Below are 60948 nucleotides of genomic sequence, written 5' to 3' on the forward strand. Positions count from 1 at the left end.
TATGGCTGAAAAGATGGTTTAGTGGTTAAGGCATTTGCCTGTGAAGCCTAAGGACAAAGGTTCCATTCTCCAGGTTCCACATAAACCAGATGAACATGGTGGCACATGCATCTGGAGTTCATTTGCAGTGGCTAGAGGCCCTGGTGTACCCATTACCACCCTCTCTCTCCCCTTCCCTCTCATTCTTTCTCTCTAATAAAGTAATAAAATAAATATTTAAAAATAAAAGAATTGCTAAGGCTAGAAGTAAGCAACACACCTATAGATAGCATCTTTTTAAAAAAGAAATGCTGGAGCTGGAAAGATGGCTTAGCAATTAAGGTGCTTGCTGTGACGCCTAAGGACCCAGGTTCAACTCCCCAGTACATACATAAGGCTGATGCACAGGTGGCATATTAATCTGGAGTTTGTATGCAGTGGCTAGAGGCCCTGGGGTGCCCATTCTCTCTCTGTTTTCCCCAAAAACCTCACCAGAGGAGAATATGTGCCTCTGGTCTTATCTCTTCCTTTCTTTTATTTTTATTATTTATTTATTTTTTTTGTTTTTATCAAGGTAGAGTCTCAGGCTAGCTCAGGCTGACTTGGAAGTGACTATGTAGTCTCAGGATGGCCTTCAACTTACAGCGGTCCTCCTACCTCTGCCTCCTGAGTGCTAGGATTGAAGACATGTGCTACCACACCTGGCTATTTTATTTTATTTTTCATAGAGACAAGAGGAAGAAAGAGGCAAAGAGAGAGAATAGCTGCACCAGGGCCTTTCAGCCACTGTGAATGAACTGCAGACATATAAGCCCTCTTGTGCACATGTGCAACATTGCACACTTGTGTCTGGTTATATGTGGGACCTGGAGATTCGAACAGGCATTCTTAGGCTTTGAAGGCAATTGCCTTAACCATTAAGCCATCTCTCCAACTCCCCTATTTTTAATTCTTTATTACTTATTTGAGAGAATATGAGATAAAGGTAGAGAGAGAAAAAAAAAAAAAAGCGGGGGCTCACCAGGACCTCTAGCCACTACAAATGAACTCCGGATACACACACCATCTTGTGCATCTGGTTTTAGATTGGTACTGGGGAACCAAACCTGGGTGTTTAGGCTTTGCAGGCAAGCATCTTAGCCACTGAGAAATCTCTCCAGTCCTGTCTTCCTTTCTTAGGAGAAGAAGGAATATAATAGAGATGATTCCCTTTTCTGAGAACCTGGCAGCACCCAGACACTTGGAGTCAGCTGGTTGGTTCAGGGCTGTAAACTCCCTTAAAGACCCCAGTCTGGTTCTACAGGTAGGATTTCCCATTTCTGGAAACCCTGGCATTCCTATTCTTAAGTTCTGTAAGTTCTACCTCTATATGCAATATAATAAAATCTTTCTAAACTTTCTCCTATTGATCTGTGGGTTTCATGGAAATTCATACAAGAATCCAGAGGCCACTAATTCAGAGAAAGCTTTGTGTAACCATGAGTGTTGAGCACTCTAGGTCCTGCGTTACTGCACATCAGAGATGAGAAAGCTTCTACACTCTCAATTCCCATGTCAGTACTGATATAAGTTAAAAGATGAACTTATGGTATAAAGTTGAGCCAATATGTCAGGTATCATCGAAGTTCACCAATATAAACATTTCTTCCTTCCGATGTTCATAAGAAACTAATTCCTCAACCTCTTCCTTGGGCAGCCATGGCTGTGTGACCTATTTGGAAATCACCAAGCACTGAACTCACTTACACTGGGAAGCACATGTTGCCAAGCTCTTCTGTTCTGCAGTGTGCGTTTCTCTCCACAGTATGTGTGTCTATTCCTGCAGTGTGTGTTTCTTCTACTGCAATGAGAAAAGAAAAGCAGGTGGATGGTTAGATGCAGCATCTCTCTGAGGATCAGCTGCCCAGAAAACCCAACTGACTGGAGAAAAAAATAAATAAATCTCTATATATCTAAGACAATGAAAGTGAAGTAAAGTTGAAGTTTTCTTTACAAATATAATACAGAAGAATATATAATTGGAAAGTAAAGATCTGGAGTATGTATAATTGGAAAGCAAAAATATGGAGAAATAACATTTATAGTACTATTTTTCAAATGAAGATACAAGAAAGGAATGAATAGGATTTTGAATAAGTCAACATAAGTAAAATAAAACAATAAAAGCAAAATAATCATAATCCCAAAAATAGAGAGGCAGATAGGGAGAAATAGACAATGGGCACACCAAGACCTCTAGCCACTGCAAATGAACTCTAGATGCATAAGCTATCTTGTGCATCTGACATTATGTGGGTAATGAAAGAGTCAATGAAATCAAACCAATAAATGTACAATAAGGTAAAATCCAAAAATCAAAGGCTACAAAAATCAGAGTTTGGACTAAGTTTAAGATTAATTCTGGGCTGGAGAGATGCCGTAATGCTTAAGGTGCTTGCCCGTGAAGCAAAAGGACCCAGGTTCAATTCCCCTGTACCCATATATATCAGGTGCACAGGGTGGCACGTGTGACTGGAGTTCCTTTGCATTGAATAAAGGCCCTGACATGCCCATTCTCTCTCTCTCTCTCTTTCTCTCTCTCCCTTTGCCTCTCTCTCTTCCTCAAATAAATAAAAGTTGAAAAGAAATGAATATTAAAAAATAAAAGATTAATTCCACTTGTACCTGTTTATACTCTTCTTAGATTTTAAGCCAGGTGTGATGGCACACACCTTTCATCCTAGCACTTGGGAGGCAGAGGTAAGAGGATCACCAGAAGTCTGAGGCCATAGTGAATTCTAGGTTAGCCTGGGCTGCAGTGAGACCCTAACTCAAAAAAAAAAAAATCTCAGTTTAACCAACTTACAAAATATTACTGGCCATCATGTTACATATTGTTATGCTATAGTAAAAATCAAAATTTAATATGATTTCAGTAAAATAGATATTTGGCAGTAAACATTTCCTGGCTATATGCAAGAAAATTAAGGGAAATAACAAAATAACAACCAGATCTTAATTACATAGGCATTGGGGAATACCTTGTTAGTAACCCATGAACCTGAGGAAATCAACGCTGATATTAGGATACAGGTAAGAGGAGAAGAAGCCACTTAAGAAAGAGAAACCAAGAGGCTGGTAAGCATAAGGCAAGATGCTCCCTTGGTATTATTCAAAGAAGTGAAAAGTGAAGCACAGATACTTGTCACCCAGCACTACTTTCAGAATATGCAGGCCCAACAAGGTCAAGGCTGACAAGTGAAGGAGATGCAATGGCTTCCTTGCATCTCACTGGTGGGATTCCAAATTGTTACCCATGCTTGGAGAAGCATAATTCACCTTATGATTCAAACACAGAAACACTCAGGAGTATATGTTAAAAAGATACTTCTGGGAATTCATGCAATTGAAATATTCTAAAAGCTCCAACAGAATGAGAATAATTACATAAATTACATAAATTTTATTACATGCACTCTATGCACTGACATAAAATCCTAACAAGATAACTTTAGAAAAAGAGCTTTTCTCTTGATTTAGATAAATATTACTGATGAAGTATTAAGGAGAAACAATTCTATAAGTAATATTCCAGAATATTTATCTTCTTTATGTAAAAAGCAAACATCCTCCTATACTCACAAATAAATCCTCCATCTGAATATTTTATTATGACAATGGGAATATGGAAGAATACACAAAAGTTCATAGCAATAATTTTTCACAATATTAATAAAAATCATGAAAGATAAGATTTTTGTTTTTATTCTTTCTACTATACATTGTAATTAAAGTTCTTGCCAATGCAATCAAGGAAAACAAAGAAAAAGAAGTAGCTTATTTTGAAAAGTAAGTGATATTGTCTTTACTCTCACAGGACATGATCATCCTTGTTAAAAATTCTATATAATCTTAAAAATGTAAAAAGCACTACCTCTAAAAAATTAATATATAAATGTTGAATAATACAAATATAAAATGAATTTTATTCTTAATATATCTGAAATTGATTTTTTTTAATTATAGCATATGTTACAGAATTAAAATCATATAGACAGGGCATGGTGGTGCATGGCTTTAATCCCAGCACTCAGTAAGCCGAGGTAGAAGGATTGCTTTGAGGTCAAGGCCAGCCTGAGACTACATAGTGAATTCCAAGTCAGCCTGGCTTACAGTGTGAGCCTACCTTACAAAACCAACCAAACAATATACAACAATAGGATTATCACTTTTAGCCTGGAGAGATTGGCTCAGTGATTATGATGCTTATCTGCAAAGCCTAAGTACCGGAATTGAATTTCCCAGGGCCTACATAAAGTCAGATGCACAAGATGGCACATGCATCTAGAGTTGGACTGCAGTGGCTGGAGGTTCTGACGTGCCCCTTCCTTATTTGCCTTCCTCTCTCTATCTCTGCCTCTCATAAATAAATAAATTAATTAAATACTTCAAAAAATATAGAACACTTACTTATAATCCTAATAACTATGTAAAAACCTATATATTAAAAGCGGCCAGGTATGGTGACACACGCCTTTAATCCCAGCACTTTGGAGGCACAGGTAGGAGGACTGCCATGAGTTTGAGGCCACTCTGAGACTACATAGTGAATTACAGGTCAGCCTGGGCTAGAGGGAGACCCTGCCTCAAAAAAACAACAAAAAAGTTATAGTGGTGCCCTTGCTGCTGGTTTTGGGTGGCCTGGACCTTATGTGCATACTGTGGAAACAAACCTTTTTTTACTCTAGTTTCTGGAATGACCAGCCCCTAGATTCCCATAGAGTGTGTGTACAGAGTAAATAAGCTAGATCTCCCTGTGAGTTCCACACCTCGCAGTTCCCTGGACCCAGTACCCCTGCTACTGGCTTTAGGTAGCCTGGACCCTGCATGCACACCACACTAGCAGGCCTTTTGCTCTATTTTTGTGATTGACTGTTCCCTAGGTCCCCAACTTCCTGACCCCTCTGCAAGAGGGTGTGCACAGAGTGAATAGGTCACAGCTCTGGGTTTATTCCCCCTCTCCCAGTTCCCTGGCCCTGGTACTCCTACTGTAGGCTTGGGCAGCCAGGACCCTGGGTGAATGTTGCAGAAGCAGCCTTTTGTCCTGAATTCATGATTGACCAGCCCTTGGATGTCCACTGCCCTGTTCCTCTGAATCAGGGGGACACAGGCCACTGTGGATGTTGGCTTCTGGCTCCTGGCTCCCCAGCTTCTTGGATCCTGGTTCCCAAACCTCCAGTTCCCCTGTGCTCAAGAGTATGCACAAGTACAGTGAGTATGCCTGAGCTTGCTGTTCCCCAGATACCCTTGATACACTTGCAACCTCCACAAAAGGCACATCTGCAGTCAAAACGCCATCCTACTCCAATCTGGTTCATATTTAAAGAGGACTCACTGAAAATCCTACAAGGACAAATAACTGCTTCCTCCTTAATAAAATAAGAAAGACATTTACCCTGAGATGGGTAGACCACAATGTAAATTTAAAAATAAAAGAAATTCAGAAAACTAAGAGATATCCACCAAGAATGCTTAGTGCCACAATGGAAGCCACCAATGAAAACAGAGAAAATAGGAATTGAATCCAAAAATGAAAACCTAACAAACTATGTGACCCTGATAAAGTTAATTGCTAAACTGGAAGCAAATCATCAAAAAAAAAAAAAAAAAATCAACAATCCAGGCTGGAGAAATGACTGAACAGTTAAGTTGCTTGCCTGAGAATTCTAATATCTCATGCTCAAATCTACAGGTCATACATAAGCTAGATGCAAAGTGATGCAAGCCCACAATGTTTCACATGTGCACAAGGGGGAGCACACATCTGGAGTTTGTTTGCAGTAGCTGAAGGTACTGGTGTGCCCATTCACTCTCTCCCAAAAATAAAATTTTAAAAATCCAACAATTGCATAAATGAAATTGAGCAGAATTGTGCCTTAGAGCAAACAGCTTTGGTCACTAAGCTTAACTTAATTGAAGAAAACCAGAGAGGGCTCAAAACAGAAATAAATGAATTGAAGGTGAGTCAAAACAAAGAGGATCTCAATAACCAGACGATTAAACTTAATGAAAACATGATCACATGCAAGAATTAATTCCAGAAAACATCAAGAAAATCAGACTTCAACATGGAATCTTACCTCAAAAAAGATATGGACATGATGCAAAATAACACAACACAAAATAAAACTTAAAAGAGCTTTTTAAACCTCTCTAGATCCTGTCACTAACAAAGTTACTCGCATAGAGAACAGAACCTCTGAGCTGGGAGACATGACAGAGAAAAATGATCAGGAGCCCAAAAACTTTGCTAAGTTCAAAAACTCATGCAAACGGAACATGAGGGATTTGTGGGATACCCTAAAATGACCAAAAATCCAGACCATGAGTATGCCAGAAGGGGAAGAAATCCATGTCAGAGGCATAGAGAACATACTCAACAACATCTGAAGAAAAATTTCCCTGTCTTGCAAAACGGAAATCAATCTAGCTATAGCTCACAGAACACCACACACACAGGACCAAAGAAGAAAACCTCCAAGGCACATCATAGTTAAAACTCTTAACAATGAAAACAGAGGAAGAGTGCTAAAAGCAACAAGAGAGAAACAACATACTACATACAAAGGCAATCCAATCAGAATTATCTCAGATGTCTCAATGGAAACACTAAAAACGAGGAGGGCCTGGAATGAAATATTTCAAACTCTAAAAACTTGTGGCTTCCAATTCAAACTAGTATACTCAATGAAAGTATTCCCTATAATACATGGTAAAAGGAAAACTTTCCATGGAAATAGTCATATCTATGATTATATGAATATCAAGAGAATACTTCATGGAATATTCCACAGAAAATTCATTTGAAAGTAGTCTAAAAGATTTAACCTTCAACAGGAGTATAAAGGGAGGGCCTGAAAAGAAGGGCACTGGAGAAGGTGGGATGAAGTCTAACCTTAATAAATTTTGGCTCTGACTTGTAATTCTGATTTCCAGAAATAGGTGCTACCTACATTGAGCTATTGATTAGAGATACTTACAAGGTCCCCAAAACAAGACAGGCTTCTGTCAAAGCACTTGATTACATGCCTGAGGTAAAAAGAAAGACACTATTGCTTAAGACACCATATGCTGGTAACATGGAACATGGAGAGACCTAGGTGGAATCTGAAAGACAGACAGTCCCCAGACAGCTTGTCTAGTGTTGGAAAGAACTGCATGAGCCACTAAAGGAAAGTTGCCAACAAACAGTCTGAGAAACCAGGAGTCTAAACTACTCAGAAACAAACACCCTGACAAGATGTACATACAAGTGTAATACTGGCACACAGCCTTGGTGAGTAACCAATAACTTTCTGATTGGCTAAGAGATCTGCTCAGTGGAGAGGAATGCACATTTGGAAGTGGGAACTAGGCTAGAATCCTATGGAAATAAAGATTATAGTCTACAATGTCAAGCATACACAAGTCTTTGGCTAGAAGAGGAGCTACATCCATCAAAATCTCCCTGCATTAATAACATTTATCCAATTTAACCTATCCTTACTTCATTCTCTGTTAGAGAATGTGTTTTTCTTTATCAGAAGGCAGTGAGATCCAAGGAGATAAACCACTCCTCGTATGTCAGACAAGGCCTAGGTGACACCTCAGAGGAACTGCTGAGATCAACAAGAGTGCTGCTTCCATGGTGAACTGAACAATCAGTGTCAGGGTGAAGGTGACCGACCCTGAGGATACTCAACACATACCAAAGCAGAGATCCAGAGGCTCCTAAGATCTCATCTCTGAAGTAGAATTAAAACACACCCACCAAGGCTCAGGAAATTTTGCAGAAGAGGCAGTGGAAAGATTGTAAGAGCCAAAGGTTGAGACATCATGGCCAGCAGCATTGCCCCCTTCCCATAAGTGACTGCTGCTCCCACAACATATAACCCACAATCCCATGGGGAATACCAAAAATCCCAATGAGGAGGAGCCCTGTGGAATGGGGGCAGGGAGATGGAAAAAGATGGTAGCAATACATGATGTATCCATACTAAGTATGTTCTTAATAAAAAAAAGTTATAACCTAGCTACAGATGACTGGGCTTATGTGTGAGAATGAAAATACTTAGTAGCAGAAGCCAGTAAGTTAAAAAGGAGACATAAAGGGAAGGGAAAGGAAGGGAGGAGGGTACTTAATAGGTTGATATTGTATATATGTAAGTACAATGATTGTTATGGGGAGGTAATATGATGGAGAATGGAATTTCAAAGGAGAAAGTGGGGGGGAATTAACATGGGATTTTTTTTATAATCATGGAAAATGCTAATAAAAATTTAAAAAATAAATAAATAAAATAAATAAAAGTTAAGGAAAATAAAAGTTATAAAATGATATTGATAAAAAGACCTTCATAGCCGGGCGTGGTGGCGCATGCCTTTAATCCCAGCACTCGGGAGGCAGAGGTAGGAGGATCGCCGTGAGTTCAAGGCTACCCTGAGACTACAGAGTTAACTCCAGGTCAGCCTGGACCAGTGAGACCCTACCTCAAAAAACCAAAAAAAAAAAAAAAAAAAAAAGACCTTCATAAATGGATAGGTGTGATATTCCTAGTTCAGAACACTCAATGTTTTTAAGACAATTCTTCTACCGTTATTCTATAGACTCAATGCTACTACAGACCAAATTCCAGTGTAGTATTCTAGAAAATGACAAAATTATTTTAAAATTCAAATATAACCCTAGACATACTAAAATACCACAAAAAAAAAAAAAAACCTGAACAAGGGAAAACATGGAGGATAAAGACTACCTAAATGTAAAATTTATTTTAAAGTTATAATCAATTATTTTTGTCAGAAAATATGTTTGTATAACAGAGTATAGGAGCCAGAAATAAGTCACCATGATATAAGCAACTGTCTTCCCATATAAGTAAAAAGTCAGTGGTGAAATAGTAATCTTTTGATTAAGTGTTAGAACAATTTTAAATTTATATGTAAATAATGGACTTGAATCAGTATCTTTTAACATATAAAGTTTTCTTCCTGGAAGAAAAGCAATTACAAGTAAGAAAAACTAAAACATGACATTTTGGGGCTTTAGAGATAGCTTAGTGGTTAAGGCATTTGCCTGCAAAGGATCCTGGTTCAGTTCTCCAAGACCCATGTAAGCCAGATGCACAAGGAAGCACATGCATCTGGAGTTTGTTTGCAGTGGTTGGAGGCCCTGGCACTTCCATTCTCTCTCTCTCTCTCTACCCCTTTCTCTGTCAAATAAAGAAATAAATAAATAAAATATATTAAATATATTAAAATAAATATATTAATATATAATAAATATATTAAATATATTAAAATATATTTATATTTCGAGAAAATAGATGGCACTGGAAATTATTTTCATGAAATAAGTTTGACTCAGAGGCAAATACTGCATTTTTTTAATCATGTAGAGAACATTATGGGAAAGTGTTTGATGAACCTAGAATGGTAAATGAATGGAGACGAAGATACATCGAAGGAAAGGGAAGAGAGATTTGGGTAATTCATGTGGCATGGGGCATTACTTAAGGGGAAGAAGAGAGGAAATAATAGAGTAAGCCAAGCAGAGTGCGAAGGCACAGCACGGGTTGGGTGGAATGACATGTTCACGTGTTTTGAAAACTTGGTCCCCAGATGGTGATGATTTGTGAAAGCTGTGGAGCCTGTGAGACGTGGAGTCTTGCTGGAGTGGTGTGGCGTTGGGGGTGGATCTTGAGGTTTATTAGTCTGGCCCAGGGGGGTGTTCAGAGCTAGCTCACTTTGGCTACTCTTTGATGTGCTGCTGAGACAGGAAGTGTCACCGTGGCTGCCTGATCTACCATCCTTGTCTGTCATGATGAAGCTTACCCTTCAAATCATAAGCTGAAATAAACCTATTTCCTCTTGTAAGCTGCTTTTGGTGGGGTGTTTTGTCTCAGCCATAAGAAATTAACTGCAAGAGGAGGGCAGTGAGGGACAGAGGTGAGGTAGGACAGAATATAATGACACATATGTATAAAAATGTCATGATAAACCCATTATTTTTAAGCTTACTTAATTTTTAAACAATTTTTTGAAAAGAAAAGTTATGGCAAAACTTCTGATTTGATAAAAAAAAATTAAATACAACAAAAAAGTGACATCCTTTGGCTTTTACATTTTTTTATTGAGAACCTTAATATATGAGCATATTGCAGTTTGGTCTTATTTCCACCAGGTTATACTATTATGTCCTCTTTCTCCTGCCCCCCATTCCACTGAGGACCCTCCTCAGTGAGGTTATCAGTAATCACTGTGGGCATATCACAGTAGAAGGTGGACTAGTTGGGAAGAAGGAATTCAGTGGAGAGTGTAGGAGATATGGAAAAGGGAAGGTGGCAGTGAGGGAATATAACCATGGTATAATATCCCCATGCATAGAGGTAAATAAAATAAAAATGTGTCATCTATTTAAGAACAAATTGGGCTGGAGAGATGGCTCAGCAGTTAAGGCATTTGCCTGCAAAACCTAACAGCTGGAGTTTGATTTCCCAGTAAAGTCTCGTGTGCAAAGTGATACATATGGCACATGTTTGTTTGCAGTGGCTGGAGGCCCTGGTGTGCCCATACTCTCTCCCTCCCTCCCTCTCTCTCTCTCTCTCTCTCTCTCTGTCTCTCTCTCTCTCTCTCTCTCTCTCACTGTGTGTATGAGGGTCTGTATTTCTGTATCTACTTGCAAATAAATAAACAAATAACTTTAGTAAAGCATACTTGTCAAAATTTTAAGCTGGATATAGGAAAGATAGTAGTAGGAGTAAAAACTTAAACAAACAAACAAACAAACAAACAAACAAAAAACCCAGTATGAAGATCTCCATGAGTTCAAGGCCACCTTGTAACTACATAGTGAATTCCAGGTCAGCCTGGGTTAGTGTGAGACCCTGCCTCAAAAAAAAAAAAAAAAAAAAAAAAAAAACATTTAAAAAAATAAAAAGAAAAAAAAAAAAAAAATGCAAAATACATAAAATTTCTCAGATTTGATTTAAAAAATCTAGTTTTTAAAATGTACAAAAGTTTTGGGAAGGTGCTTTGCAAATAATTTCACAGAAATATGCTCAGCACCAGCACCACTAACCATTGTAGACATGCAAAAGCAATGCACAAAAAAATAACACATTCTTAAAAAAGTCAGTTAAACCAACTGTTGAGGATATGGGGCAATGCGATTTGACAAAGCTCTTAGGGATATAAAAGTTACACCCCTTGAACAATATGTCAGGCTATGTAAAACGTATACCCACCTTATCATTTCACTCCACATCTAGGTATGTAACCACATAAAACATTGTGCATGAATGTTCATTAGAACTTCTTTTAAAAAATATTTATTTATTTATTACTTATTTATTTGATAGAGAAAAAGGGAGAGAGGGAGAATGGGCACACAAGAGCCTCCAGCCACTGCAAACAAAATCCAGACCTGTGTGCCCTTTTGTGCATCTGACTAATGTGGGTCCTGGGGAATCAAACCTGGGTCCTTTTGTTCTGCAGATAAATGCCTTAACCACTAAGTCATCCCTCCAGCCCTAGAACTTTTTGTAATTTTTATTTTAATTAATATATAGTATTGATACTACAGTCACAACTTTTTGTCATTTCATGTTTGTTTGTATGATTGTTTTTGAATTAGCTTACAAATTAATAGGTTGTCATGTGAAATTTTCATATATATATATATATATATATATATCATTTTATTTGATTCCCCCATAAACATTTCTCTGCATTCCCCCCTCTCTCCATTGTATACTTTCACTCTAAGTACTTCCCCATTTCCTACCCCTTCTTTAGAATCTCTCTTTTGTTTTTAAATCACATGGGTCTCTTCCTAGTTTCCTGGCCTTTCCACACACATACTCCCACATGGCTATGCATATTTTACAGAGCTATCATCTGCATAGCAAAGAGATTAAGCCTAGTTTTTATCTCATGCAAAATACTGCTTCCAATTCTATCCATTTTCTTAAAAATTGCATTTTCCTTTACAGCTAAATTAAATTACATATACCATATTTTCACTATCCATTCATCTGCTGATGAACATTTAAATTGGTTCCATTACCTTACTCTATTGTTAATAACAATACTGAAAAAAGCCCAAACATCAATCAGCATTTTGATAAGCAAAGTATAACAAACCAATTATATTTTCAACATGCTTCTTGAAAATAAGAATGAAAGCACTATTTACATGTATTACAACATGGATAAGTATCAAAATACTTATTCTGAGTGGAAGAAGTCTGACAAAATATTACATTTCTTTCTAGAAAATGGAAAATAATGTTTAACAGTAAAGGGCAGATTAATGTTTGTCCAAATGCAAGTGTTGAAAAGAAGAGATGAGAAATTACCATGAAGTGGGATGGCCATTGGTGTGTTCATTATTTCCATCATTTATTGACTGGGCATATAAACAATGTCACAATATCACACTATACTTTAAATATGTGAAATGTATTATATATAAATTTTATAACCTAATGAAGATTTTTGTGTGTGCATATGTATATATGAATACTCAGCCACACCTCCACAGGTTCCAAGATGGAATAGTATACTCAGGAAAACATGAGGAATTACCATTGATGGGAAAAAACACACATTCTCTCTCTAATGATTTGTCTTTTTTTCCCTGCAGTTTATATATCCATAAAGTAGTATAAATCCGATTTCAAGCTATTGAAAGTTTATAACATTATATAACAGAAAATAAAGCATTCTCCCCTTTTCACAGGAACTGGATATATGTGTAATAAATATCACAATCACATCCAGTGCTTCTAATTATGTTGAACTTAAATTATTTTCATTAATTACAAATTATCAAACAAGGTATGAGTCTGACAATGGATTTTGAGCTAAAAATTCAACTTTAGCTTTTAATTATTGTAGAATATAAATGTATAATACCCATAGAATGACTCTCAAAGCAAATGGGAAATAATCCCTTATTGTGAATTTATAAGGAAATGTGTAAGAAAAAAACTGTAGTAAATTGGGAGTGGTAGAACATGCCTTTAATCCTAGTACTCAGGAGTCAGAGGTAGAAGGATTGTCATGAGTTCAAGGCCTGTCTGAGACTACATAGTGAATTCCAGGTCAGACTGGGCTAGAATAAGACCCTACCTCAAAAAAAAAAAAATCTGATTAGCATGACCTAGCATTTATAACTTATCAGTTTTATATATTTTATAAGTCAAAGTGCTTTTCAACATGAGAGAACTTTTAAAACATATTTTAGATGTTGCTCATAATTTTTATTACAAGCATATGCTTGTAATATACAGTAAAACTATAACATGATTCAAGACCACCATGTAGGTTTTATATCATTCACCTAGGCCATGTAGTGCTGGTGTCCTTGATCATAAATAAGATGAACGAATCAGGCTTGGGACAGGCAGACTACATAACCAAGGAACTACATAATTTGCTCATATGCCACTATGGAGATTTAGTCTCAGAAAGGGCAAAGACAATACTCATGTTCACTTAGCTAGGATTCAAATTTAGGCCCCTCCTATTGTCTCATGGGGTGGGACAGTTCTGGAGAAGTAGTTTTCCTGGGAAGTGGGAGAAGAAACCCCAGTGTTCAAGCCCCTAAACCTGCTAACATGATCACAAAGTCATTGGTGAAAGATAAATTAAGGAAAACGTCTTAAAACTGTATGGAGATGCAGATAACAACAGTATCACGATTCTCAAGAGTATAATTGCTGCTTCAATTATTGCTTAAGTTTCTTCTGTAACAAGTTCACTAGTTCCAGAACTTTATCTACTTTCTGAAAAGTATAATAGGTTGAAGACTCTGAATTCAGTTATGTTCTTAGTGTATTTACCTCAAACAAAAATTAAAATAGTGACATAAAATATCTATTTTATTATTATTAATTAAACATCTGTATTTATATCACAAGCCGCCCCAAAAAAAAATTTTTTTTTTTTGCTTCTTGGTTAAAGGTGAAATTTAGTACTGGCATGAATGACCAGACCATGGATATTTTAACTTATGCACTGGTGGTTTGGTTTTTAAGGTTTCAGGCTAAGAAACAGCTATTAGTCCTCCTTGTGGACAAAAATCCTATAAATCATTAGCTGGCGCATCCACAGAGTAATTGAACGTGTTCTTTCTCAAAGATAAAAGATGTGTTTTTCCAAGCATGGAAAAACATGTGCAGAGGAGATAGCCTCTGATACATGTTTATATGTAGTACAATTGCAGTGTGAAAAGGAGGTCATATATGTTATTAGAAATGTGTGTATATTCTGGGTAAGATGGTGGTGTTAAAACAACCTTGGTGAGGGGGGGATAAGCAGAAAAACAGCAAAATACACTCTTCTACTAAAAAGTGAAGGTACATAAGGAATTATCAACTTCAGCAGAGAAGCAGGAGAGAACCAGAGCTTCTAGCAAGCAGGCAACCAGCCAGAATCGGCTCTCACTGTAGCACCAGTGACACTGGTCTGCATATCCACCTGCCCCCACACAGAGCCACCAGGGCAGAAACCAGGTGAAAGGATTTTCTCTACTCACATCAGCCTCCTCATAAAGGCAAGGAAAGATAGCAGGAACCAACTGAGCAGCTGATGAAGGAGAGCATAAATGGGACCAACTGTGCAGCTCCAGTACAACCCCCGGCACCCTGCACAGCCTCCCTGCCCCCAACCATAAGTGCTGCGAACCACTGGACAGCCATCCCCCAGCCACACAGCATCCAGCACATCCATGAACAGTACCATATCCAATGACCCAAGCAGCCTAATCGAGTTCATAGTGCAGCAGAGTGGATTCAAGGTGAGCACTCAGCATAGGTGAGAGGGGAAGCTATCCCAAAAGATGTTAAGAGGGTCTACTTACACAAAACCAGGTACATAGGCCTGCACTGGAAGTGCTAATCTCACCTTCCATATCAGTGCAGGTTGTATGTTGTATTTTACTGATATATTCTTAGCCAGCCCTCAAATAGACTATATTTTGTTATTGACTATTGTTGCCTTTGACATTTCCTGATTTATAATGTCTTTGTCTTTTTCTTCTGTCATTATAGGGAGCATGGTCGCCCTCAGCCCCAGGATGACCTGGAACCCATTTCTGACCAGAAATCTCAACCTCCCTGTTAACAGGATTAAGGATGTAGGCAACACATACTTTCAGGGACTTTGGCTTTATTAGATTATGTTTTTGTTCTAGTCCCCACTCTTCCATAAATACTCTGTACTGGTTTGGATTTAATATGTATATTGCTCAGTTTAATTTTAGAATTTTCCAGTAAATTGCTCCATCCAGTCTACTAGAATGCTTGAATAGCAGGCAAACTCAACACCTTTTTGGAAATCAGAGTGAAGTTTCCTGAGGCAGCTAAAAAAAAAAAAAAATGGATGTGCCATATGATCCAGCTATACCACTCCTAGGCCTATATCCTAAGGACTCATCTCACTACCTTAGAGGTACTTGCACATCCATGTTTGTTGTTGCTCTATTCATAATATCTAGGAAATTACTGGGAGCTTGGGGTGCAACGGTAGCACATCTGACTCCATAATAATAGCTAGAAATTTGAACCAGCCTAGATGTCCCTCAACTGATGAATGGATGATAAAGATGGATAAAGATGTAGTACATTTATACAACGATTTTTTTTTTTTCTGAGTTAGGGTCTCACTCCAGCCTAGGCTGACCTGGAATTCATTATGCAGTCTCAAGGTGGCCTTCAACTCACTGTGATCCTCCTATCTCAGCCTCCTGAGTCTGGAGATTAAAGGCATTTATCACCATGCCCAGCTATACAATAGATTTCTATCCAGCAGTAAGGAAAAATGAAATTTTCAGGGAAATGGATAGACTTAAAATATTATACTAAGTGAGATAACTCAGGCCCAGAAAGCCAAACACCAAATATTCTCTGTCATATGTCGATCCTAACTACAAATGTTTAGGCCTGTGTGTGAGTTTGAGTAAAAATTAGAGGCCAGTAAGCTAGAAAGAAGCTATAAGGGAGGGAGGCACGTAAAGGAGTTAAGGGGATGTTGTTGTGTATATGTAAGTAAATGAACAGATTACTGGTGGTACAATGACCTAAGTAAGGTCAGGGGAAGAGACTGAGTAAAAGAAGGATTGTGGGATAGTTAATCAAAATTTAAGATGGTATCAATAAGCTTTATGGAAAGCTACTTTTCTAGAAAATGGCACACCAAGAATCCGTACATTAGAAAAATTTCAGTGCTAGGGATGGGATACCTTCTGGTGACTGGTTGGCCAGTGAGGTCCCTGATGACCCCAAATCATTAGAGAACATTGTCAAAGTTCTTGGTTTCCCATAAGGAACAGATGGTAAGATCCTCTTGCTTATGATTCCACATGCTTAGGATGCAAAGTTACTGAGAAATAAAGCTGGAGCTGAGCTAAAAACCTCCTGCCTGTAGACCAGTTGACAGAAAGCTGGAAAAAGCTATGCCGCATTAAGCCCTAGGGAGAGAGAAGTCATCATGAGAGAAAAACAACAGTGGACACTGCAAACCTGAAGTTTTGCCAGCCAAATGAGCCAACAGGTACAATAATGATATGTCTGTTATGGGGGAAATCAATCACTCTCTAATTGGACTGGAGGCCCACTCCACAGTAGGGAATACATGCCTGGTACTGAAGTTCTAGTCAAAAGCCCATGACAAGGGAGGTCATGAGCCCTAGGCAGGGGGGGAGTCAGTCAGGTGATCTTGGGTCTCAGGGGAATGGGCTTTGTGAAGGCTGATAAGGAGTTTCCTAGGCAACTGGCTAAAGGTTACAGGGCTGTGGGCAGAACCTAAATTCAGGTGTGCTGGGGTTGGAGAGGGAGTGGCCTCCTGTAGCCTGGGAGTCCTTAGTCGTGCCTAGCAGCTTAGGCCCCTCTCCTGAAGGATCTAACCTGTGCCTGGCAGTGCCCAACACACCCCTACACCTCAGGCCTACACCCAAGGATGCACCCTCAGTGACACCTCTTCCAGCCAGGCAGCTGGAAATCCAAGAATCTTTACTAAAACTGGATCTACTGGGAGACATCCATTCAAACTACTACAAATGGCAACTCCTAACACTCTTAATAATAACTTTGTAATATCACATGGTACTTTTGAAAAGAAATGAAATATGATGAACATAAAATAAGACATAACAAATAATTTCTGTGAGCATAATAAACAAGAGAGAAGCCAGTCTAAGAAAGGTACACAGACCATTTCCTTTCAGTATGTAAATTATGGGCACACCATGGATATCTCTCAATACCTAAATCAAAGCAATCTCATTGGAAGGTTTCTTTAAAATATCATTAAGATCTTGAAGGAGCCATAAAGCTCAGTGTTGGCTTGTGCATTTAATGGTACCTTCCATTTGTACTTCTCTTTCTATTTTGCAGAATAGCCTTAAAGCTTTTAGCTCTGAAAGAGAAATCAACTATAGCGTAGAAAGGTATAAAATGACCTTACAGTCTAGAAAAATAGCAACAGGTGGCGTATTTATTAATTACTCCTCTGTATTTCTTTCTTAGTTTCACAAGTCCTGAGATCTGTAGAATTCTTATTGCCCTTACTCAGAAAAGAAAAGAATAGCTTAGTTGCCCACAACTATAATTTTGTGGTTTGTTTTTTGTTGTTGTTGTTTTTTGTTTTTCAAGGCAGGAATTTCATTCTAGCTCAAGGTGACCTGGAATTCACTATGTACTCTCAGGGTGGCCTTGAACTCAAGGCCATCTTCCTACCTCTGCCTCCCGAGTACTGGGATTAAAGGCGTGCACCACCACACTCAGCTAAAATATTTTAATATATACTTACACAAAATTTTATCCTGAAAAGATTGGTTATTCCAGAAAATTTCCCAGCTAGTTACTAAAAAGAAAGTTATTCCTTAAAATCAATAATGAAACAGGTTTAAGACTGGTTCTGATTAATATGGCCACAAAAATAATCACTAGAATAATGGTTGATGGGAGAAGGGAGTGATGTTTATCAGAGCTGTAGCTACTGGCAAGTTGCCCAGTCCATGTAAATAACTCTCCACCTACAATCATGCCAGCAACCCTAATTTAACTCCATGTGTGAAAACATAAGTTATGTGGGAGAAAGATACACCACCACTGAAGATACTCAACAGTGGACACTGCAAGCCTTATAATTGGTCAGCCAGGCCAGATGAGCCAATGGGTGCAATAGTGGCACATCTGTCATGGTGAAAACCAACTGTCCTCCAATTGGACTAGAGGCCCACTCCACTGGGGGAATATATCCCTGATACTGAAAACTTGAGACAGGGGTAGTCATGAGCCCTAGGGGTGTAACATCTCCTGATGACTGGATAAGTGTATATACTATGCTTATCAAACTGCCTTGTAAGTACTTCTCTTAATATTCATACACTTATATTAATGCTACTCTCACTTTTGGTAGAGAATCTTCTCTTTTCAGATGGCAGTGACCTTGGGACAACTCAGAAGGTATCATGGTGCTGGAAAGAAGTAACTAGAGTACCGAGTAACATCTAGATCACACCTTCCAAGGCTCAGGGTCTAATGCAGAAGAGGTGGCGGAAAGAATGTAAGAGCCAAAGGAAGGAAGGGTTGGACTCCTTACAATGTGCTCCCTCCAGACAAAAAATTGGCCTCCGTATCCATGACCTCATAGTGCCTGACACTACCTACACAAGACCATCATAAGAGGAGGGAAGGATCATGGCATCTGAATAGAGGAGAGACTTATTGAGATGGGGAGTTGGATGTGATGAGAATGGAATTTCAAAGGTGAAATGGGGGGGAGGGATATTTTTTATAATCATGGAAAATGTTTAATAAAATTGAGAAAAAAAAGTTATGAATGTAAGATGCAAATTTATGGAGAAGAAAAAAAGGCATTAATAGGAAGAGAATAAGAAAAGGCAATTGGTGAAGAACAACCAAAATATATTAAATACATGTATGACTCTGTCAAAATGCAAAAAAAAAACTATAAAAAGGAGAAAAGGAATGTATTACTACTAATAATAATAATAATAAATAAAAACAATCAACTGATCACATCTTGGATCCCTTTGTTCCATTAGGAGCAGAAATATTGCGATACATCTGAATCTGAAAGCAGACAGCAAGCCTCATTCCTTTCTAAAGATGACATCATCCTTCTGGTCTCACCTTGAAAGTTTGACCATGCTACGGCAAGTAGCCACTTTGGAATCCTGTATGCTGAAAAGTTGCGTGCTGGGTTTGTGTCACTGTGTAGGATTATGACTCAAGCAACACTTAAGCAAGCAATAGGCACCTTTGTGCTTTGTTTGGGTGATGTGGTGGTCCCATCCCTCAGAAAAAAAAAAAAGCCTTTCACTTTAATATACCAGACAATAAAAATTGGCCAGTGTCCTCCACATACCCAGGAGTTACACACAATCTTTTTTTTGAGAGTGATAGAGAGAAAGAATGGGCACACCAAGGCTTCTAGCCACTGCAAACAAACTCCAGACGCGTGCACCCTCTGTGCGTCTGGCTACTGTGGGTCCTTGGGAATTGAGCCTCGAACCAGGGTCTTTAGGCCTCACAGGCAAGCGCTTAACTGCTAAGCCATCTCTCCAGCCCTACGCACAATCTTGATCTTTGCATCGTTATCATAATTTCTTTTACCTATATTTTTCATGCCTTTCTTTTCCAAAGCATTTGTAATAGCCATCTCATAATTAGGAAACTGGTAAAAATTCTTTAAATTTCAGGATTCATATCTCCATATAGACTAATCTTCCATTTCTGCATCTTCTTAGATAAACAAATTTGTATAAAAATGTCTAATTAATACTTCATGTTTGCATTTCCTTATTACTAGTTAGTCCAAATTTCATGTGCCCCTGCAAAATCATGATTGGTAGAATAATCACAACATGAAATGATATTTTTCACTAAAATTTTAATGTGGATACAGTAAGAGCTTAATAAAGCATAAATATTTTGTTAGGCAATATTTTCTAGAATTTTGCTTTGAAATAAGAAAGAAAATTAGATTTGATAATTCGCCAAATTCTGCTTAAACTTTGCATTTTTTAAATGACTTTCTTAACCATTTCTCTGAAAAATAGTTTTGGCAAATGTGATTATGAAAGAAATATACTGCAAGATGAAAGATCAATATATTCATCTGTATATTATAAGAATTAAATTAACATTTCCCCATCACTTTCTTTAACTTAAGCAAAAGATATTTTTGGCTAGTGCCCTAAATTTTAAAGAACCTCTGTAGCATACACCTCATTTGAAGTGCATATTTTGACTTTAAAAACTCAACAGTCAGTGCTAAGCAGAACATGTAACATCAGTGCTCATTCCTAGCGATTGTTCAGGCACCAGGAAAATGTTGTTAATTATCTCTTGCCCACATTTTTCCAAATAAAAGTTGATTCCATCCAAATGCCAAGACAGTCTGTGAATTGCGTGGCTGCCCTGTCAGACACAAACACTGCTTGATAAAGGAGATATGAGTAGCAGAAGTGCTTGAGAAGCAGAAAAGACGATATAATTAACTAATCAACTTTCTTCTGTCAGCACGGCTGCAATAAGTTCTCAAACAGCAAAGAATTTCCCATCGGTACATTAGAATTTGAACAGCTAGAGAAGGTGATCAGGATGAATTTTCACATAATACTTACTACTCTTATATCTATGCCCATGCAGGTCTATAGTCAATGTGATATTTTTTCTTTAGTTTGGTTTTCATTTCATATTTTATTTCAAGGAAGCTAATGCTTATGATTATAGACAAGTTTAATTGTTTGCATAAGGATTCAGAGCTCAATGCTACACTCTTCTGTCTTGAGCTCTGAGACAAAATTCAAACATTAGGTTCTTTATTTAACTTTTTAAGAAAGATTGTAAAATCAGGACAGACAAAAGTGAAGGCTAGGAGTATAGGGGAGTATAATAACAGGATATAGCCTCCCATAGTTAATTATAATAGCCAAAATTATCAACATTTTCAAAGAACTATGAGGATAGGAAACAGTGACCAAAATGGTTGAATATTTGATACCAATACTAATATTTTTTCAATACTGATTGATTATACTTTTTTTAAAGTGTCTTTTAATCAACATACAATGGTACAGATTTCTTTATGGTATGAACATACATAGTCAGTTTTGGTTGATTCTTATCCCTAATACAGTGTCCTCTTCTTGTCTCCTTGTCCCTCACCCTTGCTGGACCCTTCTGTCTCAGTGTTCCCCTTCCACCTTCATACCACACCTGCTACATTAACCTCTTCAACCCTTTCACTTATGCTCCTTTTCTCTATCTCATGGCCTCCTTTCTAGCTTCCTGGCCTCCACTCATACCCCCACATAAATGCACATACATAACAACTAAAAGCTAGGTTCCACATAAGAGAGAACATTGTATATTTGTCTGTCTGAGCCTGTTATGACTGATTTAATGAAAGATTTTCCAATTTCATTCATTTTCCGGCAAATTTTATAATTTTTCTTTATAGCTGAATAAAATTTCATTGTACATATATACCACATGGTCATTATCCATCTTCTTTTTACAGGTATCAATGCTGATTTCATTTCCTAACTATTGTGGATAAAACTGCAATAAATATGGATGTGCAAGTGTCTGTTGTAAAATATAGTCTTTTGAGTATATATACCCAAGAAGTAGCATACCTGGGTCTTTTGGTAGTTCTATTTTTTGATTACCCAACTCCAATAAAAAATGGCATGGTGTAAACATTCTCACTCCTAAAGAAAGGGAAGAGGGCATAGCAAAGAAATAAAGACCAATGCAGACCATCAACAAGCAGGGCAAACAGCAAATCCTGCAGCTCCTTATCCAGCGCCTAAGACATGTGATGAAATCACTGGGACTTCAAAAGACCTGTGTAGTTACACTCTTTCAGCTGTGCTACCTGCAGCCTTCTATCATACAGAATCCACCCCAATCCATAAGCTTTCCCTGGTGACCATCCCATGTCTTGGTATCTCCTCCTTCTTGACAAAGTCCATCTTTCCATCTGAAGCCTAAAAAGCTGAGGCTCTTCCATTGTCCACATTGCTCTCTTCATTCTGGTCCCCCAAACTCTCCCCACACTAACTTTTCAAGTTCAGCCTACAACATTGTTATGTTTCCTGTATTCTAAAGTTTCCAATTCTTCTATATCCCTCCCACAAACCAGTTTCACAAGACTAAGAACTACCTGGTTAGGTTGATCAAAACAATGAGCTCACTCTTGCTACCAATTTTCTGTAGCAGTTACTTTCTCATTGCTATAAATAAATACCAGACCAGGAGCAGCTTATAAAAGGAAAGAGTTTATTTCAGCTTAAAGTTTTCAGAAGTTTTTATTGAGGAGACAATCATGGCAGAGGCAGAATTCTTGACATTATATCTTCACAACAGCATAAAGTCAATAGCAAAACAAGCTTAGTATAACAAGCTGGGCTGAGATTTAACACTTCAAAGCCCACTCGCAGTGACACAATTCTTTTAACAAAGCTTCTCTTCCCAAAGGCTACACAATCTTCCCAAACAACATCACCAACTGGGAATTAAGTAGTTCAGCTCTATTAGTCAAAGTTCTCTATAGGAACAGAGCCCATAGATGAATTGGTATTAAAAAGGGAATTGAGACTTCCAGCCAAGATGGCAACTGCCTAACTGTGCTGCAAATACCGGGGAAAGAAAGGCAAGAAATCAAGGGTTATCAGGGTTATCTTGCCACTGGGAAGGCACAGAGTGGGGAAAAACAGGGAATCGCAGATGCCCTCTAGGGTGGGTGATCTACCCCCTCATACAGCCGCTGCACCCTGCGCCCAAGCGGCTGTGCTCTGATCATGCGCCTGCCAGCCCACTGCGCTGTGCTCCGTTTGCACACCCACCGGGACTGCCACCAATGTGCACCATTTGCACACTCGTGGGGACCTCCACACCCACGGGGACCACTGCCCTTGTGCTCTGATTGCTAGCACCGGCCCACCGCACTGTGCTTCGTTCGCACACCCACGGGTACCACCGCTGCTGTGATCAGGTGGCCGCCAGACCCACCACAGCTGTGCTCCTATCGCGCGCCCTGTGGCTAGCCTCTGCTGTGCCCAGATCCCATGCATGCAGCAGCTGCCTCTGCACTACAATTGCACGTACAGCAGGCTCAGTCCCACAGCAAGGGCCACACTGAGTCACTAGCACCAGCTCAGGTGCCATCCCCTACCTGTCCCTCGTTGCACATCCCCCACTCCCCTGTGGCAGGAGAGCACAGACTGTTTGCAGGTCCCAGGGTCCTCAGGCAGAGTTTGGGCAGCTTCAGGGTTTGCTACCTCAGTCCCATTCGAAGCTGGAAGGCACGCGGCTTTAGTGCATTGCTGGGTGAGAATTCAGGCAACTTTGGCAAGAAAGAGCAAAAACCTAGGTTGCTTGGCAACTGCCCCAGGCTGCCTTGGAGTCTCATTCAGCTAGAACCCAGGCTGGTCCACCCACCTACCTGCCCATACACTGTCATGGGTAGACCATAGCACAAAAGAAATAACATGAAAAATAAAATGCAAGAAAATCCAGATAGATCACCCAGTCCAACAAGGATTACATCTAACCAAAACATAGAAGAGTTTTTGAGATCAGAACATCAAGTGGAAGCTATGAGCAATGCAACCCTGACCAACCTACTGCTAGAACTGGCAGGAAAGCAACAAAGGACCAATAATCATGTGGATGCTGCTGTCACTAAGCTAGAGCAATATGATAAGACATTGGAAGGAATTCAAAAAAAGCTAAGAGAGTTGAGGGAGAGTGAAAAAAAAAAAAAAGAGGACCTTAAAAATCAGCTGGCCACACTAAATGAAAACATAAAGAAGTGAAAGGATGAATTCCAAGAATCATCAAGAAAATCAGAAAATGAGGTGAAAAGGGAGCTGGACAGAGCAATGGAAGTGATTCATAGGAAAGTAGTAGAAAATACAAACAATTGAACAAGTCCAAAACTCTCTAGAGGATCTCAAGAATGGAGTCAGCGAAGTGGAGGATAGAAACTCTGATCTGGAAGACAGGATGGAAGAAACAGTTCAAGAGCTCCAAAATTTCAGTAAGTTCAAAAGTTCCTGTGAACAGAACATGAGGGAATTGTGGCATACACTTAAATGTCCTAATATCAGAATCATTGGAATACCAGAAGGAGAAGAATTTCAGACCAAAGGCATGGAAAACTTATTTAACAAAATAATTGAAGAAAACTTCCCCAGTCTCTTAAAAGAAAGGCCCATCAAGATACAAGAAGTGAACAGAACTCCAAACAGACTGGACTAAAGGAGAAACTCCCCAAGACATATTATCATTAAGACTCTAAACATTGACACCAAAGAGAAAATCCTATAAGCAGCTAGGGAAAAACAGCACACTACTTTCAAAGGAAACCCCATCAGAATTACTTCAGAATTCTCAATGGAAACCCTGAAAGCTAGAAGGGCCTGGAATAAAACTCTCCAAACTCTAAGAAACTATGGCTTCCAACCCAAACTACTCTACCCGGCAAAAGTCTCCCTCATAATAGATGGTGAAAGAAAAACTTTCCATGACAAAACTCAGCTTTACAATTATATGAACACAAAACCAAACCTACAGAAAGTATTCCAGGAAATTCTCCACAGAGAGAAACAAATAACCAAACACAAATGCCTATAAGAAGCAGATCACAACAACCAAACCCAGAGTAGACACAATATTAATGGCCTTAATTCACCCATCAAGAGACACAAGCTAACAGGGTGGATCAAAAAATTAGACCCCTCAATCTTTTGCCTTCAAGAAACCCACCTTACCACTAAAGACAGAAACCTCCTTAGGATGAAGGGGTTCAAAACAATATTCCAAGCAAATGGGAATAAGAAACAAGCAGGCATAGCTATATTAATATCAGATAAAACAGACTTCAAACCAAAAATAATCAAAAAAAGACAAAGAAGGCTACTTCCTACTTATCAAGGTAGCAATCCATCAGGAGGATATTACAATCATAAATCTTAATGCACCAAACACAGGGGCATCACAGTTCATAAAACAAAACCTACTTGACAATAAAACAGAAATAACCACCAACACCATCATAGCTGGGGACTTCAACACACCATTATCAGTAATAGACAGATCATCCAAACATAAACTCAACAGGGAAGTAAGAGTGCTCAACAAACCCATAGAACACTTAGACCTAACGGACATCTACAGAACTTTCCATCCCAAATCCACAGACTACACATTCTTCTCAGCAGCCCATGGAACATTCTCTAAAATAGAACATATACTGGGTCACAAAGCCTACCTCCACATATTTAGGAAAATTAACATAATTCCCTGCATGATATCATACCACAATGCTATATTGCTAGAAGTCAACAACAAAAGACCCACCAAGAATCCCAATGGCACCTGGAAACTGAACAGCACACTCTTAAACAATAAGTGGATAGGAGATGAAATAAAAAATGAAATTGAAAAATTCCTGGAATTGAATGACAATGAGAACACATCATACCAAAACTTATGGGACACAATGAAGGCAGTCCTCAGGGGAAAATTTATAGCACTCAATGCCTTCATAAAAAAGACAGAAAGATCCCAAATCAATAGACTAACCATCCACCTAAAGGCACTGGAAAAACAAGAAAAATCCAACCCAAAGAGCTCCAGAAAGAAAGAAATATTTAAAATCAGAGCAGAAATTAATGAGTTGGAAACTAAGGAAACAATTAAGGCAATTGACAAAACAAAGAGCTGGTTCTTTGAAAAAATAAACAAGATTGACAATCCTCTGGCCAATTTGATCAAGCAAAAAAAGGAGAGACTCCAAATTAACAAAATTCAAAATGAAAAAGGAGATATCACAACAGACATAAGTGAAATTGGGAAAATCATCAGGACTTATTTCAAAAACCTCTACTCCACAAAACTGGAAAATGTGGAGGAGATGGATAAATTCCTGGATGCATATCATCTACCAAAGCTAAACTCAGAGCAGATTAATCACCTCAATGAACCCATCACACTCATGGAGATTGAAAAAGTATTTAAAAAAAAAAAAAAAAACCTCCCCAAAAAGAAGAGTCCAGGACCAGATGGATTCCCAGCCGAATTTTCTCAAACCTTCATGGAAGACCTCAAACCAATCTTCCTAAAACTGTGCCATACAATTGAAGAACAGGGAAAGCTACCCAACTCCTTCTATGAAGTTAGTATCACCCTAATCCCAAAACCAGGCAGAGATGCCACAAGAAAAGAAAACTACCAGCCTATTTCCCTAATGAACATAGATGCAAAGACCCTGAACAAAATACTCGCAAACCAAGTCCAACAACACATCAAAAGCATTATCCACCTTGACCAAGTGGGATTTATCCCAAGAACACAAGGGTGGTTCAACATACGAAAATCTGTCAATGTAATACACCACATAAACAAGCTTAAACATAAAAACCACATGATCATTTCGATAGATGCAGAAAAGGCCTTTGTCAAGATACAACATCACTTCATGATCAAAACATTGGAGAGAATTGGCATGGCCGATTCACATCTTAATATAATAAAGGCAATATACAAAGCTCCAAAGGCCCAAATAATACTTAATGGAGAGAGACTAGAGGAATTCCCATTAAGATCAGGAACAAGACGGGATGTCCTCTCTCACCTCTGCTTTTCAATACAGTTCTTGAAGTCCTAGCTGAAGCAATAAGACAGGAGAAGGAAATAAAAGGGATACAATTTGGAAAGGAAGACGTTAAGTTAGCTCTATTCACTGATGACATGATTGTATATGTAAGAGACCCAAGAGACTCCATCCCAAAACTCCTGAAGGTGATTAACTCCTATAGCAAAGTAGCAGGATACAAAATCAATGCACAAAAATCGGTAGCACTTCTGTATGCAAATGACAAAGATACAGAAAAAGAAATAAGGGACATAGTCCCATTTTCAACAGCAACAACAACAAAAAAAATACCTTGGAATAACATTAACCAAGGAAGTAAAAGATCTATACAACGAAAATATAAAAACTCTCAAAAAAGAAATTGAGGAGGACTGAGAAGATGGAAAGACCTCCCATGCTCCTGCATAGGCAGAATTAACATTGTGAAGATGACAATCCTACCAAAGGCAATATATAGATTTAACGCAATTCCAATTAAAATCCCTACAGTGGCGCCGGGCGTGGTGGCGCACGCCTTTAATCCCAGCACTTGGGAGGCAGAGGTAGGAGGATCGCTGTGAGTTTGAGGCCACCCTGAGACACCATAGTGAATTCCAGGTCAGCCTGGGCTAGAGTGAGACCCTACCTCAAAAAAAGCAAAATAAATAAATAAATAAATAATCCCTACAGTGTTCTTCACAGAGATAGATAAAATGATCTCAAATTTCATATGGAAAAACAGAAGGCCTCGCATATCCAAATATATCCTCAGCAAAAGAAATACCTCTGGTGGCATCACCATACCTGATCTAAAGCTATACTACAAAGCCATAGTAATAAAAACAGCATGGTACTGGCATAAAAACAGGAATATTGACCAATGGAATAGACTTGAGGACTCAGATTTGGGGTCAAGCAACTATAGCTACTTGATATTTGACAAAGGCCCAAACAATATAGGCTGGAAAAAAGATAGCATCTTCAACAAATGGTGCTGGACAAACTGGATAACCACATGCAGGAAACTAAAACTTGATCCACACATTTCACCATGCACTACACTCAAATCCAAATGGATCAAAGACCTCAACATAGGACCATAAACTCAAATACTACTGGAAGAAAATTTAGGAAGTACTTTCCATGATATAGGAATGGAAAAAGACTTCCTGAACAAAACCCCAGTGGCTCACATTCTTAAACAGTCACTCAACCAATGGGATCATATGAAGCTGAAGAGTTTCTTTACAGACAAGCATATAATAAGCAAAGCCAATAGAATACCCACAGAATGGGAGAAAATATTTGCAGGTTATACAACTGATAGAGGTCTAATCTCTAGAATCTACGAAGAACTCAAAAGTCTAAACAATAAGAAGACAAACACCCCACTCAAAAAATGGGGCACAGAGTTGAACAGGCAGTTCACAGAGAAAGATATACAAATGGCAAACACACACTTAAGAAAATGTTCATCATCCCTAATCAGCAGAGAAATGCAAATTAAAACAACTATGAGATTCCACCTTACCCCAATAAGGATAGCCAACATCAAAAAATCAAATGAAAACAAATGCTGGCGAGGATGTGGAGAAGCAGGAACACTCATTCACTGTTGGTAGGAATGTAGGATGGTATAACCACTTTGGAAAGCAATATGGAGACTCCTGAAAAAGCTGACTATAGAGATACTAACAGACCCAGTTATACCCTTACTGGGCATCTACCCTAAAACCTTCAAACCACAGGCCAGAGAGATTTGCTCAACCATGTTTGTAGTGGCTCAATTTGTAATAGCTAAAAGCTGGAATCATCCCAGATGTACATCACTAGAAGAATGGATAACTAAGATGTGGTATATCTACACAATGGAATTCTATACAGCAGTAAGAAAAAACGACACAAAGAAATTTGAGGAAAAATGGTTGAACCTGGAACAGATCATTCTCAGTGAACTTACTCAATCAAAGAAAAAAAATTGACACATAGTCTCACTCATCTACAACACCTAACCTGAATCTACCCAAGATACCTTACATACTCAGCAAGCACCTCATGGACTAGACACTAGAATGAATGGGGAGGGAGGGGAGGACTTCAAAGGGATGGGAAACACTAATCTGGACCCAAATGGCAATGGTACCATAAAATTCTACTTCCTAAAAGGCAGACCAAATGGCTGAACCTTCACTAGACCCTTATAGGAAACACCTGAACCACAAGACACTGGAGAGGGTAGGATCAAGACTAAACTAAATCATCTACATCTTCCCTCCTTCCCTATTCCCCCCCCCCACCTCTCTCTCCTCTCTAACTCTTGTATATTAATTATGTTTTTCCTCATTTTCTTAGTGGGCACTGACCTGTAACCCCTGCTACCAGCATGGGGTTATCATCCACAATGAGCTTTTGATCAGAGAAACCTACAAGGTTTCCTAAAACAATGACAGACTTCTGTCAAGAGTACTTGATGACCCACCAAAGGTCAGTGGTAAGACCCTATTGCTGAAGACTTCATACACAGCTGACACGTAAAATGGAACAGCATGGCTGGAGGCTAGGAGAGAGTCAGTCCCCAGACAGTCAGTGTGTCTAGTGGCAGAAGGTGCTACATGGGTGACTGGGGGAAATGACCCATATCTGTCCAAGCAACTCATGGTCTAACCTAATTAGCAACAAATAACCTGGTGTGATGCCCACACAAGTGCAATAGTGGCACACAGCCATGGTGGGGAACCAACTGGTCTTGATTTGGCTAACTGATCCCCTCAGAGGTACGAGACCCATAGCTGGAGATGGGAAACAAGTCAGAACCATTTCCAAACATAAGCCCACTCTCCAATATCAAGCTACCATCAATCATGGGGTACAAGAGGGCCTACACCTATTAAACTCTCTATCAAAAAAGTAAGTGTTATCTCAATTTTCTGGGTGCTAACTTACTCTCTGTTGGAGAATCTTCTTCTCTTTTTCAGATAGATGCAGATCCTAAGGAGAGAGCTGCCCCAACATACCTCAAAAGGGCCCCAGCTGAAACTAAGGAAAACTGGCGAAACAAGCAAGGGTGCTATTTTCCTGATGAACCGGATACCAGAACAAGGGGGAAGGAGACTAACACAGAGAAAATCAACTCCTACCAAATCAGAGAGCCAGAGCCTCAGAGGCCCCCAGCACCTCATCACGGAAGCAGACCAAAAATGAACCCAACATGGAGCAGGGAAATTTTGCAGAAGAGGGGGCGGAAAGATTGTCAGAGCACATGTTGGGTCATGATATGCAGAGACATTTATCATACCAATAACGGTGGACTAACTCCACAATGCACACACGACCCATCTACATCAACAAGGAGGGTCCATTGGGAAGGGGTAGATCATGGATGAGCCTAAACAATGGTACAGTACCAAACTGCCTGTATTTGCTAAAAAGAAAACTAATAAATTAAATTTAAAAAAAAATAAACAAAATTATTTTTAAAAAATTTTAAAAAAGGGGGAATTGATTGGATTAATTTATAGCAGCCCAACAATAGCTGTCTGCAGGCTTGAGAGTCAAGGAATCCAGCTGCTGCTCAGCCCACATGGTTGGAAGCCTCAGCAGTCCCAATCCAGCCCTGAACACCTGGGAGATTCCTGGAGAGCTGCTAGTCTTCAGTTAATAGTGAAAGGCTGAGAAAACTTGGTTGCAATACCAACAAAAGCAGCCAAACCAGCTAGATGGACATACAAGTGAAGGCAGTCACTAGTAATAGGACAGGCAGCCAGGTGAAAAGCAAGGACTCTTTCCCCTCTGAACTTACCACTTGCAGGACCTTCCACTCTGAAGGAAGGAGGGCTTTTTCTTTCAGTTAACCCTTCCTGGAAGCATCCTCAGAAGCCTGCCCAAGAGAAAGGTGTGTAGATTCCCAATCTGATCAAGTTGACAACGGAACATAACAAACACACCAACACATGAAGCTAATGAGGGAAATTTTACATTCAAACAACCATGGTTACAGTGTTTTTAAAAAACTAGAACTATTTATACTTACTGCTAATCATTTCAAAATATGGTATAAAATTGAATATATTTATAAAACAAATTGTGATGCTTAAGAGTGGAGATAATGTTAACTTATCATTAGAAAAAAAAAAAGAAAAAGAAATTCCAAATAAAGTAAAAATGATTAGGGTTGATCATATAGCTTAATTGATAAGAACACTTCCTATGCAATCCTGAGGCTTGAGCAACTGCTCAAGTTCAGTGCCCAAGTCCCACATAAACAGCCAGTCATGACTGTAACACCAGTCCCATAATAGCAAAGCAGAGAACCAAGAAGAGCCAGATCTCATGAAAAAACAGCAAGCTCTGGGATGAGTAAGAAACTCTCACTCACACAAGGACAGGCAGAAGAGCAATGAAGTGGAATTGCCTACCTTCTTCTCCAGCTACCACCAGTGAGCATACCCCACCACAGGCAAGCCCATAGGGCATGACATGGGTACATAAACATGAATACGCCAGGCATGTGCATGCACACACACACACACACCACATTACACACTCACACACAAGCAAAACAATAATAAAATTAAAAATAAAGTTGCTTGTTTTACCTGTACAGTATCAGGAGCAAGCTATGTGTAACTAATAGTTATTACCCATACATCTTGTACTACCAATAAAAGACAATAAGGAGATCAAAGTTAATGTTTGAAAGGTTCACTCTAATTATAAAACCTCAGGTTTCAATATTTTTCTTTTAATTTTATTTTTATTTTTTGAGAGTGGAGGAGAAAATTGGTATGTCAGGGCCTCCAGCCACCGCAATTGAACTCCAGACGCAGACACCAACTTGTGTGTATGTGCAAGCTTGTGTGCTTGTTACCTTGTGCGTCTGGCTTACTTGGAACTTGTCGAGTGGAAGATGGATCCTTAGGCTTTGCAGGCAAGTACCTTAACACTAAGCCATCTCTCCAGCCTACAACCACAGGTTTTTGAATTGAGTGAAAAAATATGAAACTAAATTCAATATTAGGTGCTAATTCTATAAAGGAGACTAAAATATAATCAACAAATATAAACTCGTATCTTTTCAAAGTGCTTTCTCATCTACAGTATCAGGGTCTATTAAAGGATACAAGTATGGATGAAGGGAAAGGTCAAGTTCACTAACTCTAGAAATATTACTAATTCACAACAAAGCAATGAAGGAAGAAACATGAAATATTTCTAGACTTAGCCTGTGAAACTATTTACTTTTGTTTCATTTCACAGTCATTTCTCAAAAGCTCCTAATGTCTTCTTTTCTTGACTCTGGGATATACGATGTTACTAGAAGTAGTTTGTTCAGGCCTATGATTTAAACAGTTAACTAATTTCATATTCATGACCTTAAACCCATCAAAGACCTAAGCTTGTAAAACCACCACTGGATCCAAGTCTAAGGGCACAAGCAAACATGTTCACGCATGTCTGTAGCGATGTGTATACATACACACAGGCAGGCAGGGAGAGACTCATGAGTATCCACCCGGGCCAAAGGGCTTAGTGCACTGAGGGCTGTTAGAAATAGCAGGTAAGGCCTAATAACATTCTGGATTTTGGAATTCTATTCTGCATTCATAACTATCCATTCAATAGTTAAGAAGCACTCTAATCACCATCAACAAAAAGAAAACCCAAAACCCTTGGACTCTGTCAACATTGAACACATTCAACACAACACTTGAGTCCTCAGTTTCTTGCATTGACAGATGGACTCAGCCTGCTTTGAGTCAGGCCAGATCAAATGGTTCTTTTGAAACTTCCCAGCACATTATACCATGCTTTCTACCTTTGTGTCTCACAATCCTTAAGACCCTTTTGAGTTATAAGTTATTTAAATCACAAGAGTTTTTACTGAAGTGAACAACATGATAAGTGCCTTCTGTATAAAATTCAACTTGGGATTTTAGAACCATTTTTTGGAACCACTTTGTATAAACATCTATAAGCTTAAGGTGTTTTTTTTTTTTTTTAATTATATGCCTTCCCCCACAGTGGTCTCATGAATGTCTGACATAGCATCTCTGTTTAGATAAAGATCAGTTCAGAATTTGTAATTAATCCACAAGGTAAAACCAACCAGCTTAACTTGACAAGGGGAAATGGCACATTCGACATGACCACATCGATTTTCAGCTTTCTATGAGAAAGTATAGCAATTGCACCTAAGAGGAAGATTTAATTCCCAACTATGTAAGCCAAACCTGCCTGCTCAATGAGTCTTCATGTTACTGAAATTTCTCAAAATACCTGAGCCTGAATTATGAACAGCCCTGCTAAATTGAAAACTGATATTTTGCACACAGCTACTGCAGATGCAAGAGCATCTGTGCTAAGTTAAAAAGAGCCATGTTTGGTTCCAGTCAGTAAGCAGATCTCAAACTGTTCTTATATCTCAGACAAATGCTCTCCTTGTGGAACCTCATCGTATATTCACTGACACTTAAACCGTCTCCACGGGTCCATAGAAATCTGTTCTGCTACTTAGAAATCTAAGGACTGTCATATTAAAGAAACCTATTTTAAAGGCCATTAAATATGACAAATTCAGGCTAAACATTGAACTACCTGGTTTAGTTATAGAGACAGTTACAATAAATGTTCAGTCTCTGATGAGACCAGTTGGAATCACACACTGATCAAGCTTGTACTGCCCAGATAGCCACAATCACTGCAGGAATGCATCAACCATCCACTACAGACAAGGCACAAAGGTGGTTTCAGTCACCTGGAATTCAAGTGAATGCTCATTTCCTTGCTCTCCTGCCCCATAGAACGATGATGATTCAATCTTTGTTCCTCTCCTGGAAATCATCTCTCCATCTTCATACAGCATCTGTCAGATCTTCCTTTTCCCCATCTTTGTACTGGACCTGAATGCTCTGATGCTCATTGGGCAGATGACTATTTCCAGGAAGGGAACTTCAAGAACCAGATTGCTCAGCCAAACAGCTTCATCACAGATGATCACAAAACAAGAATCAGGCTCAAGTATTTAGCATGAACATTGAGCTGTCCAGGACAGAATGGAGAACTAGGCAGCTACTGTCATCATGAAGTTAGACTGATGTAAGTCCCACACAAGGGATTCAGACCACTGAGAACACCTCCTTTTCAAGGACTGTGATTGCCGAGGGAATCATACTTCCTTTAACACCACTAGTAAGCTTATTCCTTCTGAAACTAGGATAATTTGCAATTTAGGGTTGGTAACAAGTGACCTACAGGTGTTTAAGGAAACTGAATCTGTAATCGACAACTGAATAGCTCTTCAAATGACCACTCTAGTTCCTTGGAGGAGTTTCCTGGAGAGATTAATGACTCAATATTCATGAGCACTGTGTGGGCAGTTTTATCTGCAATGTAGTCATTTAATTGGAAAAGGTGTTACAAATTTACAAAATTAAACCACCGTGGGTGGAATTGTTAACACCTCCTCATAACCAGTGAGCAGTGCTTGATACACGTCACCAGTTGATTTGTGTACTGTCATAAATGTCGGCTTGGCGATCACAATGAGTATCTGAAAAACACAGTTTCAAGTTCCAGACGTGCCTCTTCAGAATAGAATGGCCTTAAGAAAATCAGAGTCCTTCAGTGTTTTGGATTTTTTTTTTAATTTATGAAAATGTGAGTACCATTATTAAAATTGGCAAGTTCCATTAGTATGTCTTACAAAGATTCTGACATGTGATAGAGGCACAACAAAAAAGACCCTTTCTTTTCCTTATTTAGGATTTTTCATGATAAATTGCAACATTTTATCATAATTTTTTGATCACTTGTTATTTGAAATTTTAAGTTTCTGACTATCTTTAGGAGAGGGAAAAGGAGAATCTCTCTTGTACTATGTGATGTTCTGAAGAAAAGTTGGACTTTGGAATTTACAAACCTACAAAAAATTGAGGCTTCATCATTCTTTATCAGTAAACTTAATCATGTTGCTTTTCCTATATCTTAAAAAAATTAAGATCTTGAACTGAGTGATCATCTAGATGCTACAAGTGTCTAGGAAGATAAGTGCCCTTTTGAATATTCAGAACATTATATAAAACCACTAGAGTATCTTATTAAATATTATTTAATAATTTTTATTGTTTTTATTTTAGAGAGACAGACAGAGAATTGGTGTGCTGGGCCTCAGTCTCTGCAATTAAAAGCATTGAGATTATTATATTGTAAAGGATTTAGAAATGTCATCTTTTAGAGGTGTATTTTTTTATGTGCTTGCCTCTGTAAAACTGTATTCTGAATATTTAATTATTTATTGATAAATCAGAATTGGCATTATGGACATTGACTACCATAATGCACCACAACGTTGGTTTATGCATGTGATGGAGAATTTTATCACATTGATTAGATTAAGAACCACCTAAGGTATTAGTGAAAGACACATTTGTGTATGTGTGTGAAGACAATTCTAGAATGGATGATTAACTGAACCAGAAAGGACTGTCCTAAGTATAAATAGCATTATTTCATGGACTAGGGGCAATAAAATAAAATAGAGAGCCAGCCAGATGAATGCCACATTCATCTCTCTCTGCACTTTGATTGGCCCAGATGTGAGCAAGCAGTTTCGGGGCCCTGAGCTGTTCCTGCTACCATGACAGTCCTGCTATGAAAGATGGGATTCTTAAACCATGCTCTGGAACTAATCCTTCTTCTCTTAAATTGTTTCTTGTCAGGTGTTAGTCACATTAACAAGAAAAGTAATTAATAGAGAACTTATGATTTTTATTAATTTTTAATTAGTTATGTACACAGTGTGAATGCAATGGTACCATGTTGGTACCATCATTTACCTCCTCCCTGCCCTCCCCCATCTGTAGGGACCCTCTTTGTTGGGGAATGTGGGTCATACTTTGTGGGGTTATCCATCAGTTATGGGGAGGAGGCAATGTCTCTGTGCATAATGTTCCAACATGTGGCTCTAAAAACTAGAGCCTCCCCCTCTTCCATGAATTTCCCAGAACCATGTTGGGCTCATTTTAGGTCTACTTCAGTGATGAAATTTAAAGTTTCAGAAATGTGACAACAATGCTCTAAAATCCAAGAAATCAACACTATTTTTAAAAGCAAATTGTGTTGGGCATGGTGGCTCATGCTTTTAATCATTGCACTTGAGAGGCTGAAGTAAGAGAACCATCTTGAGTTTGAGTCCAGTTGGATCTACCCAGACAGTGTGAGGTCTGGTCATCCTGGGGTACAATGTGAGACCCTATTTCCAAAACTAAGCAAACAGAATACTTGAGAAAGAATAATCAGTAGAAATTTATTTTTTTCCAACTAAAAAATAAACAAGACAGAACATTTGTCTATGCGGAATGACTATCTCAAAGTATCTACAATTAGGTTTCTTTTATTACTACATTTAATGGTAGAAGCAAGGCACTTTCTCAAATACTATGGGACACTAGACTTTGTATTTCAAGGCCTTCATTGACAGCTATGAGGATATACACACCATCTAATCTGACAGTCTTCAGGCCCTTGTCAGTGAAGTGAACATACACAGTGAGGCTCACTGACAGCTTAGGCTTCCTGCACAGATTTGCACAAGATAATGCTCCCACACAGGTCTGGTATCAGCTTCTTCCAGATCAACAGCTGGGAGTAAAATTAATTTCTAGGGGCTGCATGGACACTTTTGAAGGAAAATACAAAGAAGGGGAAAAAAAGCAGATATTCCATGCCACTTCAGTCAGGACTATTACTCCATGGTTTACTTATTATTCAGAGTCATTAAGAGGGGGATAATCGCCTCTGCTAAAACAAAACCACTAATTACCATTGCTATGGCATTTGAGAGGTGGTGGCAAAACTTATTCCAGGTCACAGTAACCTAAATTCTCCCTTAGTTCCAACTTCAATGGCACATTGGTGGAATAGGCCTGGGGAATGTTAAGGGAACAGACTGCACAAAGCAGAGATCATTATTGGAATTGTCTGACCAGCACAAGAAAGACTATTTTCAGATAAAAAACATAAGTGTTGAAAGTGGTAAATGTTTTATTAACATTTTACTATTTTATTAAGCATTGAAGCTAGGCGGGCACTTGTTAATCTGTTTTTTGTTTTGTTTTGTTTTTTTTGTTTGTTTGTTTACAGTGTGCTTTTTATAGGATATAAAGCATTCTATTACACCTGTCTCCTTAGAGTTGGAGACCATCTACATCAGTAATTTTTGGGGGTCCTATTGATTGAAAATTATGGTGTACCTTCCCATCTACCTGTGTGAGTTTCAAATATTTTTCATGTAAGCCAACATGGTAAGATAATTGGCCCACTCTTAGTTATATCTTAAAAGAGAGAGCTGAAGTGATGGCTCAGCAGTTAAAGGCACTTGCTTACAAAGCCTGATAGCCTAGGTTTGATTCCCCAGTACTCACATAAAGCCAAATGCACTAAGTGGTGCATGCATGTGGAGTTTATGTTTGCAGTGGCAGGAGACACTTGTGTGTTTTCTCTCTCTATCTCTGTCTCTGTCTCTGTCTCTGTCTCTGTCTCTCTCCCTCCCCTCCTTGTTTGCAAATATATAAATAAACACTAAAAGAGAAACTAAAGTAATTCTATAGTTCTATATGCACTGGATATTTTCTTAATCATGCTGTTAAAAAATATTCACCTAATATATCAAAGCAGGCATGTCATCAAAAACATATGCAGAAGAACCAATCAAGTTTTCACTTTGTTTTGTAAATGTTATATTCATCTGAGAACATCTGTGGACTAACTATACCCCGGTTATATTGGTAGTTGATAGCTATCATATATTTGCATAGAAGCAAAGAAAACATCAATAAGAAATTGAAGGAAATGCCCTAGATATTCTCATATTTCCAATATTCTCAAATATCCAGAAAAGTGGTTTCAAGGCTTTCTCTAGAAAATAATATAAGTATTAACCTTTTAATGTGAATAGTGGGAGAGTTTCAATAAAAAGACAAAATTGGGGCTGGGAAAATGGTTTAGCAGTTAAGGCATTTGCCTGCGAAGTCTAAGGACCCTGGTTTGATTCCCCAGGACCCATGTAAGCCAGATGCACAAGGAGTGCATGCATCTGGAGTTCATTTGCAGTGGCTGGAGGCCCTGACATGCCCATTCTCTCTTTCTCTCTGCCTATTCTCTCTCTCTCTCTCAAATAAACAAAATGGTTTTTAAAAGACAAAATTATTGGTAAACCATTTATTACATCTCCTCCCTTTAAATTCTGCTATCCCAGTATCCTGGCAAGTTTCTCTATTTGTCAGTCTTAAGTCATTCCTATCAAACATGGTGCCACAGGCCTTTAATCCCAGCACTCAGAAGGCAGAGGTAGGAGGATCACCATGAGTTCGAGACTACCCTGAGACTACATAGTGAATTTCAGGTCAGCCTGGGCTAGAGTGAGAGCCTACCTCAAAAAATACAAAAGCAAAAACAAAAAGAGCTGTGCACGGTGGTTCACTCCTTTAATCCCAGCACTTGGGAGGCAGAGGTAGGAGTATTGCTGTGAGTTTGAGGCCATCCTGAGACTACATAGTGCATTCCAGGTCAGCCTGGGCTAGAGTGAGACCCTACCTCAAAAAACAAAAACAAAAACAAAACAAACAACAACAAAAAAATGGATGTTCTTGAGCTTTCTCCCATTTCATAATTTACATCCCTGCAGAAAAAAAAAAAAAAAAAACAACTTGGTACCTTAGGTACTCACTTATATAATTCTATTTGTCAAATACAACCACTGTAGATATTTCAGTGAAGAATCAATAGGCTCCAACGACTTAATTGATATCAGAGGGACAAGAGAAGGTGACATTTAGATAAGCAACTACAGTGTAAAGATGCTGGTTATCAGCAGGAACTGAGGTAGGGTTTTTATTGATTCTTGCATGTTCAAATCATCTGCTATAGTTTCTTTACCAACATGTTTATTGTCAGCTTGTATTCCAAGACATTTACTCAGGTTTCCCCTGCTTGCCACAAACATTGAGGAAATGGAAAGGGAAAAATCAGAGCTTTATGACTCAACCATTCATAATTTCCATTTTATTTTGGAGTGATTTTATTTTTTACTTTCTAGACCAAAATAGTTTAGATTTGCATTTCTGTGATGTCTTGTTCTAAAAAAGAGCTCTTTCTACCAGATCTTGGTCAGACACTTGAAGATAGAACTTCAAGATGTTTTACTAGAAAATATGCTCTCTTTTTGAAAGTACTTGGGCCTAAGGTGTTAGAAGAAATGGCATTTCCTCTCTGTGAATGCAACAAGTCCTAATCCTATACATGCCAAGCATTGTATTGAAATTTGGATATGATCCTGTGACGGCCATTGGTAAAGTGGCGGCAATATTGGAACCATTAGATGGCAGGACCTAGTGGGAGAAGTACTGGAAGTAAGCAAGTGGACTGTAAGTCTCTTTCTCCCTTCGCCTCACTCTTCTTTTTTCCCTCTCTCACAGTTGTTCCAATATGTACTGCTGCTGTCCTCAGTAGAGGGCAGAACCAAAGTTTCCACCCAATCTCACTCTTGAATCTCCAAAGTCATTAGCAAAAATGAACGTCCCTGTGCTTCTGAAGTAGTCCTTGTCTGACACATTGCTACAGTTAACACAAGTCCACTAATGCCCTTAGAATGCTAAAGCAACTGAGAAAAATTGTGCCCCAGAGACTTAAATTTTAAACATGCAAAATAGAAAGAAAGAAGGAAGAAAAAGAAGGAAAGAAGGACTCTTTTCCAAAATGGCAGCTATATGCCAAAATAAAGGGGGTAAGTCCCAATAAATTAACAGATCTGATCTACAGGGGGCAACACAAATGATATATTACTTCATGGTAGTGATGGTGTTACAAGCTTGTAAGCAAGAAATACATGTCTATAAGTGAATATATTACAAATGCAAATAGATGATTAATGTCCTTAGGAACAAGCAACACTGAATACAAATATGTTGCAAGTGACAAAAATGAGCAAAAAAGCTAAATGTGTAACCTCAGTGCTTGAGAAGGACAGGCAGGAGTATGAATAACATGAGTTCAAGGCCATTTTCAACTACACAGAAAGTTTGAGACGTTGTCTCCAAAAGAAAGAAAGAAAAGAGGGGGGATTAGCAAAAAATATTGACATTACAGGAAACCTATGACACCTCTCAGGGCATTGTGCATGTCTATTCTATGCCTGTCTACCCATTTCTATCAGATGTCACCCATGAAATCGAAGTGCCATTCACTTCAATAAAATTTCGGGGACAAGACATGACTGGCCTCAACCATGGATATATTCCCCGTGGCTTGTTAGTTCAGTGAGAGATGTTAGCTAAGGCCAATGAATTAGCATGTTGCAATTCCCTTTCCAAAGAGCTTTGCCACGAGAATTTCCAATCTATATGAAGCTACATGTCTTGTTAAAAATATTTTTTAAGCCGGGTGTGGTGGCATACGCCTTTAATCCCAGCACTCGGGAGGCAGAGGTAGAAGGATTGCCATGAGTTCAAGGCCATCCTGAGATGACAGAGTTAATCCCAGGTCAGCCTGGACCAGAGTGAGACCCTACCTTGAAAAACCAAATATATATATATATAATATTTTATTTATTTTTATAAGAGAAAAGAAACAAGAAAGAAAGGGAGAGAGAGGGAGTAAGAAGAAGGAAGGAAGGAAGGAAGGAAGGAAGGAAGGAAGGAAGGAAGGAAGGAAGGAAGGAAGGAAGGAAGGAAGGAAGGAAGGAAGGGAAGGGAAGGAAGGAAGGAAAAGAAAAGAAAGAAGCAGAAGGAGTGAGAGAGAATGGGCACATCATGTCCTCTAGCCACTGCAAATGAACTCAAGATGCATGCACTGCATTGTGCATCTGGCTTTATACTGGCGAATTTAACCTGGGTCCTTAAGCTTTTCAGGCTAGCACCTTAACCTCCTACCCCTAAATGTCTTTTATAATACTGTTATGGTTATTGACTGTGTATTCCTTAAAAAGTTCATTGTAGCTGAACAAAGTCAGCCTAAGGCAGTCAATAGATCAACAGAATTGGAAAGAAAAATGGGATAAAAGATAGTAGCCAGTTTAATGAAGTGATCTAGTCAATTTACCATTTAGATGCAATTTGTGTTAAATTTTCAGATGTAGTACCTGGCAGGAACTACTGAAATGCTTTCGCTAGAGATGTGACTTTACCAATTTTTTTTTTTTATTTGAGAGCGACAGACACAGAAAGAAAGACAGATAGAGGGAGAGAGAGAATGGACACGCCAGGGCCTCCAGCCTCTGTAAACGAACTCCAGACATGTGCGCCCCCCTGTGCATCTGGCTAATGTGGGACCTGGGGAACTGAGCCTAGAACCGGGGTCCTTAGGCTTCACAGGCAAGCGTTTAACCGCTAAGCCATCTCTCCAGCCCTGACTTACCAATTTTATGCTACACAAACCACAAGAAAGGAAAGAATTTCAAAATCACTAGGTTAATGTCTAGGAACTTTGTTACAAACCCACTTTGTGGACTGGAGATATGGGCTAGCCATTAAGGTGTTTGCATGTGAAGCCTAAGGACCCCAGTTTGATTCTCCAGTACCCATATACACCAGAAACACAAGGTGGCACATGCGTCTGGAGTTCAATTCCAGTGGCTAGAGGCTCTCTCTTCTCCCCCCTTTTCCTCTCCCCCTCTTCCTCTCTCTCTCTCAAATAAATAAACAAATAAAATAGTTTAAAAAATACCTACTCCAAAGGCTTGAGAGATAACTCATTCGATAAAGCACTCATGACTCAGGCTGGAGCACCTCAGTTTGACTCCCTAGACTCCAAATAAAAAGCTGGCAGCTGTGGAGAGGATCTGTGATCACAGCACACAGATGCTGGGGTGGAATGGGAGGCAAAGACAAGAGAATTTCCAGAAAGCTCAAGACAAGTCTAGCAAAGAACAGCAGAGCAAGAATCCAGAGAAAGAAGCTATGCCTCAAAAATGAGGTAGAGCCAGCGGTGGTGGTGCATGTCTTTAATCCCAGCACTAGGGAAACAGAGGTAAGGATAATCACTGTGAATCCGAGGCCAGCCTGAGACAGTGTAGGGAACTCCAGGTTAACCTGGACTAAAGTGAAACCCGACCTCGAAGAAACAAATTTTTAAAAAATGAGGAGTTAAAGTGAGGACCAACCCAAAAGTAGACCTCTGACTTCTACACATGCAACATGCATGTACACACAAACATATACATTCATACATGAACATGCATGCACACACACAAATAATAATTTTAAATGTAGCTACTTCATATTCCTACATTAAAGATGATGTGGCCCACAGACCTGTTGGTGGATTCAAGAGTCAGTGATTAGATTATTAGATGGAATAAGAAAAATAGATCTCACAAGATGGGGTGACTTCTGACGCAGAGAAGATGGTCAGGAAAGATAAGAATTATACAATTATTACTAGATTTTCATATCCAGATACACTCTTCTTCAAGTGAGAAGACTGTTGGAAATACAATATCTTTTCTAGAAGATTTAGCATGAAAAATATGAAGGCACTGTAAGAAATATAAACCATGATGTCAAGTTAGCACTGGATGTACCTAAAGTAACTTTTAAACAGTTATAAATTTGAGAACTATGAACACCTGAAAAGAAACATGGAATCTGAATTAAAAGTAATAAAGAATAAAATTCATGCATGTGACTAATGCATAATGCATAGTCCATTAAGAAAAATGAGGTAAGACCAAAGAAAGTACAAGCAGGGCCTGGAGAATGTTTCGCCAGAGACCAGGGAGGAAAAGGAAAAGCAAGAGAGAACGAGGGAGACAGAAGAACTAAGAGAGGGGAGATTGGACCAGTTCGTTTACTAAGGCATGTTAAGTAGTGCATTGTGTCAGCTGACATCCTAAAGGCTGAGGATGTAGGACAACAGGCAGGCAAAAGAGTTTTAACAGGACTTCCAGTGAAGTGGTTTCTCACATTTTGTAAAGTAGTTTCAGTGCAGTGCTCAGGGGAAAATCTAAATTACCTCTGTGGCAGAGGGAGTGGAATGAAAAAAAGTGAAGACTTCACTGAAATGTTGACAAGATGGCCCTAAAATAGAAGATAAGAAAAAGGAACCAAGACCAGGTGTGGTTGAACACGCCTACGATCCCAGCCTCGAGAGGCCAAGGCAGGAAGATAGTGCGCTTGAAGCCAGCCTGCTCTACCTACTGAGGTCGTGTGTTGGAAATAAAGAGTGTTAGCTCAGGAGTGATTTGTCCCAACCTACTTTTATTTTGGAGACAAAAATAAGTGTGGTTATGCTCTGACACAGAAGAACGCTAGACAAGGCTGAGGGGGTGGCTCAGTCAGTAAAGATCTTACCTTGCAAGCATTTGTACTTAAACTAGATCCCCAGAACCCATGGAAAGAAGGAAGAAAGAGAAAGAAAGAAAGAAAGAAAGAAAGAAAGAAAGGAGGGAGGGAGGGAGGGAGGGAGGGAGGGAGGGAGGGAGGGAGGGAGGGAGGGAGGGAAGAGAAAGAGAAGGAAGGGAGGAAGGAAAGAGAGAGAGAGAAAGAAAAGAGAAAGGAAAGGAAGGAGAGAGGGAAGCTAAATGTAGGATCACGTGTCTGCAATTTCCAGAACTGGAGGTACAGACAGTGGATTTCTTGGGCTTTCTGGCCAACCAGTCTAATATATTTGGCAAGCTCCACACGAGTGAGCGATACTGGATGAAAACAAGGTGGACGATGCCTGAGGAATGACAATTATAGTTGTCATCTGGCACACACACACACACACACATGTGTACATATACATGGGCTCATATACATACATACACGCATACATACAATACACATACACAAAGAACACTGGACAAAGACAATTTAATTTCAAATAAGAAAAGAAGCTAGGAGTGGTGGTACACGCCTTTATCCCAGCACTCTGGAGGCAGAGGTAGGAAGATTGTGTGAGTTTGAGGCCACTCTGAGACTACATAGCAAATTCCAGGACAGCTAGAATGAGACCCTACCTCAAAAAACTGAAAAAAAGAAAAAAAAATATATATATATATATATATGAACTCAGAGAGTCCTAGAAGAGGTGGATGGGTTTGAACCAAGAGTACAATGGGAGAAGTGAACATTAAGGAGGAAAAAATGAAAGCCAGATCACTGATTGTCTGTGACTGTTCTGGGATAGAAGGGACTTACTCTGGGCTCATGCAGAGAGAGCCAAGCACATATCTTTGTTGAATTGCTGTGGTTTTTGAATGAGCTTTTCTCCCCACCAACCCACAACCACCCCCACCACCAAAAAAAAAAAAAAAAAATCTATGAGCTCTGAACAACTGGCAACTGTGTACATCATCTGTGTTTCTCTAGTCCTAAGAGTAATGCACATGACAGGCTTAACAAAATGATCCCAGCAAAGAACCAAAAGTGTCCCTGTCTCCAAGGACCTGATTCTAAAGGTAAAGGAGCCACCAACCACTTTACTTAGTTCTCAGTTTGTTTCCATGAGGTATCAATTGTCTGTACCATAAATAGAATAGAGCATTTAGAACAACAGACAGGTTTGTTGTTATTTTCAGCTCTTTTAGAATTTTCTAGCCCCAGTTGCTGCAAATAACATGCACGGCCTCTCTATCATCTTCACTTTTCACACAAAACTGCTCTCATTGAAAAGAAGGCCCTCAAAATAGAGACTTATTGACACTTAAATTTTTTTAGAATATGAAAAATTCTCAAGTGACAAGATCTTAGACTTAACACTGCTAGAGCCAGTACAACCATATTGTCTCCAAAACATAAAGATCTATGGCAATCCATAGACTCCTTTGTATTGAAAAAGTCAGAACTTTTTCTGTTTTTTTTGTTTTGTTTTGTTTTGTTTGTTGTTGTTGTTGTTTTGTTATTGGTCAGGTAGGGTCTCATTCTAGCCCAGGCTGACATGGAATTCAATATGTAGTCTCAAGGTGGCTTCACACTCATTGGGATCCTCCTCCCTCTGCCTCCAGAGTGCTGGGATTAAAAGCATGTGCCACCATGCCGCCAGCTCAGAACTTTTTTTTGATCAACCAGAAGCTTCCAAATGCTGAACTCGGCTTACGGTTAAGATGGTGGCATAGGTACCATGCCAAAGCAGACTAGGGGGTAAAAAGACTGAAAAAACTCAACAAAATACACACTTTTACTAAAAAGTGAGGTGTATAGGAAATTGAAACAGCAGTGGAGAAGTAGAAGAGATCCAGAGCCCTCACAGGCCGGCAAAAGTGGCCCCAGCAAGTCCACTGACTGCAGCTGCGGCAGCGCAACAGAAAACTGCCAGGCTCAGCTTGGGCCACAGGAAAAGCCAGGTGAGGGGAGCTTCCACTCACACTGAAGCTCTCCACAACTCAAGAAACGTGAAGGGAGAGTGGCAATGAACAACGGAGGAGCAGATCAGAAGGTAGAAGAACATGTGGAGCAGTGAGAGAACTAGAGCAGCTGTGGCTCCCTCCCCTACCCCACCACCTGTGCCCAGCTCCAGTGAACAGAGCAGTGGGCCTGGGACCCGGCCACATCAACTTGAGCTGACAGCAGGACCCAAGCAGGAGCAGAGTACAGCAACAACATCAGCAGCTCCGGCACCAGCAGCAGCAGCCCCAGCAGTGACAAATCCAGCAGCAGCAGCTTCACAGGCAGCAGTAACAGATCCAGCAGCAGCAGTGGAGGATCCAGCAGTGGCCGCTAAAGCAGCAGCAGCAGCAGCGGCAGCAGCAGCGGTGGACCCAGCAGAGGTGACAGACCCAGCAGCAGCAACTTTAGCAGCGGTGCCGACAGATCCAGCAGCGGCAGCTTCAGGAGCAGCAGTGGCAGTGCCAGCAGTGGGGGTGCCAATCTGCAGGGCCACAGTTGCCAGGCTCGGTATGCACCACAGGAAAAGCCAGTGCCCAGCTCCAGAAATCAGAACAGCAAGCAGCCCAACGACCCAGCCAGCAACTTGACTGAGACCAAAATTATCCAAAAAGGTAACTGGGATTGCACCAGAGAAGGTTCTTACTTGGTCACAAGCTGACTTGGATCCCTCAACAGACCAGAAATCTTAACCTCTTTGTTGATAGAGGATCTGGTTGTTATAATAACTACTTTTGCATAAATACTTGGTGCTGTTTTTGATTGAGTGTTTAGTTAAATTTTAGAATCTACCTGTATTTTATTCCACTCAGCCCACTTGAATACTCCCATAGCAGGGAAACTCAACCCCTAGGAACACCTCTGTAGATACTCTGAGAGTCTTAAGAGCCACACCTAACATCTTAAGCTCCTACCCTGAAGATACATAACATCAAATCAATTGATACAGCTAAGAATACCCAGCTAGCTAGAAAATCCAAGCATTAACTTAATCCAAGATACAAAAATATATTCATTATAACACAAGAAACACTAAAAAGCAAGACAATATAAATCCACCTAAAAATATTAATGCATCAGAAATGACCTCCACTGAGAATGGGTTAGAGCAAATGCCTGAGAAAGATTTCAAAAGAATGATTGTAAACATGTTCAAAGAAGTCAAAGAACTAATCAAAGGAATCAAAGAAATCAAAGAGGAAATCAAAGAAGATGCAGGACACCAATTTCATGAAATAAAGAAGGCAATACAAGACATAAATAAGGAAATAGAAATAATAAAGAAAAACCAGTCAGAATTACTAGCAATGAAGAACATAGTTAATGAAATAAAAAAACTCTGTAGAAAATCTCACCAGTAGAATGGTGAAGGAGAGGACAGAATATCTAAGCTAGAAGACCAGGTGGCAGATCTAATACAGTCCAACAAAGAGAAAGACAAACTTATAGAAAAGTATGAGTGGGAATTTCAAGATATTTGGGACACTATGAAAAGATCAAATATAAGAATTCAGGGCATAGTAGAAGGAGAAGAATTCCACTCCAAAGGCATAGTAGGCATCTTCAACAAAATCATAGAAGAAAACTTCCCCCAAATTGGGAAAGAGGTGCCAATGCAGATACAGGAAGCCTTTAGAACCCCAGACAGACAAAACCTCCCGGAAAGAACCTCTCCTTGTCATATTATAATCAAACTACCAAACACACAAACCAAGGGAAAAAATATTGAAAACAGTTAGAGAGAAAAATCAAGTTACCTACAAAGGCAAGCCCATCAGGATTGCAGTAGATTATTCAACACAAACTTTAAAAGCCAGAAGGGCTTGGAGTGATGTATTCCAAATTCTAAAAGATAACAACTATCAACCAAGGTTACTTTATCCTGAAAAGCTATCCATTCAAATAGACAGAGAAATAAGGACATTCCATGACAAAAGCAGATTAAAGGAGTATTTGAAGACAAAACCAGCTCTACAGAAAATACTTGATAGGATCCTCCATGCTGAGGAAAAGGAAAAGCACTCATATAAGGAACCTGGAAAAAACAAGCAATACTCAAATACTAGTTAACACAAGAAAGCAAAGGTAGAACCAGAACCACACAAAAAAAAAAAAAAGTGGCAAACATAAATACACACCTTTCAATAATATCTCTTAATATCAATGGCTTCAATGCCCCAACCAAAGGCATAGGTTTTCAGACTGGGTTAAAAAGCAGGATCCTACAATTTGTTGTCTCCAAGAAACTCACCTTTCTACAAAGGATAGACATTACCTTAGGGTGAAAGGTTGGAAAACAGTGTTTCAAGCAAATGGGCCTAGAAAACAAGCAGGGTTTGGTATCCTAATATCGGACAAGGTAGACTTCAGTCCAACGTTGGTCAAATGCTGAACTCCATCCATACATTTTTATGAAGAGTTCAAATTTAAAATACAAGTCGGCCAAGGCATGGTGAAACACATTTTTAATCTGAGCATGTGGGAGGCAGAGGTGGGAGAATCACAGTGAGTTTAAGGCCAGCTTGGGACTATACAGTGAGCTCCAGATCAGCCTGGGCTAGAGAGAGACTCTTCTTTGAAAACAAACAAAAATAATAATAATAACAAGTGAGGTTTGAGTTTTTCTTATAAGTGTGTGCATAATTGCAATTTGTCTCTCCTCTAAAATGTCTTATAATCAATCATATGCACAATAGTCATGTGATTCATGACCCACTGAGCAGAAAGAAAACACTTTACTTTTTAAAATAATATGCCTTGAATACCTCCAAAGTACAAGTTACCAAACTGTCCACATTCTTAGTTGTTTTAATGTCTAAGGAGGACAGAAATAAGTAAAATGTGAGCCAGGCCTGGCCTTTAATCCCAGCACTCAGGAGGCAGAGGTAGGAGGATCGCATGAGTTCAAGGCCACCCTGAGACTACATAGTGAATTCCAGGTCAGCCTGGGATACAGTGAGACACTACATCAAAAATTAATTAATTAATTAAAAGAAGAATAAGAAAGAAAATGTGAGTGTACAGCCACTGCCACTGACCCCTGGAGAAGAGATGAAGCCTTCTATTGAGAATTGCCTATTGAGATTGTACATATTTCAGATCCAATTACCACCCAAACCTAACATAGTAAATGGTCCATTTAACCTGCACACTTTTTAGGAGTATACATAGATGTCTTGGTTTTAATTTGTATTGGCTTGTTATATCCCACATTGATCTTCAAGAACATGTTTATCCATTAGGAATTGTTGCAGTCATGTTTGCATCGCCCAACCAAGAGCAGCTTGTTGGGAAAAAAGAAGCTTATTTTGGCTTAAAGGCTCAAGGGGAAGCTCAACAATGGCAGGAGAAAATGATGGCATGAGCCGAGGATGGACATCACACTCTGACCAACATCAGGTGGACAATAGCCACAGGAGAGTGTGCCAAACACTGTCATGGGGAAGCTGGCTATAACACCCATAAGCCCGCCCCCAACAATACACTCCCTCCAGGAGGCATTAATTCCCAAATCTCCATCAGCTGGAAACCTAGCATTCAGAGCACCTAAGTTTATGGGGACACCTGAATCAAACCACCACAGGAATGTTTCCCACAGTAAGTCTTAGAAAACCCAATGTATCATGACTGATACTAAGACAGTCCTATTTTCTCACTTACTAAGTATGATATCAGAGACAGCCATGATTGGCTTGCCTGCAGTGAACATCACAGGAAAGACCATCTTTTGGTCTTTTCTATTGTGCCATCTTTCATTTGTTGATTTGCTTTATAAATACCAGATTATGATCACAAAAGGCCTGCATGTTTCCATCTGCTTTAAATTCACAGACAGAAACGCATAGGTAGAAGTGGAGAAATGAGGAATGATCCTGGCCACCACTCTTCCCTGTGTTCTCTACATTTTACCAGTTAGGTTTCATGGGTCATTGTTAGCTGCAAGGCAAAAGGGAACAAAAAGAGCAGGAATCTCTTATTGGATTAAACCAATATCAACCCAGGACTTTGGCCCTTGTTGCACCAAGCAAAATAAGAATAAAACAACAAAAAAGAAAGGAGGAGATTTTGAGTGGAAGCAATATCTGCTACAATACATAATGTTCTCTGCCATGGTTAGAGCAAAGCGCCTTTCTTTGGGGGGAAGGGGACTTATAAAAAAAGAGGCTACAAAGTAGCAACTCTACCATAAGCTCCTCAAAGGGAGAGCTGTAATTTCTTTACATGTCACTGCAATAGAAATACAATACCCAACAAGTAAGAGATATCAAATAACAGTGATGGTTTCAAATAACAATTGAATGAGTCCATATGAAAATTACCAGTTTGCAAAAACTTGAACACCATAGCATTCTATGCTATTGGTTATGATAAAAACATAGTATTTTGTGACACAATGTGTGGTTATGATCCTCCTTTGCAAAAACACATGAAATTTAAAGATAGGTTCTTCTCTCAAATAGCATAACACAGATACTTGTGCATCTGTGTTTATTGCAGTACTGATTACAATAGACAAGATATGAAACCAGCCTAGATGCCATCAAACAGATGAATGGGTATGTGGGATATATATAAATAATGGAGTTTTATTCAGCTATAGAGATGAATAAAGTTATGTAGTCTGGGAGAATGCATGCAACTAGAGACCATCATAATAAATCAAATAAACTAGACTCAGAAAGAGAAATATACCAGGTTTTCTCTTATTTGTACAATCTAGATTTAAATAATATACATTTTATATAGCAGGAAAGTAGAAGAAAGACTATGTGAAGGAAGGAAGGGGTATAAAAGCAAGGGCAATAGAAGGTAATGAGTGTAAAAAAGACAAAACATTGTATACCATATGTGTGTGTGTGTGTGTGTGTGTGTGTGTGTGTGTGTGTGTGTGTATGACATGAAAGCAGGAATATAACTATTTAGAGATTTCCAGTAGGAGGGAAAGAAGGATGAGAGAAGGTAGTGGAAAAGCAAGTGTGACCAAGTATAACATACATACATAGATAGATAGATAGATAGATAGATAGATAGATAGATAGATATCCATGTATATATGAATATTTCATAATGAACCCATTATTTTGTACCAACTAAAATATTTTTTTAATTTATTTATTTATTTGAGAGCAACAGACACAGAGAGAAAGACAGATAGAGGGAGAGAGAGAGAGAATGGGCACGCCAGGGCTTCCAGCCTCTGCAAACGAACTCCAGACACGTGCGCCCCCTTGTGCATCTGGCTAATGTGGGACCTGGGGAACTGAGCATCGAACCGGGGTCCTTAGGCTTCACAGGCAAGCGCTTAACCGCTAAGCCATCTCTCCAGCCCTAAAATATTTTTTTAATTTCACATAGCAAGTTGGAAACCAGTTTGAGTTACATCAAGCCCTGTCACAATCAAAAAGGAAATGTTGTGCTATTTAAAGAGTAAATGTGTTAATAATGAACAATAGAGTATCATGGTAATTGGGAAGAGAGGCTGCTTGGAAGATAGGAAAACAGAAAAGCACAGAAAAGGAAAGAAAAAAATAAAACAGAAAAAAGCTATCAAAAGATTACCAGTTTCGCTGGGAATGGTGGCATGTGCCTTGAAACCCAGCACTTAGGAGGCAGAGGAATAAGAATTGCCATGAGTTGGAGGTCACCCTGAGACTAGAGCAAGACCCTAACAAAAACAAAGAGAGAGAGAGAGAGAGAAAGAGAGAGAGAGAGAGAGAGAGATTACCAGAGTATGGATGACAGATGGAGGCACAAAAGCGAAATACCAGTACCATTAGATTCCTGAAGCACAAAATAGCATGGGTTGGTTTAGCTGTGTGTTCTCAACTTTAAAAGGCAAACACATTAATTAAGTACTCAGATAGCAAGGAATAATGCAAAGATTCTTAAATACATAGAGGCATAATGTTCAAATTACATTACCTTCTTTAAAATATTTTACTTTATTATTTGAGAGAGAGAGAGAGAGGAAGATGCACACACAGAGAGAGAATGGGTGTGCCAGGACTTCCAGCCACTGCAAACGAACTCCAGATGCATGTACCTCCTTGTGCATCTGGCTTACATGGGTCTTGGGGAATTGCATCGGGGTCCTTAGGCTTCGCAGGCAAACACCTTAACCACTAACCATTTCCCTAGCCTGCAATACTTCTTTTTTAGCCAGCATTAAACTATATGAAGCCAGCCAGTGTTTTCCTTTCTCTACGAAACCTTTTTGCTTTTGTTCCATGCAAAAGATGAACATTCTGCAAAAGGTAACTCTTGGTTAGATAGAGAAGAGGCTCCTGGAGTGCCAAGCATCAAATTAAAATCATATCAATATGGAAGGTGGAGAAATACTCTGATTCTTTGCTAGCCTCTGACAGGCTAACAGAGTAATATATTCTTTGTAGAAACAACTTGCTTAGGCAACTGTGTAGACAATGTAAATGAGGGAGTTTATTTTTTGGAGATTTTTTAATATATTTATTTAGTTAGTTGAGAAAGAGAGAGAGGCAGATAATAAGAGAATGGGTGTGCCAGGGCCTCTAGCCACTACAAACAAAACTCCAGATCTGTGTGCCACCTCGTTCATCTGGCTTACATCGATAATAGGGACTAGAACCTGGGTCCTTGTGCTTCTCAGGCAAGAGTCTTATCCACTAAGCTATCTCTCCATCCCGAATTTTGGGAGATTTAAACTTTCATAAAGTTACAAAGTGCCTGATAACCTATGACTTTTCAGCCTACATGAAGGGACTTGCTCAGGAGATGGCACTCTGTCCTCCTGATGTGATATGTTTTAATTACAAGGCAAATGTGAGGAGAAAACAAATATTCCATAAATATCAGGACTCTTTGCAAACGCAAACCATTACAGCAGTGAAAAATTCAATAGAAGTTGAAGAAATTAAGGAAAGGGTGCCTTAGAAAACAATGACTCTAACCTCTTCATTTTAATGAAGAAAAAGTCAATAGTTAAAGCTATATCACTAGCTGGCAGAGGTCAAAATAAAATGAATATCCAATGGTATGTGTTTAATCCATTTCATTGACGCTGTAAATTAAAAAAAATATATGAGTATCTTGACTGAATTTATCATTATGATCATCAGCTATACAAGCAAACTTACATGTGAAAATTTTAAGTCAGTACAAAAGCCAGTTTTGTTGATTTTTTAAAACTACCTTTGCCTAATGGCTAGCATGATTATAAATTTTGAAATGCTCACATTAAGTAGGTGGTCTTGGATTTCATTATGCATAAATTATTATTCGTATAAAAACTAATGCAAGGGTGATCTGCGCGGCGCAGAAGGACGACTATTACCTTGGGCACCGCAGTGTGCTGGTCACACTACATGTGGTTCTGTCCTACCTGTTAGACAAGGCTCTGCTGCCCTTGGAGCAGGAACTGCAAGCTGATGGCGACAGCACACGACCCTCACAGGGAAGCTCGCCTGGACGCAGCCGGTCAAGGGCTGGGCGGTGGGTGCGTCACCAAACAGCCTCCTTGACTGAACAGCAGAGGAAGGCACTCCAGTGGGCAGCCTTTGTCCTTCGACAGGGCCTCACCTGCCTCCATCCGCTCCACATTGCCTGGTTTTACATCCATGGCGCCTCCTACCATCTAGCCAAGAGGCTGGCAGGAATCACTTATCTACACACCCGCCAGCTGCCTGGAGAGGACCGGAGGGCATGGACAGCTACAGGCTGCTGGGGCTCATCTCCCTGCTGCACCTGGCACTCTCCATGGGGCTGCAGCTGTACAGCTTCAGGCAGAGGCAGCGCGCCAGGAAGGAACAGAGGCTGCACCGCAACCTGTGCCACCGCCGGAGTTCCCTGGATGATAGAGCTGTTTGCAGAAGCCCTTTGTGTACCCATGCTTAGAGGAACGTAGGCACTCCACAGGCACACCCTGCGGCCACCTCTTCTGCTGGGAATGCATCACTGAGTGGTGCAACACCAAGACAGAGTGTCCCCTGTGCAGAGAGAAGTTCCCTCCCCAGAAGTTGGTCTACCTATGGCACTATCGCTGACTTGGCATGAAGTCATCTCCAGGCAGCTCCAAGTAATGGAGAAAGTTCAAGGAAGAAGCTCCCCAGAATTGACTTATTGCACAGAAATTATAAAATTCTCACACTTAAAAAAAATTAATGCAAGGAAGTTTATGTGCATACCTTCCTGTTAAATTCCAATGTGTGTAGTACAGGCAGTGAACGTGGAGTGAGGCCCGTCGGAGCTAAGCTACAGCTGCTGCTTATCAAGGATGCGGCTATTCCCCGTCAAGTTAATTGCCACGTAACATTTTTTTCTGAAACCGTGAAAGACTGCTGCAGTTTCAAATTAATTTAAGACTAGTCTAAATTACATGTGTGGTTGCCACAGACTGAGTTAAAAAGTTAATATTTTCACTGAAATGCAATGCGTTAATCATCTGAAATCATATATAGTAATCACAACCATTGTCCTACCATGCCAACTTCTATATTTATGCATCAAGTATTGTTGTTGGTATTATAGGAAGAGTGGCATAATAAGTATTGTTATGCCCAGTTCTCAGCGCCCCCAGTGAACACCAAGGAGAACCAAACACGTATGCAAAGGCAAGGAGCTTTATTTCGGGCTTAAGCTTGGTCTCTTGACTTCACCAACGCAATGGATCTGTACAAGAGCCCTGAGCAGCAGGGGGCAGGTTTTTTATAGGGATTTGAACAAAGAAGTAGGGGAATGGTTACATGATTGCTAGATTTAAATAGTAACTGTACTTATATTTTTCTGATAGGCTTAGGATGCTGGGGGGCAGAGCTGGTGGGCAGGGGGCTAGGGGAAGTTCAAGCAGATTAGGTAACCTTTATTGTGATTGGCTGTGTGTGTTTGAGGAACTTAAGCAACTTGTCTTATGACTATAGAAATGCATGGCATAAGCAATTTGTGATCTTTTTTCAGTAACTGTTAAATTCTTATTTAAACCTTGCTGGGAAACAGAAACTTAGGCCTACTGGTGACTCTGAAGCCTGGCATGGCATTCTTCTGGTTCCTGAGTCCTTCAGTATCACACCATGTTTTTATGCAGTCTATAGTATGCAATTTACTGTGAATTTGGTAAGAGCTCTTTTTCCATTGTTATTTAGAAGAATATCTCTAATTTTTTTTTTCAAAATGAGCTGACATTATATTGGACATATCAAGCAAGTCACATTTGTAAAGTTCTGATATTGTTTCCTAAAACTTCAACTTTAGATTTTTAAAAATATTTTATTTTTTATTTCTATTTATTTGAAAGAGAGAGAGAGAGAGAGAGAGAGAGAGAGAGAGAGAGAGAGCTAGATAGAGAGAATGGGTAAGCCAAGGCCTCCAGCTGCTGCAAACGAACTCCAGGAACAGGAGCCACATTTTGCATCTGGATCATGAGCTATATGTGTTCAGCTGTTAGCGCTATCAAAAGAAAGTCATAATGAGTGTTCTAGAGGGACACACAGGTCCTAGGCTTGTTATTTTTCTTCTATTTTTGTGATTATCAGGTTAATATGTTTCCTCCGATTCTATTCAGCAATGTAGTGATAAGTATTTGTGCAGTGTCTTGCAAAGAGCTGCAACTCCATGAATATTTTGTGAATGAATGCTTCAGGAAGAGAGTAAGCATATCAAAAGCGAAAAGCCTAGCCACACCTTTAGCCCTAGCACACTCAGAAAGCAGAGGAAGGATGATTGCAGTGAGTTCAAGTCCACACCCTGAGGCTACAAAGGAAATTCCAAATTCCGATGGAAAAGGGTTTACCTTGAACCCGCCCCACCACAAAAAAAAAAAAAAAAAAAAAAAAAAAAACGGAAAAACCCTAGGATGTTGTTACACAAAATGTAGTCCTGTGACCAGCAGCAGCATGGCCATTTTCTTCATGCTTCCTAGAAATTCACAATCTCAGCCCTCATTCCAAACAGTTGTTATGATTTGAAACAGATGTCCTCAAGAGGCTTATATCCTGTGGGTTTCTTCGCCAGCTTTGGAAAAGTGATTGGATCCTGCGGAGTGTGTGTTCATCATGTATTTACTCCTTCTTGAATTCATGACCTGACTCTGACCCCAGGAGAGGACCCTCTAAAGAGGAAGTGGGTGAGTGGGAGCTGAACTTTTCCTGGCTCTTGGGAACAAGCAGCTCTGTCCTCACACATTTCCATCATCATGTTCTGCCTCAATACGAGTCCAGCAGCAATGGAGCCCGTGATGATGGTTTGAAGCCTCTGAAATAATAACATATTTCCTCTTGTAAGTCATTACCCTCAGACATTTGTCATAGCAACCAAAAGTAGACTCATCTGATATGAATTTACCTTCAAAAAGAAGTCCTTCAGTGACAGCCTTTTGTGTCCCTCCTCCCCATTTCCTCCTAAATTCTTTCCACCCTCTCTTCTGCATGGTTCCCTGAGCCTTGTAGGGGGTGGCTGAGATGTCCTGCTTGAAGTTCAGCCCACAGTAGTACTTATTCTTAGCATTTGCCAGCTAAGCATCTCTGCATTAGCCACTGCACAGTGTACTTGGATACAACATGGCTATCACACTCATGAACTCATAGCAGCTATGGTTTCCAGCACAAAGTTGAACCTTGTCAATACTACACCATTAATGGGGAGAAACATAAACGAGACCCCAGACTTGCAAGACTACCTAATGACAGCTAATGGTTGCTGAGAGAAGGGAGTCAGGTGCATCAGTGGTATAAGCACTGGTAATTTGACCATTCCATAGTAAATAACCTGATGATCATGCAAGCAATCCTAATTTAACTCAATGAGTTAAAAAAAGAAAGTGTGAAAGAGCTGGAGATGATGGCCTGTCAACTCTGGTAAGACACCTGTCTTCTTGTTCACGGAGCACAAAGAGACTCAGAGACTGGACTTCTAATCAGTCTACAAAAGACAAAAAAGGAGTGTGTTCAAAGGAAGCCACATGATCAGCAGAGTCCTGACTCATCCTAACAGATGGCACAAAGGCTGAGATGCAGATCTCCCAGATCCTTAAAAATCTTTCCTAAAGAGCCACAACTGATCTTAAAAGTATCTATCTAATTAAATTGTGGCTATCTGCTTGGCTTTAGGCACACAGAAAAGTATAACCAGAAATTAAAATTTGTCTTAAATGTTATGGGCAACCATTTCCCAGTAACAATTTTCTTCTTGATAAAGAAACTGATACTCAGGAGCTGGAGAGATGGTTTAGTAGTTAAAGCACTTACCTGTAAAGCCTAATGGCCCAAGTTCAATTCCCCAGTACCTACATATACCCAGATATGCAAAGTGGCACTCGCACCAAAAAAGAAAGAAAGAAAGAAAGAAAGAAAGAAAGAAAGAAGGAAGGAAGGAAGGAAGGAAGGAAGGAAGGAAGGAAGGAAGGAAGGAAGGAAAAAAAAGAAAGAAAGAGAAACTGATGCTCAGATATCAGTCAATAGGGTGGTGGCTCTATACCTCTGACAAACTACTATTACCAAAATCACTTAAATGGAAAGTTTTAAAGTCTCTCCACCACCTATACCATTTGAATCAAGAAACTCATTTTAGCCAGAAAAAAAAAGTTTATAGGACAAAGCCTTGTCGGGAGCCATAGAGCCAAAGCCTCTCCATTTTGCCTGGGCCTGCTCATAAACTGACTCATTACTCAGAAAGCTGGTCCATCCAGCTTTCTGCTAGGTACTTCTGGAAGTGGTCAGCAGACTACTTACAGAATCTTATCTTTTGCAAAAAGCCAGTTTATGGTCAGGATGTGAAACCTGGTGCAGTCAGGATGTTAAGCCAGTTGGGCAAGATTAGATGAACACCTAATTACATCCCTTCTAGGTTTCCTGACTAGTCCTTGCCCTGGCCACGTCCCCTTCCCCCTACAACCCTATATAAACCTACATGTAAGAATAAACTCTCGAGGCCGTGACAAATGTCTAGCATGGTCTCCTTCTTGTGTCTGTTTGCCTACTTTCATTCAGGTTGATTTTCACCTCGCTTCTTTGTTTGATTCCCCGCTGGCCGGGGCAAAGCCTCAAAGACACAGTTCACTGGATAGTACAACTGTGAACTTCAAGAGAACATCAAGCTGCTCTTTAGACTCTAATCAGCTCAAATTCAAGACAAGTTTCTACTCCTGGTCTTCAAGGTACTTGAGAAAAGTAGTTATGCAAAATCAAATAGCTTCAGACATTCTCACAGCAGCTTAGGGTGGCCTTTTAGTTCTTTAATCAACATAGAAAATGAGCCCAACTCCACTAGAAGGAATCTCCTTAGGGTCAGAGTGACATCTGTGCTATTATCAAAGTTACATATTGTATCAGACAGCTTCAGGTTTACCTGCCTCCAGCCAGGTGGCTGTAGATGCAAACTACAAACAAAGAACTGAATATACTGGGGTGGGGGGGGCATCTATTCTATTCAAACCACCACACATATTATTAACAGTTCTGATAACATTTCACCTGCTTTACAAGAGCAACAAGAACAGGTATAGACCATGCCAGATGATGAACAGCCTTAGAAAGGGATTTCTGGATTTTCATGGGGAAAGTGAATTATACCTATCATTCCTGGTAGTAGTAACTCTTGATTTTAGGACCTTCTGTTCTCAGCTGCTGTTTTAACATTATCTTCTTTTGCTTACAGTCAGGTCACACTTGGATGGTTCTGAGATAATCTAATTCCTTCTACCTTGGTTATCTCGATCACCCTCCAAGGCCTAAAAGTCAAAAACAATGAGAACCCTATAGACCAGTTTGCTTTGTGTCCTCTTCCTTGCTTTCTTCTTTCTCCCTAACATTTTCTTCCAGGACCATCTTCCTGCACTCCCCCAATGCACTTTTAACATCCCTTAGATAGACCCACTGGGGAAGTTGCCCAACTAACCATACTCTACACCCCCACTCAGCTACAAGAAGCCAGATCTGTCATTACCCAAATTCATGAACGGCAGTTATGGTTGCTTCTTCAGAGAGGAGATTGAGAGAGTTTAGAATGACTGGGCCCACAAAAGCAAAGAGTAGAAAATGTCTCTGAGCCTCCCCTTGTAGTCTTCACTTTGCTAGGTATCAGGGAAGAATTTGGCTTTACCTTATCTCTTGCCTAAAATAATTCCCTGAATATGTTTTCTTTTCTTTTTTTTTTTTTTTTTCATAAATAGCCCGAGTCCCTCCCTAGTCATGAGTTCCCCTTTCCTAAAATTAAGATTCTTGCAAGGATTAAATCTGATCCTGGCATTGAGATTTGTTAAGTTCAGTTCCAAAACGTGGCATCATAGCTGGTTAGCTCAGCCCTCCATCAGAACCAATAAATGACCCCTCAGTTTGAGATACAGGGCAGGTCTTACCACCTCCTGCCCTTTCATGTGCAGGAGCTCTCTATACTTTTTCTTCTTTCCTTCACTTAATCTAATAAAAGTCTCTCTACACCTTAAAAAAAAAATCATATACCTAAATTGGAAATTTTGCTCAGTGGTTAAAGATGTTTGCTTAAAAAGCCATCCAGCCCCAGTTTGGCTCACCAGTCCCCCAAATAAAGCTAAATGGGCATTGATTTGCACTAGCAAAAGATCCTTCTTTCTCTCTCTCCCTCCCTTTCTCTCTCTCTCTCTCTCTCTCTCTCTGTCTGTGTGTGTGTGTGTGTGTGTGTGTGCTATTTTTATTTATTATACAAGTTCATACATGCACATGTGCACACATACAAAGAAATAAAAAATATTTTAAATAAAATATTATACACCATGATCAAATTGATTAATTCAAGGGGTGAAGGGATGACTCAATATAAGCAAGACAATAGATTCAGGGGCAAAAATCAGATGAACATCTTAATAGCTGCAGAAAATGCATCTGACAAAGTTTAATGCCCCTGCATGATAAATGCTCTGAAGAAACCAGAAATACAAGAGACCTACCTCAATATAATACTGGTGACAGAAATAAACCTACATCCAACATTCTATGAGACAGAGGAAAACTGAAAGCTTATCCTCTGAAATCACTAATGACAGCAGGGTGTTCACCCTCTCCCTTCATTCAATATAGTACTTGAAGTCTTATCTCAAGCAATAAAGTACAGGAAATAAATAAAATGGATATAAATAGGAATGAATTCAAATTATTCTTATTTGCAGATAACATGAAAATGCATTTAAAAGACCCTAAGACTCCAGCAGAAAACTCCTAGGCCTAAAAACACTAAGGAATGATACAAAGGGCTGTACCAATAATATAGACTTCATGCTCATAAATCAGCACAATTGGGCTGGAGAGATGGCTTAGCGGTTAAGCGCTTGCCTGTGAAGCCTAAGGACCCCGGTTCGAGGCTCGGTTCTCCAGGTCCCACGTTAGCCAGATGCACAAGGGGGCGCACGCGTCTGGAGTTCGTTTGCAGAGGCTGGAAGCCCTGGCGCGCTCATTCTCTCTCTTCCTCTATCTGTCTTTCTCTCTATGTCTGTCGCTCTCAAATAAATAAATAAATAAATAAATAAATAAAAATCAGCACGATTAATCTTGTGAAATTACTATATTACAAACTACATTAATTAGGCTAGAGAAATGACTTAGCACTTAAGGTGCTTGCCTGCAAAGCCTTAGGACCTATGCTCAACTCTCCAGATCCTACATAAGCCAGACACACAGTGTGATGCAAGCACACAAGGTCACACATGCATACCAGATCGCACAGTTTGATTGAAGGGGCTGGAGGCCCTGATGCACTAATTCATTCTCTCTCTCTCTCTCTCTCTCTCTCTCTCTCTCTCTCTCTCTCTCTTTTCTCTCATAAAAAAATAAGTCTACCAATATATTAAATGCAATGTCCACCAAAAGTATAATGACATTCTTCAGAGAATCAGAAAAAAAGCAATCCTATTCATGAGGAAAAATAAAAGAGAAAATAATCAGCTGCCATAATTATACATAATTAGAACAAGGTATAAACACACACACATATATGTATGAAAATGCCATAATGAATTCCATTGTTTTGTATGCTAACCTCAAAAATTAATTTTAAAAATAATTGAAGAAAATATTTTTCATCTATTCTTATGATAGAGGATTACTATCTAGAAATCTATAAACAACTGCAAAATGAAACACTGAAAACCCAAAGGATCCCATCATTAAATATGCAAATGAAATTAACAGACAATCTTTAAGAAATGTGGACTGAGTGTGGTGACTCACAGTGAAGCCTAACACTGAGCAGGCTGAGAGGCAGGTGGATTGTAATAAATCTGAAGCCAGCCTTGTCTATGCAGTGAGTCAGGATATCTTGGGCTACACAGTGACACCTTATCTTCAAAAAATGAAAGAGGAGAAGGACTGAAGAAGAAGAGGAAGAGAAGGAGAATATGATAGTTTGAATCAGATATCCCTCCTAAACTCATTGTTTTGAATTTGTGGTCCCTAACTGGTAGCAGTTTGGAAATGCTAGAGAAGGTGATAATGCTGTGGGCAGGCTTATGGATATTATTTCCAGTTCCACCTTTACAGCTCACTCATTCTTGCTACTATTTTTTACCTGCTCTGTCAAAACATAAGGCCCAGCCTCTTTTCTACCATCCTTCCCCTGCCATGTAAGCCACGATAAACCCTTTCTTCCCATCATCTGCTTTTGGTTGGGAGTTGTATCCCAGCATTACAAAGGTAACTACACAGAAGAAAAAGAAAAAAAAAAAAGGAGGAGGAGATGATGAAGAAGAGGAGAAGGAATAGGAGGAGAAGTGGAAAGAGGAGGGGAAAAGAAGAAGAGAAAGAGGAGGAACTGGAGGAGGAGAAAGAAGAACGGAAGGATGGGAAGAAGAAGAGTAGAAGAGGAAGAAAAGAGAAGGAGGGAGAAAGGGAGGGAAAGGCCAATAATTATGTTAAAAAATATTCAAGGGCTGGAGAGATGGCTTAATGGTTAAACACTTGTCTACAAAGGCAACAGA

The 60948-nt window shown here is 39.5% G+C and overlaps 1 pseudogene; it reads left to right on the forward strand.

Annotated features, from left to right (window-relative positions):
- The first annotated feature begins 14731 nt into the window (after window positions 1–14731).
- LOC101614119 lies at window positions 14732–53134 on the forward strand (annotated as a pseudogene).
- Window positions 53135–60948: the final 7814 nt, after the last annotated feature.

This window comes from Jaculus jaculus, chromosome 4, assembly GCF_020740685.1.
Source record: "Jaculus jaculus isolate mJacJac1 chromosome 4, mJacJac1.mat.Y.cur, whole genome shotgun sequence".
In the NCBI taxonomy this organism is placed as follows: domain Eukaryota; kingdom Metazoa; phylum Chordata; class Mammalia; order Rodentia; family Dipodidae; genus Jaculus; species Jaculus jaculus.